We start from the raw sequence: 72089 nt of genomic DNA on the forward strand, positions 1-72089 counted from the left end.
TAGTATGGCAATCAGAGTTCTCAATGCAGAATTCTAAAATGCAAACAGTAATTTTGTTGTTGTTATTATTGTTTAGTCGTTTTACTTGTATCCAACTCTTTGTGACCCTGTTTGGGGTTTTCTTGGCAAAGATATTGGAGTGGTTTGTCATTTCCTTCTCCAGCTCATTTTACAGAGGAGGAAACCGAGGCAAACAGGGTTAGGTGACTTGCACAGGGTCCCACAGCTAGTAAATGTCTGAGGCTGGATTTGAACTCACAAAGATGAGTCTTCCTAACTCCAAGGCTGGCACTCTATCCACTGTGCCACCTAACTGCCACTCTGCAAACAGAAGAGTAGGAAAAATTAAATACAAGATGGACAATCTCTACAAATATAAGCTCTTAGAGGGCATTAGAAAGGGTATTAAAAGAGGGCATTAGAGGGACTTAGAAAACAAAAACACTAATATGGAAGAAAATTTGGCAGAAGAGAAACAAAAAAGAAAAAAAAAAACAAAGAAAAAAATTAAATACATGAACTGCATACAAGCCAAAGTGACTAACCTAGAGGACAGGATACAGAGAGACAACTTAAGGTTAGGATCAAAAGAGTCCCCAAAGCTAGGTATGTCACATAAGCAACTGGATGGCAGACTACACATTTTCTCAGATTCTTATAACCTCTCAAATCTCTCCTAGGAATAATACATAAGAGATAAAGCAATTTCAACTGTTTCCCAGTGTACGACACCAAAAACACCAACAAGGTAACAACCTGAAGAAGAAACCACAGAGAAGGCTAATCCCTAACATAAATTTTTCACTCCTCTACCAGGTACCACTCTTGGGCCAAGCTGCACAAACCTTGGGCTTGCAACAGAACTAAACTCTACAATTCCCTTCCCAGTGCTTAAGAACACTAAAATGCAGGCACCTTTCCTGGCCAGGACACCAGCATAGCACCACTCTATGTTACAGCAGAATTCAGCCAGAGAACTGAAGAACAAAGAGAATGGAAAAGGGCACATCTGCAGATGTGCAGCACTCCACTAAGCCTAAGCCACAGAGCCTAGCATTCACCTGTGACCAGTCCTGTTCCCCGAGAGGTCACTTGAGCCAGAAACTGGGGCTGGCAAGATGTAAACTACCCAGCATGGAAGGAGGCCGAGATGGCTTTGAGGTCCAGTTATCAGAGAAACCACACTCAAAGAGGAAAGAATAAGAAAGTGAGCAATAGGGGCTTATAAGAAGAGAAAAAAGGACAGAGCAAGGAGATCTTGGGCGGAATAAAGTTCAATACCTTAAGCTTAAGCAGAAAAAGCAAAAAAGAAGATATTAATACCAGAAGGGCATATGGTCTCCTAATTAGCTAAGAGTCCCATAAATATCACAAGACAATGGAAAAGAATCATCACCTGAAGAGACAGAGAACCCTGTGGATTCCCCAGAGAGCATAAAACCATAACTGGATGTTCCTGAATGGTGTAAAAGAGAAGTAAGAATTGCGAAAGCAAATTATATAGTCTGCACAGGAGGAATAACTGGCAAAAGAGGAAAACTGAATCCACAGTGGCAAGTCTCATGAAAGAAACAAAAGGAGAATAAATAAATAGGAATAATAGTTTGTGGAAGTGAAGGACAATCTAGAAGAAGAAAAGCAAAAAGTAATAATTTTAAATAAAAACACGATCTCATTATAACCAAAATATACTAATCTTGAAGAGAGGTTGTATAGACAGTTTAATTATGGGTTTCCCAGAAAAATTCAAGTCAAAAAATCTGAGCACCGTAATGTAAGAAATAATACAAGAAAACTACCAAGAACTTCTGAATACAGGATACCAAGTGCCAATCAAAAGAATCCATAAAGTGCTTCCAGGTTTAAAAAATGAAACAAAACTTATTCTGCAAACTTCAAAATACATAATGGTTAATTTAACAATTTCCATGACAAACAAATTCTGCAAGTGACCAAGAGAAAGATTTTCAAAAATAAAGGAAAGTAAATCAGTATAGTACAGGTTAATGTGTTCCAGAGAGAAAAGAAGGTCAAGGTACAACCCAAAGTGACCCACACTGGAAAACAACCTAATCATTGATGATAAAGGATAGACATTCAATAAAAAAGAGGCACTTGAAGTATTCTTAGAACTAAAGTCAGACCTGAACAAATTATTTGCTTTCCAAACAAGAGAAATACAAAAAAGGTAAACAAATGGCAACCAAAGACAACAACAAAATAACAACAGAGAGACCATAAAGAGATTTCTTTCTAAAGGTACACAAGGAGTCAAGGGTAAAAGTGTCGCGGCCGCTGCAGTGGTGAGCATGAGACCAGCTCAATGCTCAGTAACCCAGACATGCATGGATGAGGCGGCAGACAACAAGATGGCAGAAGCTCCTGTTTATTGTAAGCTGGGTGTGACCTTTATAGCCCTCAAGGCACCTTGGGATCGCTTGATCAGAGCCCGACAGCCAGTCCTAGCTATCCCACTCCGCATGAGAGCCTCAGGTCTGGGGTGTGTCCGGGGCATGCAGCGGGGCACTCAACCAGTCAGAGGAGGGCCGAGCCAGTCATGATTGCTGCGTGTCCACAAAGGAGAGGTCAGTTAAGACTTCCTCTTTCACGCAACAGACTGTGACCCTCAACTCCCCATAGGGAGGAACCCTAACGTGGCAGAGTACCATTCCCAACGAATCCCGTGATATAAGAGGAGGAACCAAATATAAGTGATGGTGGAGAAAGAGGCCTGAAACATTACACAATAAACTTCACAACACCCCTGCCTGCACATGAAACAATGTTTATGTGGAACTAAATTACAGAATGGGAGGGCACATAAAAGAGGAGAGGGGAAGAAGAAGAGGGGAATAGTGATGTGCCCTAATTAAGTCAAAGGCTAAGAATGAAAGGAAAATAACTCCTGTAGTCTCTTGGGTAGAAGTGAGCTTACAGGAGACTAGAGGAGGAAACAAAGGGTGGGATTAAAACAGGGGGAAGGAAAGGGAGAACTCATTTCAATGATGAATGTTCCCATGGGAAAAGGAAAAATAATCCATAAATGGAGATGAGGAACTTAATAATGAGTATAATCTGCAGAGATTTGCTGCTTATAGAGACCATTCATTCTGTCTCAGGAGAAGGGGAATCTGAGCTCCCACAGGAACCTGATGTCTGAAGAATGGGAAAACACAGACCCAGGGAGAAGATTTCAAGGCAAATGGGAATAAATGACCATGGGGAGGGCAAAGGATAATAATTAACTGGACACAGAATAACTGCTATCAATGAGCAATACTAGCAAAATCCTATCATCTACAAAAATTAATATTTCTAAGAGTGAAGAACAAAAGGGTCGGGGGCAAGATCTACAATGTAATACTATAGTGCACAGAAAAGGAAACCCAAAATAAGCACCTTAAAAACTCTCATTCCCTGAAGACTAAATAAGTAGAAGGGCCATAAACCAAAGACTAAATGTCTAGAATAGACAAAAGGGGACAAAAATAATGAAGAGAATGAGTGAAAGATATCCTTTTAAATAAAAGGCACAGAAAATGAAATTTTAATTGAGTGAAAGATATCCTTTTAAATAAAAGGCACAGAAAATGAAATTTTAAAAAATAAGAAAACAAGTTAAAGGGGAGGAGAGGAAAGGGGGATTTCACTTGACTTCTTAACTAAGAGTAAAGAAGAGGGGAAGAATTAGATAACTAGACAAAAGGAAGAAAAAGGAAAAAGTTAAACAAAACTCAAAAATTAGGAACATGGGTAACAACTGACCATGTATTAGGGCACAGAGATATAGCAACCAAATATTAAAAGGCAGAAATAGAAAAGCATACTTTACAGACTATAATGCAATAAAAGTAACAATCAGTTCAGGGAAAATGAAAAAAAGACATAGGCCTAAAAGGAAATGTAACAATGAAATCCTAAATAATGAGATCAAATAACAAATCATAGAAATAATAATTATGTGAAAGAAAATGATAATGACGAAACAACATACCAAAATTTCTAGGATCCCACTACAGTAATCCTCAAGGGAAAAATCATATTCTTCAAACATATGTTAACAAAATATAAAAAAGATTAATGAACTGAATATACACTTTTAAAAATTAGAAATCCAATAAAGAAACAAGCCTAAAATACATGTATAAGAAGAGATATTAAAAATTAGAGGATAAATAAACTAGAAACAAAAAAGTATAAAAATGAAAAATAAAACTAAAAGTTAGTTATCTAAAAAGATGAACAATATTGAGAAATCTTTAGCCAACCTTATCAAAAAGGAGAGGTCAGAAAAATCAAATCAACAAAACAGAAAATGCACTAAGTTTAATATGAGATAAATTATCAGAACCTACTATGCAGAGATCTATGTTAGCAAAACTAAGAAAACACACACACACACACACACACGCGAAAAGAGAGGAATACTTTCAACAAATATAAAATTCAAAACACCCAAACTAATAGAAGGCCAAATAAAGACCTTAAATAATCCAATTTCAGAAAAAGAGAGAGAACTACTTGAAAATTAACTCCAAAAAAAAAAAAAACCAAAAAACCAAAACTACCAGACCTGAAGGATCCATGGGAGAAAATGCTAAAGAATGAGCAAAGATACTATTAGAGATAATTAATAGCTTCAGCAAATCAGTAAAGTCACAGGCTAAAACAAAACACAACCCAAAAATCAACAGCATTTCTATATAATAACAAAATCCAAGAAGCAAAAAATAGAAAGGGAAATCCCATTTCAAATAACTACAAAATGCCAAAATACCTGAAGATCAATCTACCAAAACACACGTACAGATTCAATTACAAATTATCTTACAATTCCTCAACTTACTCATTTCACATTACTCAAGATTCACATACTCTTGATTATTACCCACAAATGAACCATTTCTATGTTCATGAACTCTGAATTTCATCCGATCACAATCTATTGTGATTCTACCTCTTCCTCTGCCTTGCCTTTCCAAATCCCGTTCGTCACCCTCACCATGATCTCCAGTCTCTGGACCCCTCAGTTCTTTCCTAGATCACCACCCCAACTAGCTACACTTACCTCTTTTCTCCATCTTGAGCCCTTTGTGAACCATTTCAATTCTTAACTGTCCTTCCTCTTTAAGTCCTTTGCCTCCTTATCCTATTGCCAATCTTGACCCAACAAGCCTCAGCCTTGAATTATTTCCTACCCTATTTCCCCTCATTTGTCTTTGCTCCTATTCATGTGCTACTGAAAGTAGATGTAGAAAATCACAAAAATATGTTGACTGGGTCCATCCTCAACTTGGCCCTCACTTTGGCAAAGCAATCCTTTACACCACCCTAAATAATTCACTATCTCAGTCAACACAGGGGTTTTTCCAAACCTTTTCATCCCTCCTCATACACCCATGGCTCCCTTCCTCCAATCTTCTCAGCTGAGAATCTTGCCTCAAATTTTACTAAAAAATGAGGCCATCACCAAGAATTCCTTTCCTCCTCCTTGTCTCAGATGGTTTCTATCTCCTAGGCATCCTACTATCTCCTCCTTCATCCCTGTCACACATAAAGAAGTGGCCCTTCTCCTTACAAAAGCAACCCCCTCTACATGAACAAGTGATCCCATTCCATCCCATCTTCTCCAGCAGATTGCCTGCTCTATCATGCCTCCTCTCTCACTTATCTTTAAATTTGTCATGTCTCCTGGATGCTTCCCTACTACCTACAAACACACCCATGTCTTTCCCATCCTCCAAAAACTTTCACTTGATCTATCTGTCCCCATTAGCTAACATCACATATATTGCCTCCCTTTTGTGACTAAATTCCTTGAGAAAGTTGTCTATTGTAGGTGATTATACCTCCTTTCTTCTCAGTCCCTTCTTAACTCTCTGACTCTTATCCATTGACTAATCCTTGATTACTTGCCTCATAATTCTGGATATTTTCTCTGGCTCTCTCCCACGCCTTGAATTTTCTCTCCCCCCGCCATCATCTCTGCCTCCTGGTTTCACCAGCTTCTTTCAAGTCTCACCTAAAACTCCTCATTTTATGAAAAACCTTTATTGATCTCTCTGTAATGCTAGTCCTTTCTGTTGATTTTCGTCCAATTTGTCCTGTATATATCTTGCTTGTACATAGTTGTTTTCGTGTCTCCCCGATGTGACTGTGAGTTCTTTGGAAGCAGAGACTTTTGCCTTTCTTTGTATCCCTAGCACTTAGCACAGTGCTTGGCATATAGTAGATACTCAACAAATGGTTACTGATTGACTGGGGCAAAGAGCTGTTAAAAAAAAAACAACAACAACAAAGAACAACTTAAATAGCTCGAGGATAATTCAGTACTCATGGCTAGTCCATGTCAAAATAATAAAAATGACAATACTACCAAAGATAATTTATACTTTCGAAGCTATGCCAATCAAATTATCAAGGAGATAGTTTACAAAACTCAATAAAATAATAACAAAATTCATCTGGAAAAATAAAGAATCTAGAATATCAAGGGAAATGAAAAGTTATAGGGTTGAAGGAGGAATACACTGTCAGACCTATATTCTAATGCAGCAGTTAACAAAACCATCTAGTATTGGTTAAAAAATACTGAGGTAGATCAATGGAACAGACTAGACAAGGGAGAATCAGAAACAAAGGAACTTAATACCCCAGATTAGATAAGTAGAAAAACATAAATTATTGAGAAATGAACTTCCTATTTGATAAAATCTGCTGAGAAACCTGGAAATCAGTCTGGCAAAAATTATGTTTAGACTCACACTTTACACCATATTCCACAATGTATTCTCAATAGCTATGTGGCCTTAATATTAAATATCATAATATTAAAAGAGAAACAGATCATATACCTCTTACAAGTATGGCTAGGAGATATATTCTTAATCAAACAAGAGATAAAGGCAATTACAGAAGATAAAATAGGTAATTTGGACCATGTGAGCTGAAAAACTTTCACACAAATAAAATTAATGCAACTAGAATAAGAAAGGAAGCAGTCAAATAGGAATAAATCTTTGTATCAAATTTCTATAATGAGGGTTTGGCATCCATGGTATAAAAATAATTATAACATATAATCATCTGTAAATATAAAAAAAATTATATATAATTATCACATATACATACATATATATGTGTGTGTATACACACTCACACATACACACATACACATGCCAAAAGTCATTCCCCAATAAGTTGTCAAAGGATATGAGCAAACAGTTCTCTCTCTTTCTCTCTCTCTTTTTTTGAGGCAATTGGGATAAAGTGACATGTCCTGGGTCACACAGCTAGTACATGTCTGAGGCTGGATTTGAACTCTGGTTCTCCAGACCCTAGGGCTGGTGCTCTATCCACCGTGCCACCTTGTTGCCCCCAAACAGTTCTCAAAAGAAGAATTGCAAACTATTAACAACTATTATGAAAAAATACTTCTAATCATTAGTAAGAGAAAAATAAATCAAAATTACCCTGAAGTTTCACCTCATACCCTACAAATTGGCAAAGATGAAAAAAGATGGTAATAGTCAATGTTGATGGGGTTTGTAGGAAGACAGGTAGATTGATGCATTGTTGGTAAAGCTATGAACTGGTAAAAATCCATTGTGGAAAGCAATTTGGAATTTTGCAAAGAAAAAGACTAAAATGCCCACATCCTTTGATGCAGAGATTCTATTATTAGATTTATATCCAAAGAGGTCATTGCTAAGAAGAAAGTCCCCATGTACACCAAATCACTTATAGTAGTTATTTATTGTGTTAACAAAGAATTTAAAACAAAGTAGATGCTCATCAATTGGTTAATGACTAAACAAATGTGGTACATGAATATAGTGAAATATTACTATGCTTTAAAAAATGGTAAATATGATGAATTCAGAGAAGCATATAAAGATGGAAAGATCTACATGAACTGATACAGAGTGAAGTGAGCAGAACCAAGAAAACAATATTAATAATAAATACAACAATGTAAATGGACAGAACAATCATAAAAAATCAAATTGAATGTTATACAGAACAAGAATCCTGGCTCTAAAGAAGAGATATGAGAAGACACCACACCTCACCCCTTTGTAAAGGTGTGAGGTCCCCAAGTGTTGTATATCGCACATGTTTTCAGACTTTTTTGATGTGATTTTTTTTTCTTTTTTTTTCTTGTGTTTAAATAATATTATTTGTTACATGAGATGGTTTTTTAGAAGGGGGAGGGAGAAGGATACTGGGGGAAATCATGATTATGTAAAAAAAATCAGTAAAAACTTATTCTGAAAAGTCAGAAATTTAGAACTATGCCCAAAGGACTACAAAATTGTATATACCCCTTGACAAAGCAATACCACTAACTAGGTCTGTATCCCAAAGGGAAAAGGACTTATTTATACAAAAATTTTTATAGCAGCTCTTTTTGTAGTGGCAAAGAATAGGAAATTGAGGGGATGCCCATCAATTGGAGAATGGCTGAATAAATTGTGGTATATGATTGTGATGAAATACCATTGTGCTATAAGAAATGATGAGCATGATGGTTTCAGGAAAACCTGAAAAGATTTACACAAACTGATACAAAGTAAAGTAAGCAGAACCAGGAAAACATTGTACACAGTAACAGCAATATGGTGCAGTGATCAACTATGAATGACCTGGCTATTCTCAGCAATACAATGATCCAAGACAATTTTCAAAGGACTCATGGTGAAAAATGCAATCCATCTCCAGAGAAAAAACTGATGGAGTCTGAATGCAGATTGAAGGATACTATCTTTCACGTGTTATGTATATGTGTGTGTATGTTTTTCTTTTGGGTCTGTGTCTTCTTTCAGAACATGACTAATACAGAAATAGGTTTTGCATGATCGCATATGTATAACTTATATCAAATTGTTTACTGTCTCAGGAAGGGGGAAGGTGAGGGAAGTAGGGAGAAAATTTGGAACTCAAAAATTTAAAAATATGAATGTTATAAATTGTCTTTACATGTAATTGGGGAAAAATAATTTTTTTTTGGTGAGGCAATTGGGATTAAGTGACTTGCCCAGGGTCACACAGCTAGTAAGTATCAAGTGTCTGAGGCTGGATTTGAACTCAGGTCCTCCTGACTCCAGGGCCGGTGCTCTATCCACTGTGCCACCTAGCTGCACCCCTCCAAAAAAACTAAAATATTATTAAAAAAAGAAAAAGAAAAGTCTCTCAGAGGAACATGACAAATTCAAAAAACATATGTCACATCCCCTGTGGGGCTACTTCCTCAACTTATTTTCACTCAGAAAGGTGGAGTTTCCAGAGGGGAGACTACTACTTCTTTCCTCAGGATTCTGGGAATAACCCTGAGGGGTTGGTGTTTCAAGTACTTTAAGGCATGATTCCATATCGGTGTGCTCCTCATTATCAATCAAGCAGTCAGATTTAATTACTTTTTAGAAAAGGATAACAAGAAAAAATGGTACAAATGTTTTTCCTAAACTGGGAGCATATTCTCTCCTTGCACACACAAGATTTCTGGGAAGAATAAGTTCAAACTTAAAATAGAGAAGCAAGAGTGTAGAGAATATGTGTGGCCAAGGGGAAGCTCTAAACTTCTGGCCTTGGAAGCCCTTTTTTTGCTTTTTGTCGAGTCCTCATGAGGTTACACTTAGGTTTAGCTCTCTTTCTGACTCTAGGAGTCAATACCGTTTTAAAATCAATAGTTAGCACTTCTTTCTTCAAGGGTCACTCTCCTTGAATCTCCCCACTGTCCTTTGGTGACTGTCTTTCCAAATCTGTCTGGAGTTGCTTCCACTGCTGTGGAGCACTACTGCTCCAGGGGCGCCTGCCACCTCTGAGCTTCCACCACTACCGGGATCTGTGATCTTTGAGAGCTAGGAAGGGACTTCTTGATCTCTCAAATTCTGCCAAGAAATGTCCACTTTTGAGTTCAAGTTCACCTAATATCAGGCAAGATTATTATGTGTGTCACAGACATGGAAGCCGGGGGTGGGGGGCAATATAGCCAGCTGCTCTTCTTTCACCCAGAAACTCAAATCGATTCTGCCTCCTCAGAGCTGCATGAGAAAAGAAGAGTGAGAGATGTGTCTGTTGAAGCTTTTGGATGTACCCTAAACTCCAGTTCAGAAACTCCTGAGCTATCAGGTCTTTCAGTTTCTTATCTCATTAGAAGATTTTCTTTTGAATCAGACTATGCCAACCCCTGAGTCATCATGGCTGGAAATTGATTCTCTGTTCCCTGTGATCATTTGGAAGTAGGCAGAAAATATCTGTGCATATTCTAAGAACTGAAACTAGGCAGAAAGTATCCACACATACTTCAAGGGCTAAAATTGGGCAGGAAATGTCCATATAGATGTGCTACAAGGATTGCAGTCACACTGGCCAATCTCCCCCATCCCAACCCTTCCCATTACACCTGAATTCCATAATATAGGAAATAATAAAAAAAATTTCTGGAAATTTCAGTACAGAAAAAAAAGTTTCATTTATAAGACTCAATAGCTTGCTGCAAGGAAAAAAAAACCTGAATTTCAAACTCAAAGATGTATAATAGTCCAAGTGTATGAACAATGATCAAAAGAAGAATTACAAACTATTAATAATTATATGAAAGACTATTTTAAAATAAGTTTATTTTACATGAATTTATAATGTATACCTCCTACTACTCCTTTATTGAATAACAATGACAAAAATACCCTGAAAAGCAAAACTCTCACAAGTATGCACAGTTGAGCAAACAAATTCCCACCATGAGTATGCCAAAAAAACATATACATCTCTCTATATTTTAAGTTTGTCACCTGTCGATGAAAGATTGCTTATATCAGTAACAGAAATGTCAATCAAAATGACTCTGAGGTTTCAGTGTAAGAAAAATGACAATATGAAAATAAATTTTCACAATTTTGGTACTTTACCAGTTGAATTACCAAGGGGAAATTGCATAGAGTTGGAAATAAAATTCATTTAAAGAAAATATGTTTAGATGAGAAAAGGAAATAATGGAGGTAAAGTAGAAATGAATGGAGAGGCACACTTCTTTATTTTTTTTTTAGATCCCCACAACAATCCTGTGAGGTAGGTGCTCTCTTATATCTCCTTAGAACACAAAACAAAACACAGAGAGGTTATTGTGACGGCTTGCTCAAGGCAGGGCTTGAGCTTGGTTCTTCTTCTTGACAGGAGTAACTTGTTTCATTATGATCTCTGCCTCTTAAGCATAATCTCAAACATACAAATGCTACACATAGATGCGGATAACAGTAATTTAAACTATATCACAATATACTGTACCCGAACGCATGGATGCAATTTATGAAAACATTTAAGGGCAAGACAAATTTAACAGTTTGTTGGGGTTTGTGTTTTTTTTATGTCTGCGTCTTGGCAGACAGCTTCCAAAATGGGAGGGCAGTAGTGGTAATTTACTTCTTATTGGGGGCAATGAGGCGACTGAGTGATTGATGGATGGATGGATGAATAGATGGATTGATGGATGGAAGGATGCCATGGTAAGAGTGCGGGAGGTGGTCTTGGTGTAGAATGTCTCTCATTGCGCTGGCCATTCTTTATAATCAGAGTTTGGTTCTTCTCCAGTGTCTCCTTTTTGAGTTGTACTTGATCTTATTTCCAGTTTTCATTTGAATCCATTGAGGGATGGGACGATTCTGCTTCAGTTTCTTGGCCAGAAACCTCTTGATTCTGAATGTTTTATGAGAGGACATGATGATGAGATGACAGCTGAGCTTCTACCATGATGGCTGGATGGGTGAAAAAGCAGGCACACTTCTTAATGTTCAATATCTGAGAATATAAATGACTTGGAGAACTTATTTTACAAGAACTCTGGGGAAAACTGGAAAGTAGTTTGGCAGAAATTAAGTTTATAACAATTTCTTGCACCATATACCATTACAAATTCTAAATGGATATGTTGCCTAGATATTAAAAGCCATAACACCAAATTAACAAAAAATTAGGAGACAGACTAGGTACATCTCACATCTATAGCTAGGGACAGAATTCTTAACCTAACAAGTGATAGAACCAGTCAAAAAAGAGATAATAGATAAGTTCAAGTCCATGAAATCAAAAGGTTTTGTACCAATAAAATCATTGCACCTAGGATGAGAAGGTAAGCTGGTGATGAGGACAAAACTCTGATAAGGATTTGATATCTAATATGTAGAGAGAACCATCACAAATATGAAAGACCAAGACCTATTGATCAATAGACAAGTGGCCAAAGAATATGAACAAAAAAAAAGATTTCATAAAAGAAGAATTACAAAAAATGAACAGCCATATGAAAGACTGCCCCAATTCACTAATAGGAGAAATTGAAATCAAAAGAACTCTGAAATTTTATCTCACATCTAACAAAATAATAAAAATGACAAAAGATAGAAAGGGTCAATGTTGAGGGGCAGGCACTAATAAACTGAGTCAAGTAGTGAATTGACTCAGCCATTCTGGGAAGCACTTTGAAACTGTGCTAAAACATTAACTAAAATATCTATGCCCTATGTCCCAGATAGTCCATTGCTTAACATATACCCCAAACAAGTCAAAGAAAGAAAGAAATGTTCCATATATAGCAAAGTATTCAAAGAGGTCCTTGTTATAGTAAAAGAGGTGGAAAACAAGTAGATGTCCATCCATTGGGAAATGCCTGAACAAATGTGGTACTTGAGTCTTTTTGTTGCTGTTCATTTTCAGTCATGTCTGACTTTTTGTGACCCCATTTGGGGTTTTCTTGGCAAAGATACTGGAGTGGTTTGCTATTTCCTTCTCCAGCTCATCTGACACATGAGGAAACTAAGGCAAAGCAGGTTAAGTGACTTGCCCAGGGTCACATAGCTAGTAAGTGTCTGAGGCTGGATTTGAACTCACAAAAATGAGTCTTCTTGATTCCAGGGCTGGCACTCTATCCATGGAACCACCTAGACTTGAGTCTAATAAACTTTATGACAAATATGCAGATTTCAGAAAAGCACAGAAAAGCTGATAGGAACTGATGGATGCTGAGTAACAGAAGCAGAGCCAGGAAAGCAATCTATACAATGACTACAATAATATAAATGGAAAGAATGACCACTACCAAAAACAAACAAACAAACTATGCAGGCTGTGAGGTTATAATGACTAAGATTGAACCTTAAGAAGTGACAATAAAATGTACCTCCCTCACTTCCTTGCAGAGATGAGGAGTTCTAGGTATTGAATACTGCACATACTGTCAACTGATATGTTTGTTAGTTTTGATGAAATGTTTTTCTCCTTTTTTTTGTTCCTTGTTACAAGGTATATGCCCCTAGGAAAGGCAGAGTAGAGGGATTTAATAAGAAATAAAAGTGATACAAGTACAAAACAAAGCAATAAAATTTATGTTTTAAATGTAAAATCAAAATAAATACCTAGGCCTCACATGTTTATATTTCTTATAGCAGCTGTTTCTCAGCCATTACACATTAGAACTTCAAAGGGAAATGCTGTAATTATCATTTCACCAGAGTATGTCCAGAGGAGAGAGATCTATTACCAAATTCCAAATGCAATGCAACTACTGATTCTACCAAGCACTAACTCAGACCAAACAGCATGACAAATAAGATTTTCAAAATTCTCCCAAGAAGGGATGCTCTCCTTAGTTACAAGAGACCTGTACATTTTAGCAAAAGACAGGCTCCAGTGAAATAGCAAATGATATGGGAAAATTGATGTCAAAATTGAACAAACCTAACCCAGAGCTGGGTCAGAACTGGATGCATATTTGTTAATTTAGAAAATAATGAAGACTAACAAAAATACTATTGTATGGGGATGGTAGGCATAATTAGTGTCCCTGGTATGACTTAGTTAGGGTTGGGGGAGGTAAACACAAAGGCTCTATATCAAAAGAATATTAGATTTGGAATCCAGAGTGTGGCTTATAATCCACTCTCTTTTTTTTATTACATGTGTGACTAAGTAAATCACTTCATATCTCTTGATGCCTGTTTCCTCAACTCTAAAATGAGAAGATTGGACTAAGTGATCTCTAAGGTCCCTTCCAGTTCAATGAGCCTATGACCTCTTCTGAACTTAGGAGGCAAATAGAATGTAGAACTGGATGCTCATATAAATGAAATGGCCCACAGACTTACTGTGAATATACAAAATGAGTTCTGGGAAGGGAAGTGAGCTCCCTTAAGATGGTAGAGACCTTTTCTTCTTCCAGAAAGAGAAAAATTCTACCAATCTTGCCATTACCACACTCTTGTTTGTGGAACTGAAATCTACACTCCTGGTTTAAGAATAATTCCTTACTTTAAAATAATATATATTTTTTAAATTTATAAACATTTTAAAAAATTAATCTTTCCCTTCTGCTACTCTCTTCCTCACTGAGCAAATTTAAAAAAAGCAAAACTGAAAAATAAAGCTCTCAGTATATAGCTAAATAGTCTAAAAATAAATTTCCATATTAGTTACATCTGAATATGAATATCTCTGCATTTTAAATTCATCACCTCTCTTTCAGGAGGTGAGCGGTATGTTTTATCTTCATTCTTCTGAATGCATGACTTATTACTGTGTTGATCTTTCAAAATTGTTTTTCTCTATAATGTTGGCAATATTTTGCAAATTGTCCTCCTGGTTCTTCTTACTTTACTCTATATCAGTTTACTGAGGCTGTCCAAGTTTCCTCTGAAATTGTCTATTTTATCATTTCTTAAGGCACAACAATATTCTATTACATTTGTATACCGCAGTTTGTTTGGCCATTTCCCAATAAGAGGATACCTCCCTTAGTTTCCAATTTTTGGCTATCATGAAAAGAACTGCTAAAAATTGTATATGTCTTTTATACATCCTTTCCTTTTTCTTTGGGAGTATAGGCCTAATAGTGGTATAGCTAAGTCACAGAGTATGCATTGTTTGGTAACTTTCTCGACATTGTTTCAAATTGCTTTCTAGAATGGCTGCACCTATTCACAGCTCTACCAACAGTATACCAGTATTCCTTCCTGTTTTTCACCAATCTCTCCAACATTTGTAATTTTCCTCTTTTGTCATCTTTTCCAGTCTTATAGGTGTGAAACAAAGGCTACTTGAATTTGCATTTCTCTAATTATTAATGATTTAGAGGATTTTTTTCATACATTGTTTTTTAATGGTAATTTTTATTTATTTTATTTGTTTTCAAATTACTTCCACAAGGTTTTGAATTCCAAATTTCCACCCCATCTCACCCCTCCCCCCACCCCAAGATGGCATGCATTCCGCATATCCCTTCCCCTAGTCTGCCTTCCCTTCTATCTCTCCCCCTCTTCTCTTATCCCCTTCCCCTTCAATTTTCCTGTAGGCAGGATGGATTTCTGTACCCCATTTCCTGTACTTCTTATTTCCCAGCTGCATGTGAAAACATTTTTTTTAAACATGTGTTTTCAAAACTTTGGGTTCCAAATTTTCTCCCTTCCTCCCTCCCCACCCACCCTCATTGATAAGGCAAGCAACTAAATATAGGCTATATATGTGCAGTTATGCAAAACACTTCCATAGTAGACATGCTGTGAAAAACTATTTCCCTTAATCCTATCCCACCCACCCATTTATTCTATTCTTTCTTTTGACCCTGTCCCTCCTCAGAAGTATTTGCTTCTGATTACTCCCTTTCCCAATCTGCCCTCCTCTCTATCATTCCCCTACTCTCTTGTCCCCTACCCCCCTATTTTCCTGTAGGGTAAGACAGATTTCCACACCCAGTTGAGTGTGTATGTTATCCCCTCCTTAAGTCAAATCCTATGAGAATAAGATTCACTCATTCCCTCTCACCTTCTCCCGTTTCCCCTCCACTGTAAGATCTTTTTCTTTTCTGTTTTTTTTTGTGGGATAATTTACCCTGTTCTACCTCTCCCTTTCTCCTTCTCCTAGTATAATCCTCTCTCACCCCTTAATTTTATTCTCCAGATATGACCCCTTCATTTTCAACTCACCCTATGCCCTCTATCTATCTATCTATCTCTATATATACATACATATAATTTTGTCCCCTCCAACTACCCTAATACTGACAAAGGTCTCATGAGTTACAAATGTCATCTTTCCATGCAGGAATGTAAACAGTTCAACCTTAATAAGTCTCTTATGATTTTCTCTTTCCTGTTTACCTCTTCATGTTCCACTCGAGTCTTGTATTTGAAAATCAAATTTTCTATTCAACTCTGGTCTTTTCATCAAGAATGCTTGAAAGTCCTCTTTTTCACTGAATGACCATTTTTTCCCCTGAAGGATTATACTCAGTTTTGCTGGGTAGGTGATTCTTGGTTGTAATCCTATCTCCTTTGCCCTCCAGAATATTATATTCCATGCCCTGCGGTCCCTTAATGTAGAAGCAGCTAAATCTTGTGTTATCCTGATTGTGTTTCCACAATACTTGAATTGTTTCTTTCTGGCTGCTTGTAATATTTTCTCCGTGACCTGGGAACTCTGGAATTTGGCTACAATATTCCTAGGAGTTTTCCTTTGGGGATCTCTTTCAGGAGGAGATCAGTGGATTCTTTCAATTTCTATTTTGCCCTCTGGTTCTAAAATATCAGGGCAGTTTTCCTTGATAATTTCTTGAAAGATGATGTCTAGGCTTTTTCTTTGATCATGGCTTTCAGATAGTCCAATAATTTTTAAATTCTCTCTCCTGGATCTATTTTCCAGTTCAGTTGTTTTTCCAATGAGATATTTCACATTGTTTTCTAATTTTTCATTCTTTTGGATTTGTTTTACAGTGTCTTGATTTCTCATAAAGTCACTAGCTTCCAATTGCTCTATTCTAATTTGTAAGGAAGTATTTTCTTCAGTAAGCTTTTGGACTTCCTTTTCCATTTGGCCAATTTTGCTTTTTAGGGCATTCTTCTCCTCATTGGCTTTTTGGACCTCTTTTGCCATTTGGGTTAGGCTATTTTTAAGGTGTTATTTTCTTCAGTACTTTTTTGGGTCTCCTTTAGCAAGCTGTTGACTTGTTTTTCATGATTTTCTTCTATCACTCTCAGTTTTTCCTCTACTTCTCTTACTTGCTTCTCAAAATCCCTTTTGAGTTCTTTCAAGGCCTAGGACTGATTCATATTTTTCTTGGAGGCTTTGGATGTAGGAGCTTTGGCTTTGTTGTCTTCTTCTGGTTGTATATTTTGATCTTTTTTGTCACCAAAGTAAGATAATATAGTCTGACTCTTTTTGCCCTGCTTACTCATGATCCCGGCCAATTATTTGAGTTTTAAACTCTTTGTTAAGGGAAATGTTTGCTTCCAATGTGAAGAGTGTATTGTCCCAAGCTTTGGGGGTTTGTACAGCTGTTTTCAGAGGTACTTCTAGGGACCTGAAAATTTTCAGTTCTTCCAAGATGGTATGATAAGGGGCGAGGTGTTTTCTCTCCACCGCCACAACGATCTCCACCACACCAGCATTCCTCCTCGCCCCAGGACCGCCCCTCCGAACTGTGCCTCAGATCCAAGCGTGGGCAAAGCAAGAGATTCCTGCCTCAGCACTGGCAAAGAGATCCCTACATTCCCCCTCTTATCAGCCACTTGATTCCCCCTCAGTCTGTGGGCTGGAAGCTCAGGAAAAAGCTGTGGCCCTGGGCTGCGCTTGAGACTTGCAGCTGAGACCTGGCTCCTCTCTCACTCGAGACTTGCGGCTGAGACCTGGCTCCTCTCTCACCGCCGTCACAGACTTTTCCCACTGACCTTCTAAGTTGTCTTTGGCATTCAGGGGTTGAGAAGTCTGGAAACTGCCACAGCTGCCTGCGATTCAGTCCTCTGAGGCGTGCTCCAGGGTCGCTGCAGCCTGTGCGCCCATGCTGCACTGCACTCCTCTGCCCGCCCGGCGTGATATACCTTTCAAATCAACCATCCAGGCTGTCTTTGGCTGGAAATTTGTTTCACTCTGTCTTTTTGTGGGTTCTGCTGCTTTAGAATTTGTTTAGAGCCATTTTTTTAGGTATTTGGAGGGCTTTGGGAAAGAGCTCAAGGCAGTCACTGCTTTCCCTCCGCCATCTTGGTTCCCAAGCCCATACATTGTTGTTAATTGAAAACTGCCTGTTCATATTCCATGACCATTTATCTATTGTATTGGTCTCATAAATTGGAATCAGTTCCTCATACAATATATCTTGGATATAAGACTTTTATCAGAGAAACATATTACAAAGTTTTTTTCCCCCCACTTACTTGTGTCCCTTCTAATTTTTACTATATAGATGTTTGTAGCGCCTTACTTTTTTGAGGATTCTTCTGTGAAGATAACAAATAGCTGTCAAACTTTATTACATACTTGGTAATGTTACTGCTTTCATTTGAATAATTAAATAGAACTATGCCATTAAAAAGAAATTGAGAAGGCAATGTTGTTCCATAACCAAAGTATGTTGGACTTGCTGCCTGAAGTCCTGTGTTCAAATTCAACCTAAGAAACTGAGTAGCAATGTGACCCTGAGGAAGTCATTTAACCTCTCTCAGAGCCTCAGTTTCCTCATTTATAAAGTAGGAATAATAATACCCGTACTATTTCCCAATAGTGGGAATATGCAGCTAGGTAGCATGGTAGATAGAGTACTGGACCTGGAGTCAGGAAGACATGAGTTCAAATTCAACCTTAGACACTTACTAGCTATGTGACTCTGAGCAAGTCACTTAAACCTCTGTTTGCCTCAGTTTCCCCATCTGTAAAATGGGGATAATAACAGCACTTACCAACCAGGGTTGTTTTTGTGAGATTAAATAAGATAATAATTATAAAGCACTTAGCACAGTGATTGGCATATAGTAAGCACTATATAAAGTTAGCTATTATTATTAAGGTTAGCTACCTGTCTTAGTAATGGGGAAAGTGTTACAAACCTTAAAGTGCTATAAGAATGTACACCAATTAATATTAACTAGAACTTACTTTTAGTTCAGAAGCTATTAAAAAATACTTAAGTAGAAAAAAAAAGATGTTTGTCCTCCTACTCTTACCTGCCCCCCCCAACCCTAAAAAGAACTTAGCTCTATGAGCCTCAGCATAATGAGACTGTGAAATTCTAAACTGAGAATTTTACCAAGGCATGGTGAGAGAAACACTTTGGATATCAGAGTTATGGTCCTTCTTTTTCTAGTTGTTCTGTCCTTAGGACCGTAAACAACCCTCCAGACCACCTAAGGCATACACAGCTTTTATTGTCCTACATTCGCCCAACTCTGCTCAGCAGAATGCAGGCTGGGTTGACCTTTAGGGCATCATACCTTCCAGTTTGCCAATGCCTAGCTAGAGGCAACACTCTCCAGGGAAGTGAGACTTGCTCAATTCCACTTTTCCACACCAGATTGCACTTAGTGCAAAGGTTAGGATGGAGCTCAACATCTAATTTAACGAGCATCATTTTGGAATTAGGGAACTTTTATTCTATGACAATTCCTGCTAGATATTCTCATTGAAATGTGGCTTTAAAAAACTGCAAGCAGGCAAACTATGTTCACAAGGACTGCCTTTAGAGTCCTTGATGAAAGGCTAGGCGGAGTCTTGTTGTGTATGGATGCATTTCCTCAGATATGTGATCAATCTTTTTATTGTGCCCAAATGGCACCCTTCTGTTCAACTTACCCTACTGAAGTAGCAGGCTCCTGATTGACATGGTATCTGTTTTGTTTAAGTTGAAAATATCATTAGCATTGTTGGTCCAAACTTATCAGAATAAGTAATTCTTCTAGACAAATTAATGTCATTAACAGACCAAGGCTGGCAAGAATGGAACAAAGGTAATAGGCAAGAAAAACATCAAGTGTGAGCTTCTCTGAAGGTATGTCATTTTTATCAGTTTGGGCACTTCTCTACTTTCAAATTCTTCCCATCTTAAAAATAAAAAAACCCTTTACTAGACCCTTTGTTGAGTCATTTCAGTTGTGTTTAACTCTCTATGACCCCATTTGGGGTTTTCTTGGCAGAGATACTGGAGTGGTTTGCATTTTCTTCTCCAGTTCATTTTACAGATGAAGACACTGAGGTGAACAGAGTGAAGTGACTTGCCCAGGGTCACACAGCTGAGGATGCATTTGAACGCAGGTCTTCCTGACTCCAGGCCCCATGCTCTATCCACTGCTGTGCCATCTAGCAGCCTCTCACTAGACCCTACCATCCCTCTAAGCCATGGATGGGGAACCTGTGGCTTAGAGGCCACATGTGGCCCTCTAGGTCCTCAAGTGCAGCCCTTTGACTGAATCCAGAAGTTTGGATTCAAAGGGCCGCATTTAAGGATGTAGAGGACCACATGTGGCCTCGAGGCCACAGGTTCCCCCCATCCGCCCCCACCCTAAGCTATTGCCTTCTCTCTCTTCCTCAAACTCCTTGAAAAAGCTGTCTATATTTACTGCCTCTACCTCTTCTTTCACATCCTCTTCAATTCTTTACAATCATTGTTCAATTAAAACTGTTCTTTCAGAAATTAGCAATGTTCTCTCAATTGTTCAATCTGATGGGCCTTTTCTTAGTCTTCCTTGTTCTTGACCTATCTGCTATATTTGACACTGTCCATCTCTGTCTCCTCTTGAATACTTTGTCTTTGTGTTTTCATGCCACTACTCTCTCCTGGTTCACCTCCTACTTGTTTGACTGATCCTTCTCAGTCTCCTTTCCTGGTTCATTATCCACACCATGCCCCCTAACTCCACATTTTTAATGAATGTTCTTTCCTGAACCCTGTATTCCTTTCTCTATTCTCTTCTTAGTAATCTGATCAGCTTCCATAGGTTTAACTATCATCTCTATACAAATGTCTTTCAGATCTCAATGTCTATCCCCAACATCTCCCTTGAGCTTCAGATTCTAATCACAAATTACCTATTGGACATTTCAAACTATGTCCTGGAGACATCTTAAACTTAATATGTCCAAAATGGAACTCATACTATTTTCCTTAAAACTCTCCCCTCTTCCAAACTTCTTTATTTTTCTATTTCCCTATTTTATTGTGGTCAAAGGCAACACCATTCTTCCAGTTTCCCAGGTTATGACTTTGGCACTACCCTTGACTCTTCCGTATCCTCCCTCATCCTACAGATCTAATCAGTTGTCATATCATAATCAGTTGCCATTTCCACCTCCACAAACATTTCTCACATTCAGCCCCAACTATCTATATAGCTACCACCTTATTTAAGGCCCTCATCAATTCTCAACTAGATTACTACAACAGTGTTCCAACTGGTTTCCCTGACTCAAGTCTCTCCCCACTCCAGTCCATCCTATACCCTGCTGGTAAAGTAATTTTCTTTAAGAGCATATCAGACCAAGTGACTCTCCTACTCAATTAACTTCAGTGACTTATTGCTTCTAGGATCAAATATAAACCTGTTTAGTTTTTAAAACTCTTTGCAGCCTACCTCTTTCCCATCTTTCCAGAGTCATTGGCCCTCAGTCCACCTCCCATACTCTGTGATTTAGCCAAACTGACCTTCTCTGTTCCTCACTCATGACATTTCTTTCTCTGTGCCTTTCCACAGGCTATCTCCTATGCCTGGAAGGTATTCCTCCCACCTTACTTCTGCCTAACAGAGTCTCTTTCTTCCTTTATGACATAGCCCAAGCACCATCTTATTCATGAAGCCTTTTCTAATCTCTCCAACTGATATGCCTTCCTTCCCTTCCTACCTACCTTATAGTTAACTGCTTTGTATATATTTGTATTAACCTTTTATTTATGTGGTACATAAATTTTTTGAGGTGGCTAGGTGGCTCAAATGGATAAAGTGTCGGGCCTGGTTCAGAAAGACCTGAGTTTAAATCTAGCCTCAGACACTTACTAGTTGTGTGACCTTGGGCCAGTCTCTTAACCTGTTTCCCTTAATCCACTGGAGAAGGAAATGGCAAACCACTCCAGTATCTTTGCCAAGAAAAGCCCAGGGACAGTGTGATCCAGTGGGTCATGAAGAATCAGACACAACTGAATAACAACAACATAAATTTAAATGTACTTGTGGCCAACACCATTTGAATACAAACTCATTCCAAATAGGGATTGTTTCATTCTTTTTTTTTTTTTTGGTGAGGCAATCAGGGTTAAGTCACTTGCCTAGGGACACACAGTAAGTGTCATATGTCTGAGGCCGGATTTGAACTCAGGTCCTCCTGACTTCAGGGCTGGTGCTCTATCCACTGCACCACCTAGCTGCCCCTGTTTCATTCTTTGTACTTGTATTTTCAGTACTTAGCACAGTGCCTGACACATAGTGTAGGGAATTCCCAGTGAAGAAACTCCATCTACTAGATTCAGAATCACAGTTGGCTTGCAGTTTAGTGTCTTAAAAAGTTGCCTGGGGGGGCAGAGCCAAGATGGCAGAGGGAAAGCAGTGACTTGCTAGAGCTTTCCCCCAAACCCCTCCAAATACCTACAAAAAAATGGCTCTAAACAAATTCTAAAGCAGCAGAACCCACAAAAAAAACAGAGTAAAACAAATTTCCAGCCCAAGACAACCTGGATGGCTGATTGGAAAGGTATATCGCGCCAGGCTGAGAGAGGAACGAAGTTTGGCGTGGGCGCGCAGGCCACAGTGACCCTGGAGCAGACCTCAGAGGACTGAATCGCAGGCAGCTGTGGTGGTTTCCAGACTTCTCAACCCACGAACGCCAAAGACAACTTAGAAGGTCAGTGGGAAAAGTCTGTTACTGAGGTGAGAGAAGAAGCTAGATCTCAGCCGCCCCAAGGGCAGCGGCTGGCTTCTGAGCTTCCAGCCCACAGACTGAGGAGGAATCAAGTGGCTGATCAGAGGGGGATTGCAAGGATCTCTTTGCCAGGGCTAAGGCAGGAATCTCTTGCTTTACTGGTGCTTGGATCTGGGTCACAGTTCTGAGGGGCAGGCCTGGGGTGAGGAGGAGTGCTGGCGTGGTGGAGCTTGTTGTGGCGGTGGAGAGAAAACACCTCGCCCCTTATCATACCATCTTGGAAGAACTGACATTTTTCAGGTCCCTACAAGTATCTCTGAAAACAGCTGTACAAACCTCCAAAGCTTGGGACAGTACATTCTCCACATTAGAAACAGACTCTTACCTTAACAAAGAGTTTAAAACTCAAGTAATTGGTTGGGATCATGAGCAAGCAGCACAAAAAGAGTCAGACTATATTATCTTACTTTGGTGACAAAGAAGATCAAAACATACAACCAGAAGAAGAAAACAAAGTCAAAGTTCCTACATCCAAAACTTCCAAGAAAAATGTGAATCAGTCCCAGGCCTTGGAAGAGCTCAAAAGGGATTTTGAGAAGCAAGTAAGAGAAGTAGAGGAAAAACTAGGAAGAGAAATGAGAGTGATGCAAGAAAATCATGAAAAGCAAGTTAACAGCTTGCTAAAGGAGACACAAAAAAATAATGAAGAAAATAACACCTTAAAAAAATAGCCTAACCCAAATGGCAAAAGAGGTCCAAAAAGCCAATGAAGAAAAGAATGCCCTAAAGAGTAAAATTGGCCAAATGGAAAAGGAAGTCCAAAAGATTACTGAAGAAAATACTTCCTTAAAAATTAGAATAGAGCAATTGGAAGCTAGTGACTTTATGAGAAATCAAGACACTATAAAACAAATCCAAAGAATGAAAAATTAGAAAATAATGTGAAATATCTCATTGGAAAAACAACTGACCTGGAAAATAGATCCAGGAGAGAGAATTTAAAAATTATTGGACTATCTGAAAGCCATGATCAAAGAAAAAGCCTAGACATCATCTTTCAAGAAATTATCAAGGAAAAAGTTGCCTGGGTTCAGTGAGAGATTAACTGACTTGCCCAGAGTCACACAGCTAGTATGTGCTAGAAGCAAGACTTGATTCCAGGTCCTCTTGACTGGAAGACTGGCTTTCTATCCTCTACATCACACTGGTTCTCTTAATAATGAATATTCAATTACTGTCAGTAACTAAATTTGACTGCCAAGTTCAAATTCCCACTGAGCTCTGCTAGCAATTCAATCTTTAATCCTGCCTCAGAGTGATCATTATTGCATCTCATTCAGCTGATGGGTGGGGATTCCTTGTAGCCAGTGAAGTTGCTTTGAGAGAACTAACAGTTCTGGTTAAGTCATGGACTTTTTCCAATTTCTTCCTTTTGCTGAGCTGTTTCTCTTGGAATACATTCCTGTTGGCCATAATGTGAATTATGGAATTTCTTTCAACCTGAAATTTAATTTGTTTCTATTTGTCCATTTGCCAAGCCAGCCTCAGTCTTGCAGGAACAATACTTCAGAGTCTGATTTTACATTTATGCACAATATTCAGTTACTTAGAATTGAAATGAGGCTGGAGTTGTCCTTCTTTCTGTGTCATCTGCCCATCTTAGTCATCTTTATGTGAAATAAAATGCAGACTTGAGCATTTACCCTGATCAAATATACATTAAAGGGAATGTGCCCTCTCCCCACCTTGGATGCAATAGCACTCACAATTTGTCCTCTGTGGCCTTTATTTGAATTAGTCTATTTTCCTTACTTAAATAGGAAAGGGCATGGTAAAGGACAGAGACTAGGGTGAAGAGCTCATAAGAGCACAAATCGTCTGGGTGGTCATGGAAAAATCTTCTCATTTCATTCAACTAGGTTCCCTTTGGGGCTGTGATATGCAGGTAGGCACAAAAGGTAAACAACTTTCAAGGTCATTTGAATCTCAGAAGAGCTAATCAGCACACATGCAGCAGAAGAGAAATACTGATCATTTACACTTCACCTGACCTTCACCATAATTTTACCAAGGGGAGTGTTCTCTCCACTGCTACACATCTCAATCTATCCAAGTATTTAGAAAATATTTATTATGCACAAAGCACTATGCTAGGTGCTGAGGATACAAAAGTAAAAACAAGCCCTGGCCTTCAGAGGCTTACACTCTACTGGGGAAAGCCTCATGTACACAGATAAGCAGGATCCTTTGATCAGAGACTTAAGAGCTAGAAGGGACATTAAAGGTGATCTAGCACAAAACCCTCATTTTATAGACAAGAAAAAAAGCTGTTGGGGGTGGGGGGGTGAGGAAGTGATTTACCCAAGGTCACACAGAAAGTTACTGGCAGAAATGTAATTTGAACCCAGGTCCTTTGACTCCAAATTCAAGTCCAGTAGTCTTTCCACTATACCACATTGTACTAAAGTAAATACAAAATAATATTAATGGGAGAAGGACCTAATAAATGGGGGCAGGGAAAGGATTCTTATAGAAGACAGCAAGATTCATGAAGGAAGAGAGAGCTTCTAAGAGGTTGACATGAAGGGAGTGCATGGGTGGCATGAGAAGCATGGGTGACAACAAAGATACAGAGACAGAAAATGGCACAAAATGTCCATATGTTATCCTCAAGGGAGACCCTTCAATGTGCTTTTACGTTCCCTTGAAATTGTGAGGATACCAATCAAGGATGCATGCTCTCCCCCTGTTATCAATCTTGCCACATCTCTGGCCCAACTTCTTCTCACCGACATAACTCCATGATGACATCTTTTGAATCACTTTGACTTGGTAATTTCTTCTTCGTTCTGTGTTGCAGCCTGCTCCCAACCACCCTGTGTAGTTCCATTGCCCTTGTGGTGATCTCCAGTCCTTCAGTTAACTACAATCATTCATAATCCACTTCACTTTGTTAAGAGTATCATGGGTTCAGCTCTCACTAATTTGGGAATTTATGATTATTCTGGACAGAGAACATGCTGAAGTTTACCTCTGCTCAATAAAGCCATTTTTTCATAGTGTAAATTAAAAATGTAAACAAGATTGCAGTGAAAAGGCTTAACTCCCCAACTCTATTTTCTAGCATCCTCAATTCCTTTAAAAATACTTGTTCATAAATAATTATGATGCTAATTATAAGACATTCATATTTTTATTAAACCAAGTCCCCTATACTTCTACTAGGCAACACTTAATTTCTATATATGCTAGTAACTCAAACTTTATTTCGGTTTGTTAGCTTGAATTAATGAAATTTGCTAAAGTAGTAAAAAGGATAACTCTTAGGAGGTCATCAATGAAATATATGAATGAAAAAGAAAAGGAACTGGCCACCCAATGAGAATAAGGAATAACATAGTGCAGAAGTGTTCAATACTCTAATGCTGGCCTACTGCAACACTCCTAAGCCTGTCAAGAACCAAATTAAAACGTAACTGGGAAATATTTGATAAAATAAAAATATAGTAGAACATAGATAATGTTAAAATGTGGTTTTCTAAGTTAACATGCACCCCACAGGGATTCTTATGTAGGGTTTAGTGGCCCCTGTTTCTATTTGAGCTTGACATGACTGCCTATAATGGATAGGCTCCATTCATATTCTCACAATGTCAAATGAAAGCAAGTAAGATTTCCAGTACATTGAGTGAACCCCAGGATGAACATATGATGAGGAATGGATGACATTCACACAACATAAGCAGGGATAGACAGGTCAAGATCTGCACTGTGGGCCAAGTATCCAAAAAGATGAGATCACAGATCCATGAAAGTACCAGATTACTGACAGTAATTGACAAGACATATGCATCACCAATGGTGGCATTTCTAAACGAGGAAGTGACTCTAATTTTGGCTCTCAGCCCCTTGAATGTAAATAAGCATTAACAACCAAAAGGGTATTGGGCTGATATACTAAATATGCAGACAAGATTCAATGTTCTCTTGTTTTATGCATTTAAAGCTTTTTACCATCACAAAAGATATCTAAGAATAAGGCTCTAGGCTAGAAATATGAGGCTCAGGGAAAACAGTGCTGGCTTTGGATTCTGAAGACCTGGACTTAAGAAGCTTTGTCACTGAACTATATGGCCTAACATCTCTGAGTACTCAGTTTCCTCATCTGTAGAATAAGGAGGTTGCACTAAAGGACCTCTAAGGTCCCTTCTAGCTTTATATCTATGCTCTGATTGCATCACATCTACAAAACTCAAAGTAATTTGAGATGGAGCCAGGGACAAGTCCAATGGGACGTGACCATTTAATTGGATTCAGCTCCTCTACAATATAATGCAAATATTCTTGGGAAATAGTTGGAAATTTCCCAGATACCAAACATCTTGGGCAGCATGGGTTTTCTTTGCTGACTGTTAGCAATTGATTCAGTACTTTTTTTAAAAGCAACTGTGGCATAATGAATGAAGTGCTGGCTTTGGGGCCAGAAAGACCTCAATATCAAGCCTCTGATACACTCTGTGTGACCTCTTAGATGTCTAGGCAGCTCTCAAAGACTACGGAGCAGAGAAGGGGCTACCCTGCATTAGTAGAAAGATTTTCCTCATCTAGAAGTTCACCATACCAGTGAAATCACAGACCCAGTACCTGATTCTAGGCTTATTTTTTTTAAAAGCTCTGAAGTCAGTACTCCTGGAAGCAATAAGCAAAGAAGAAAAAGCATGGAGTTGGGGTAGGAAGGGAACATGGGTAAAAAAACTACCATTCACCATTCAGGTGAAGTGAAGGAGAACACGAGTCAGATTTACAACATCTTATTTCTCTACCTTTAGCTTGGAAGCACAGATTTTTATTATGTATACATATTCATTTTACAACATGCATGCATCTTGAGAGCCTAGCATTTCCAGTTTCATTAGAGGCCTTCAAAAAGTAGCAGGTTGTTATTTTTAAAATGCAGCTAAGGAGAACAGAACCAATCGATACAAATAGTAGAGCCAACAACTAAAAGGTATACCCCACTTCTATGCCCCTTCCCCAAAGAGGCCACTGGCCAAAAAAACTGGTACAGTAGAAAGAAAACTGGATCTGCAGTAAAAGGACCTGGGTTCAAAATCTGGTTTTGCCACTTATTTTCTGTGTGATCTTGGGCAAGGTCAACTATGGGCCTCAGTTTCCTCAGTTCCACCTGTAAAAGGAAGGTGTTGGATTAGAGGTTCCTCCTTTCAAGCTTTTAAATCTATGATCATGTGAATTTCAGCATCAAACTTCTCTTAGTTGAGAATACAGGTGTGTACAAATAAGAACGAGGTATGTAGGTCTGATCTGCATCTATTTAATTTGGAAATAAAATGCTTCAAGGATTCATTCAGATGTTGGTAGAGGCAGTCAATAAACTAACTGCCAGAAGACTCAGAAGTATAGCAGCAGAGCATCCAAAAAATAGAAAAGGTGCCCAGAGAGGACTAGACTATCTTCTTCTCTGAAAAGGTGAACTTGTACCATTTTGTCTATCACATGCAAGCTTGTGTTAACATTCATCAACCTCAGTACAGAATCGCTTTCTCTAGAGAAGGCATTGCTGTTAATGTAATGAGACTTGGTAGGAATTTTTCCTTCCTGCTGCAATCCATAGTAACTGTCCTTCATAGAATGCTCATGTTGTGGCACCTAAAATGCAGGGGGCTGCCTTCCAAAAGCATTCTTGTCTGCATGATGCCAAGCATGCAGGGAGTAGCTTTTCCCATACTGGAACACATTAATTTTGCTTCGGGATCAAAAGGCATCACAAACACATTAAAAAAAATGCAAGGATTTTTTTTAAAAAGGTCTTGAATCATTGTGACCACAAAAGGAATTGATTTTATTGGAGAGCTAGCAATACAAAGCTAGAGAAGAAGGATGCCAATAGTAGGGATGCACATTTGCAATTTTCTTTTTTCCTTTCACAATCATGGCTCTTGAACACACACACACCACACACACACATACATATATTCTCTTTCTGTCCATATATATGAATATGTATATATATATATATATGTATATATATATATAGTTCACATATATATGTATATATATATATACAGTGAATGGAAGAAAATGAAATTTTCTCATCTCCAGAATCAAACTTAGTCAAATATACTCCTTTTCACCTATCTTCCATTCTGACTCAGCTTATTTGTTAAGGGAGGGTAATGCATACATACATACATACATACATATACTTATATATGTAATATATGGAGGTATATATGGATTAACCTCTCATAACAATATATGGTATCTATATTGCTACATAATATACAGTAATATATGGAGGGATATATGTATGTATGTATATATTGCCCTCTAACAATATATGGAGTGTGTATATATATATATGGAGAGAGGGAGTTACATTGTTTATATATAGTTATGTTACACACATGTCTCTACATATATTACTATATCATATACATATACACATATATTTGTGTATATATATGTATATGTACAAACACATCTCAATCTATCTATTGATCTATCTATATCTCCCGTTCCCCTAATATATAAGCTGAGTCAGAATGAAAGATGGGTAAGAAAGAGGATGTTTGACAAAGTTTGACTTTCAAGATGATACAATACATCTTCTCTTCATAGCAGAGACGGGGGACTATATACAGTAAATGTGTTTGTCAGTTTTGATTTATTGCTTCCCCCCTTTCTTTTTTCATCTTTGTCATAAGAGATGGATCAAGGAGGAGGAGGATGAGGGAGGAATATATTTGGAAATGAACGTAACAACATAAATGCATCAAAAAATGCAGTGAGTTTTAAAAACTAACTGTTGAGAACTCTTGCTCTCATTTGTCATTTAAAAAGAAAAGAAATAAAAGGCACTGAAGAGAGCAAGGTTCATTTTTTTTTCATGGTCTACAGTAAAAAACACTAAATTCCAAAGAGCAGCACCTGCCTCACCAGTGTGTAAGCTCATCTCACAACCACAAGCAAGAGAGGTCCCTTCACAGCACTAAGGTGTGTGTGGTCATTGCCCCCAAAGCAACCTCCCAGGGCTGAGCTTGAAGCACACTGTTCCACTATATAATCCAAGTAACCTCAGGTTTGCCATTCCTTATCACAGGTCAGCATGGTGAGCAAGGAAAAAAAGAAATAAAAACAACATTTTCCTCAAATAAGTAGTTAAGAAGCAAGATCAAGTGGGGAAAACCATCATTCAGTTACAAACTTTCCTATCTCATTGTTTTCTGTAAAGTGCAATTTTATAATGAATATACACCACCCCTGAGCTGTGCCAGGTAGGCCTGTTCTCCACAAAATCCCTCACAGACAGTAATAAACATCAAGGCCGAACCCTAGGACATCTGCTCCAGCATTGTTATCCAATGCAACCATTGCTGCCACAAATCTCGAGTCACTTCAACTTTTTGTTGAAATATGAGTTTGTCGGCAGCACAGCCAATTTGGCACACAAGGCTTGACAGATGCTCCAGTTTTACCTCATCTTCAACTTACATGGCTCCTCATTATCTGAGCTGCAGTGAGGCACAATATTCCTCTGTTCTGGAAGCCAGACAAAATACCATCTGGCACGGGATGGTTATCAAAACTAATAGTGCCGTGTGAAGGATCCAGGCTCCAAAGTGATGTGGGGACACAGCACAGCAAGGGGTAACACCCCCTCAGAATCATATAAGTAAAAACGCTAGCAGACGCCCAGTGGGCCACTTCCCAATTTATTCCATCGTGGGCACATTTGCAACAAGAAAGCATTGCTCATTCACTAGAGCTATAGTTTTTAACTCATACAAGTTTATATAGTCTGATACAAATCATTCACTGTGAAGGCCAAGGGGAGATGAGCCATCACCCTTTTCCCCAACACTAGACTCCAAGGTCACCCCACAGCAGAAGACAGCAGAGACTCTTGTAGGAAAATGAGCCTGGATTCCAAGGTGGTAAAAATAAGAGAGAAGCACAGCCAAGGGACCACCTCTCACATAGGGCTTTTCCTGATCCCCATTCTCCCCTCACAAAGCTATAAGCACTCTCTCTTCAAATTATTTTGTATTACTTTGACTATCTTTACTAATTACTCGTTCATATAGATGGTGACCTCCCCTGCCCCATGAAATTACTTTGTGTTTACAAATTATACAGGTGCTAACTCCATCCTGCATCCCCTGACAATAAAATACTGCCTCTCCCTCTCAAGGACAGGGCCTTTTTGTTTTTCTCTCCCCACTTAGCATAAGACCTGGCACGTACAAGTCCCTTAATAAATGTTTGTTGATGTGAATCAAGAAGTAAACCGCAGGAAAGACAAGAGGAGGCACAAATAGATGCTCATCTGCAGAAAGAGAAGAACAAGTTAACATCTCTCTAGGTGTTGCTACAATGACCTGGTGTGTTATTTCTAAGTCCTCTATATAAGAGAGGAAAAAAGCAGCAGCAAATTACACACCAGAGACAGGTATCACAAGACTTCAAAATGGCCATAATGGTTTTGACAGCACTAAAAGACCTGGTTGGTAAATGACTTCAAGCAAAAAATAAAGGCAAGCTGTCAAATATGTGGCTTCCAATCCATGGTGAAATATAGAATTTTATCTTTCTGAGAAAATGCAATTTAATTTTTGTTTCTAGACAACCCTAGAAGAAAGAGAAAAACTCTTTCCATTAGCTGAGGAATTTCCAATGAAAACAAAATCACAGGACTCTATAAAGCTAGCACTTTGTGTGCTAGAAGGCACAAGATCGATTGTGTTGGGGATCCCAACATGCTAGACCATGATGTTAAGTATCAGATATATTAGACATAATAGTAAATATTAAGAGCTTCAGACATGTTCTTCTAATAACTTTTGATTTATAAAGTTGCCTATTCTAGTTGTGAAACTGAAATGTAGTAAAGCCCACCATGGAGCTCTTACTACAGTCCTTTCTCCTGTTGAACTCCAGGTATCCTTTCCAAAAGTATGCAGGATCATAAATCACAATAAATGCCAACTTTTATTCCAGTACCACTTTGGAAAGCAACTCCCATGGAGTATCTCCCTAGCAATACAAGGAGCCAATACAGTTAAGCTGAAGAATGATTGTCCCCTACTCTGGAAACAGGGAGACTTATGGGTTGGAGTCAGGGTCCCCTGTTCTCCCATGGTCCAACATTCTCTTCTGGCTTAGAAGTGGGATCTTCCAAGCCTTATATGAAAGCCAGAGGGTCAAGAGGGCCACTTCACTACTCCCAGTCCCATTTTCTTCATCTATAAAATAAAGATAGTGACAATAAGTTTGTTGTGAAAAATCAAATGAGATAATATATGTAAAGTGTTAGCTACTATTATTTCCTCTGTGTTGGCCATCTCAATTTAATTATTGGATTTTCAAATGGAGCTTGAGTCTCTCTCAACCTTCAGTCCTAGATGCTGATGGGCCATCTCCAAAAGGAAGTCCCATAGGCATCTCACTCAACCTGGTCACAACAGAACTCTACTTTCTCCCTAAAACCTTTCTTTGTCTAAATATCCCAATTTCTGTTAAGAGCCCATCATCCTTCTAGTCACTTAGGCTTTAACTGAGGAATCTTTAATTGCTTACTTGCTTTCACCCCTCCATATCCAATCAGTTGCTAAGTTTTGTTGATTCCAATTCTACAATATATCTCACAGTTGTTTCATTTTCTCCCTTACAGAGATGCCACAATATACAGTTGAATACTGGAGTAGAAAGAGCACTGCTATCATGAAGATCTGGGTTCAAATTCTGCCTTAGACATTTACTAGTTGTGTGACCTAGGCAAGTAACTTCTCTCATTTTCTTCATCTGTAAAATGGGGGTAGTAATAGCATTTATCTCACAGAAGCTAGATAATACATGTAAAGTGCTTTTGGTTTCTAATCATCTGCTCTGTTTTATGGGTTAGCTCAACCCATTCACATTCACTGTTATGATTACTAATGGCATTTCCCTCTATCCTATTCTCTTCTGTTTATACTTCTCTCTCTTTTTATCCTGTCTCTCCTCAAAAGTCTGTTTTGATTCTGACCACTGCTTCCCTTAATCTGTCCTCTATTTTATCATCCTCTCTGCCTTTCTCTTATCCCTTTCCCCTCCTATTTCCCTATTGGGTAAGAAAGATGTCTATACCGAACTGAGTGTGTATATATGTTTTTCCCTCTTTGAACCAATTCCAATGAGAGTGAGGTTCTCGCCAACCCCCTCACTTTCCCTCCATTATTACAACTCTTCTTTGTGTGCTTCTTTTATGTGTGAAAATTTTCCCAATTATACTTCTCTCTTCGCCCTTCTACCAGTGCATCCCTCTTTCTCACCCCTACAGTTTTTTTTGGAAATCATCTTAAGATAATTGACTCATACCCATGCTCTATGTAGACTCCTTATAACTGCCCTAATAATGAGAAGGTTCTTAGGAATTACATATATAACCTTCTCACATAGGAATATAAAGTTTAACTTTATGGAATCCCTTATAATGACTTTTTCATACCTTTTAATGCTTCTCTTGAGTCTTCTGTTTGAATGCCAAATTTTCTATTCAGCTCTGGTGTTGTCATCAGGAATCCTTGAAAGTCCTATATTGCATTAAATATCCATTTTTCCTCCTGAAGGATTATACTCAATTTTGCTGGGTAGGTGATTCAATTCTTGGTCATAATCCTAGCTCCTTTGCCTTCCAGAATATCATATTCCAAGCCCCCCACTCCTTTAATTTAGAAGCCTCTAAATCTTGTGTGATCCTGACTATGGCCCCACGATATTTGAAATGTTTCTTTCTGGCCGCTTGCAATATTTTCTCTTTGACCTGGGAGCTCTAGAATTTGGCTATGATATTCCTGAGAGTTTTCATTTGGGGATTTCTTTCAAGAGGTGATCAGTGTATTCTTTCAATTTCTATTTTACTCTCTCAATCTAAGATACTGAGGCAGTCTTCCTTGAAAATTTATTTTTAATTAATTAATTAATTTATTTATTTATTTATTTATTTATTTATTTATTTGCAAGGCAACGGGGTAAAGTGACTTGCCCAAGGTCATACAGCTAGTAAGTGTCAAGTATCTGAGGCCAAATTTGAACTCAGGTCTTCCTGAATCCAGGGCCAGTGCTCTATCCACTGTGCCATCTAACTGCCCCCTTATTTTTAGTTTGCAACATTCACTTTCATAAGCTTTTGATTTTTAAATTTTCTCCCCCTCCCTCACAACTTGCATGCAATCTGATATAGGCTCTACATATACATTCCTATTAAACATATTTTCACGTTAGTCATGTTGTAAAGAAGAATTAGAACCAACAGGAGGAATCACAAGAAAGAAGAAACAAAACTGAAGGAAAAAAAAAGAGCAAATAGCATGCTTTAATCTGCATTCAGACTCCATAGTTTTTTCTCTAGATGTGGATAGTATTTTCCATCATGGGACTTTTGGAGATGTCTTAGATCTTTGCATTGCTGAAAAGAGCTAAGTCTATCAAAGTTAGTCATTGCACAATGTGGCTGTTACTGTGTACAACGTTCTCCTCGTTCTGCTCAATTCACTCAGCATCAGTCCATACAAGTCTTTCCAGGTTTTTCTGAAGTCTGCCTGTTCATCATTTCTTATAGCACAATAGTATTCCGTTACATTCATATACCACAACTTGTTCAGCCATTCCCCAATTGATGGGTATCCCTTCAATTTCCAATTCTTTGCCACCACAGAAAGAGCTGCTATAAATATTATTGTACATGTGGGTCCTTTTCCCATTTTTATGATCTCTTTGGGATATAGCCCTAGAAGTGGTATTGCTGGGTCAAAGGGTATGCATATTTTTATAGCCCTTTGGGCATAGTTCCAAATTGCTCTCCAGAATGGTTGGATCATTTCACAACTCCACCAACAATGCATTAGTGTTCCAATTTTCCCACATCGCCAACATTTATCATTTTCCTGTTTTGTCATGTTAGCCAATCTGATAGGTATGTTGTGGTACCTCAGAGTCATTTTGATTTGCATTTCTCTAATCAATAGTGATTTAGAGCATATTTTCCTTGATAATTTCTTGAAATATGATGTCTAGGCTATAATATGATCATGGTTTTCAGGCAGTCTAAAAATTCTTAAATTATCTCTCCTCAATCTATTTTCTAGGTCAGTTATTTTTCCAATGAGATATTTCACATTTTCTTCTATTTTTTTTTCATTCTTTTGACCTTGTTTTATTGTTTCTTGATATCTCTTACAGTCATTAGCTTCCACTTGCCCAGGAGAAAGGAAAGTAAAAAATGACCACAAAGTTGTAAATATTAGAAACAAGGTAAAACTGGTAGGAGAAATTGACAGAAAAGAGTGAAGTCATAAAGCAGAGTGACTTTTGGAAGGGGATGAAACACTATGATCTTTTGTTTTAGAGATGTAGATTCTGTTGGAAAATCTAGGTGGAGCTGTCCTGAAGGCAGCTGGAGATTTGGATCTGGACATCAAAAAAAGAAGTCAGGGATAGACATAACAATTTTTATATCATCAGCTTTGAGGCAGTTGAAGCCTTGGGAGTGAACAATTGAGTCAAAGATAAGAGTGCAGAGATCGAAAAGAAGAGGGTCCAGGAGAGACCCTTGGATAATAGCCACATTAAGTTACCAAGAAGAAAGCAAAGAGAAAGAAGGAATATTTAGAGAGACATTAGGACACAAAAGGAGTTGTGGGTGTTTTTTTCCCCTGAAGCTAAAGAAAGCTATCACAGGGAAGTGGTCAGTTAAGTCAAAAAGTATAGAAAGGTCAAGGAATATGAGGACTGAAAAGAAGGCCATTGGATTTGGTGATGAGATCATCCCACACCAGGGTGCACAAGTGACACATCTCCCCAGGACTTTTCCTACCACACTATAAAAACCTCTTCACTCTATAGCTTCTATAAGCTCACTCCCACCACTGGACTATTTATAGCATTGGAAGTACTCTCCATTCCCGAGTTCTCACCTTTTAATTGGCCTATTCCTCCAAGAACTTTCAATTCAAGGTAGAAACCTAGTTCAACCAAAGTCAGCCCTTTCCAGGCGGCACTGCTGACTCATTTCTATATGACCCAGTACCTGCATAGTTTCTCCTACCCCTTCCCAACCTCTTCTCCATTCAGCTGCCTTTTATAGTGGTCTTCCCCCATTTGAATGTAAATTCCAGAAGGGCAGGGATTTACTTTCTTTTGGCTTCTTGTATTCTCAGTGCTTAGCACAGTGTCTGGCACATAGTAAGTAAGCACTTAATAAATGTTTATTGACTGACTAGTGACCCTAGAGGGAATGGTTTTAGTAGAATGGTGAAGGTAGAGGACAGATCACAAGTAATTGGAAGATAGTGGGTAGGGAGGAAGTATAATCATTAGATATAGATAACCTTTTCCAAGAAAGGAAAGATAGGAACATAGCTGGATGGACTAACAGAAGACAAGAGGAGGCTTTCTGTGACCTGAACTAGTTCATAGGAAGATGGAAAAAAGGAAAAGGAGAAAAGCAAAAGTTTCATGAGAGAATGATTGCTGGTGCCAGTTAATTGAGAAGATAGAAGAAAATCAGATCCAGTGTGCAAGTAAAGAGATTATCCTCAGTAAGGAGTAGGGGCACCTCTTCCGTGGCTAGTAGGAAGGGGGAAAGAGTGGGTGATGAGGCTGGGAAATCTCAAGGAGTGGAGAAAGTGGTTGAATAAGCTCACTTTGGAAAGTTTCAATATGCTTAGTGAAAAAGGAGACTAGGTTATCTGCTCTAAGTGCAGGAAATGAGGTTGAAGGAAAGAAGAGGTGTGGAACAGATATTGGGCAGACTAAGGTACTAAAACAATTATTAATGTTAGGATAGAAAGAATGTTAGGCAGTAGTGAGGAGGGGGTACATCTATCAAAGAATAGGATAGGGCAGGCAAAGACAATGATGAATCATTGCTAAAATCCCTTCCAGCAGTGACATCCTATGACTGTCTATAAGAATAAACCCGTGTCTTGATAGCCTTTTGTTTTTAAAATTTTTAAAGGTTTTGAAAAGCTGTTAACTGCATGTTACAAATTAGTAAATTTAATTTCAAATCCTACTTGTCAAAAGCTGAAACAGATTGAGGTTGGCTTGTAAAAATAAATGGTTTGCTATCCTGGATTGAGGTCTATGCTATGTAAATAGTGCCACCACAAAATAAGAGTAAAGAATGAGGTACGTTCTATCTTCAGCAGTATTTTCTAAGTTATAGTCAACAGTATGAGCACTAAGGGCCAAATGCAAATCACAAAAAATAAAATATGCCTCCTCCCTGCCCCACTCTACCAATATCACCACTACAAAAAAATATATTTTCCAGGAAAACAGTCTTGCAGAGTTTTGAGAAACTATAGGGCATCCCTAAATGCAGTTTTAGAACTGTCATTCTTTTTTCATTTGGGGGGGGGGGGGTGAAGCACACACTGATTTTCCTCAGGAAAGAGCCTAGCCAATTTGAGACCTAGTTGTAGGCTTACTATTTACCCCTTTTTAAAATGAGTTTTTAAATGGCACAATTCAAGTGCCAGAAATGAAGGTGAACCAAGAAACCAAGGCCAGTAACATCCCTGGGATACATCTGACCTAGCTAACAGGGCGGCAGAGAGAACAACAGGAAACACAGAGGAATAAGAATGCCCAGCAGTTTCTTAGTACTGCTTGTTACATTCAGCTGAAAACAGTCTGTGTGTTATTGAAAGACAGAGGAGAAAAGTGGGCACTTTTCTTCCTGAGGCTTTTCAGTAACACCTCCCAACACATGCCTCCAAGATTCCTTCTTCTTTCTTATCTTGAATGACTTGAAAGCACCGTTCCTGGCACAGAGCAAATGCTGAATTCTGGGTTGTTGACTAATAACCTCACATTTTGAAGACATGCAAATTTCCAAGGGTCAGAAGGGATAGCTTGACTGTGGGGTCTCCTGGCATTCACTTCAATTCAAAAAGCATTTTTAAAGTGCCTGCCATGAGCTAGACATGGGATATAATGACAAAAACAAAAGCTCCTGTCTTCAAGGAACTTACATTCTCCCAGGAGAAAACATCGTGTACACAGACATGTAAATACAAATATATACAAAATAAATAGAGTAGTGTTAGGGAGGGGGCACTAGTACCTGGCTAGGGAACATCAGGAAAGGCATCTTTCATATAGGAGGTGGCACTTGTTCTTAAAAAAGTATGTTAGACTTTGCCATAAACACTCCCGAATACACATTGAATCTATGAGCAATTTCCACTTCACCCAGACTTTCTCATCTGGTATTTATGTGTCTGGGTCTCTGTAGTCCTTGATCTTTCAGTAAATGCCGGGTGTTACTTCTGAATGATTTCTTCCTGTTTATTCAACCTGCTTGCCCTCCCTCTACCAATAGCCAATTGATTTTCTCACATTTACAGAGGAACACAAGCATAAGTAAAAGGACCACAATATAGCTGACTGAATACATCAGCTTGCATACAGTTGAACAGTCATAGCTCACACAATCACCCACACATGCTAATTCCTTATGGTAAGAGGCATATGAACTCTCATAGAGCTGTAATAGGCTCTTATTCAGCTATAGATTGTGAGCCTTGCATTGCTCATCCAAAACTAGATGTCTGTATATACCTTTATATTTGAGGCTAGTTGGGGCAGGAACTGAGATTGGTGAAAAACTACTTAGGGATTGACACATCTTGGCTTCTTATTTTTATTCTGATGGAATTTTTATTTGAAGTATCAAAGAGGTGGCATGTGTTTACTATGGTGCTAAACTTGCAGGACCATAGAATAAAAGAGCTTTAGTGTAAAAAGGGACCTCAGTAGCCATTTAGTTCAACCTGCACCTGAAAAAGAATCTCTGATAAAACATGCTGCTGCCTAGTGGTCAGCCGGCCTCTGCTTGAAGCCTTCCAAAGGGAGGGGCAGGCAAAACTTGCCATGTCTAGTGCCAGCCCATTCTGCCTTCTTTAGTTATTAGGAAGTTTTTCCTGATATCAAGCCTTCTCCTCTCTTCTTTTCAACTTTTATGCCTTACTCCTAGTTCTATCCTCTATGACCAAACAGAACAAGTGTCATCTATTTTTCATAAGAAAATCTTTCAAGTACTTAAAGGGAGCCACCATGTTTCCTCACTCTGAACCCTTTCTTCTCTAGGCTAAATGTCCCCAGTTTCTTCAACAAATTCTTAAATTGTATGGACACAAGACACTTCACCAGTCTGGTTGCCTAGATTTTTACAGAGTGGCCCTCAGGGGTCAATACTATAGCTAGCACTACTAGAATAACATAATTTCTAATCAAGGTTACGTAGTCCCATCCTCGTTTTACAAAATCATAAACTGAGGCTCAGAGTTGGTAAGTGACTTGCCCACTGTCATATAACTAGGTAGTAGCAGAGCCAAGCCTACTACCTAGGTTCTTTGACCTGCAGGCCAGTACTGTTCTTATAGTGTACCTGGTATACTATATCAGTGTACTATCATGTCTTCCTCTAGTTTTCCTCCTCCCTCTCTGACCACTCCTTCTCTTGGTTCCCTAGTGTGTGTATTCTCCAAGTTTTTGTCCTTGGTACTCTACTTGTTTCTCTGAGATCTTTCCCACTTGCAGAACTATACACGATTATCTATAACTATAACCATCACTTTTTTGGGGGATAACTCCCCAAATTATCCTGGTATCTCACTCAAATTTTTATAACAATTCCAGTAGAATCTCTTCTCTTATATATCTAGTCAACACTTCAAATTCCATATTAAAAAAAGAAAACCTTTCCTCTTTGCCTGCTTTCTTTAATGATGCAAATCCTATCCAGACGTCAAAGCCTACTGCAAATCCCATCTCTTGTATGAAAGCTTCCTGGATGACATTACCTGGGAGTCATCTTTTCCTTTTTGGAACTCTTCATACCTGTACCACTCATCTGTCATTTATCACAAACTGCCTTCTATTTTTAAAGATTTTATAAGAAGATTATACATTCTGTGAGGAGGTTTCTTTAATTCAATCCAATAAATGTTTATAAAATGCCCACTGCGTTCCAAGCACTATATTAAATTCTGGGGATACAATTTCTAATACAGACCCCCAAAAAAGTCTTTGCCTTCAAGGAACGTAAATTTTACTAACACTTCCATGTCTTGTACATCTGCCTCTCCCCTCATTATGACACCTAACAAAATATTAATTTAGTATTTACTATGGAATAATCTTCAAAGACAAACAAGTCTAAGTTGTATACTTCCAGGTCATATGACCAAGAAAATGAACAAGCAGACATTCTAGGGGGAGGAGATGGAGAAAGGGGAATGGATGGAGGAGGCCAAGGAGGAGAGGGAGAAGGAGAAAGAAAGAAAAGGAAAAGGAGAGGGAGAGGAGGAGGAGAAGAAGGCGGAGGAGAAGAAGGCAAAGGAGAAGAAGGCAAAGGAGAAGCGGAAGAAGAATCCTGCATCAGAAGTACAGTAATGACAGCTATTTTCACAGGATTAAAAAAACAAGAAGCCTAACAAGGTTACAGCATTTCTGAATGAACATTGGAGCCTTCTAATTCTTAACATGTTTACTCAGTATACTCTGCCACGGACCTCCATGCTCTGGCAGGGTAATCATACAAACCAACCAAAAGGCTTGTATTCTGGAGCCCACAGCTGTACAGTCTCTGCCAGCCTGCTCAGGTCCTTCCCTTTCCCCAGCAATAGAAGACTTCAACTCTGACCAGCTACTGGCAGGGGAGGGGCATATATAGGAAGGGAGAAACCATGCTTTCCTTCTCTGGGTTGGCCACTAGGTTAGGGAATTCCAAGGCTGCAGAGGTGATGCTCGGAATATTCATCAAGCCCTTTCCCAAGGCTACAAAAAGTGGCAGTTACTGACTCAGTCAAGCCAGAGAAATAAAGAACAGAGAAAACGGGGGTAGAGAGTCAGCGTGCACTGTAACAGGTCCAAAGAAAACGGGACTGTATCTGACTAGAGCCAGTCCTGTTCCACCAAACTCCAGAAGCTACTTGGGTCTAGAACTGAAACTAGTGAAAAGAAAATTCCCAATGTGAGAGAAAGCTTAGAGAGATTTGAGGTACAGCACCAGGGGTAAACTCACCTTCAGAAGAGGATGAATAAAAAAAGAGCAACAGGAGAACATAAGGGTAAAAAAAGACTAAAACCATAAAAGATTTTAGGAGGAAGAAAATTCAGTTAAAAACCTAGAACAAATGTAGATAAATCAGCAGAAGAAATACTAAAATTAAAAAGGAAGATGCATACGTCTAAGAGCTGACAAACCTCTCTAAATATTGCAAGACAAAAGAAATTGAACATCTGATGAAACACAGAATCCTATGGATTCCTAAGACATCTTGGACCTGCATCATGATATTCCATAATGATTCAAGAGGGGAGTCAAAAACTTGAAAGAAGACATTAGAAGTGAACAAATGGAAGAGCGTATGGCCTATATGGCAGGAATAATTAGCAGAACAGAAAAATTTGAATTTATGGTAGAGAATCTCTTCAAAGAAGTGAAAGAAAGAACAACAGAAGGGGGATACAAGTATATTGAAGTGAAGGACAAGCTAAAAGAAGAGAAGCAAAAAGCAATAACATTAAACAAACACATGGTCTCTATACAAGTAAAACACACTGATCTTGAAAAGAGAATGCGTAGAAACAGCTAACGCATAGGCTAACCAAAATAACAAGGAAAAAAAAACTTAAACAGTATAATGCAAGAAATAATACAAGGAAACTGCCCCAAACTTCTGAATACAGAAAAAGCAGCAATCAAAACAATAAATAGGGACAGCTAGGTGGCACAGTGGATAGAGCTCTGGCCTTGGAGTCAGGAGGACCTGAGTTCAAATCCAGCCTCAGACACTTGATACTTACTAGTTTTGTGACCCTCAGCAAGTCACTTAACCCCGACTGCCTCACCAAAAAAGAAAAAAAAAGAATACACAGATTGCTTCCAAAGAAACAAAATAAAAAAAAACATGCGCTTGAAACTCCAAGACACATGATAGATAAATATAAAAATTCCAATAACAAATTCTGCATATAACAAGGGGAAATACCTCCAAATAGAAAGAAAAGGAAATTTAAATAACAGGACACTAGTCTATACCCATTAGAAATAGAAGGGAATGAAAAAATAAAAAAGAATTAAAAAAAGAAATAGAAGGGAATGGAATAATATATTCTGAAAAGCAAAGGAGCTCAAGGTCCAACCCAAAATTATATACTCTGCAAATGAGAGTCTAATCACTAAAAAAAAAAAAAAAACAACAAAAACAACCATTCAATAAAACAGAGGCACTTGAAGCATTCCTGTATAAGGATGTAGTGATTGAATAAGTCAATCAAGTTACCTCCATCACAAATAAAGCAAGAAGATGTACAATTAATGAGTCTCAAACATAGGATTCAGACTAAGCACAGAAAATGTTTGGGGAAGCTAGGTCGCACAGTAGATAGAGCACTGGCCCTGGAGTCAGGAGGATCAGATTTCAAATCCGGCCTCAGACGCTTGACACTTACCATCTGTGTGACCCTGGGCAAGTCACTTAACCCCAATGCCTATGCCCCCAAAGAAAACTATATAAAAGGGGGAAACGAAATTAATAAATTAATTAACCCCCCCAATTATGTTAACAGCTGACAAAAGGAAACTAGAAAAGGTAAGTTGAAGATGAGGGCAAGAGAGCCTACAGAAACAGGTTTGCCTTAAAGTAGATTAAGCTAAACTAATCATAGGAACAAAATACTGACTTGAAAGAGAAATGGGAAACAAAAATCTTAATTTAAAAAAATACTAAGTATATAAGTGGAGGAAAATATAAACCTAACTCTAATAATTTAGATGTGATTGGAATAAACAATCCAATAAAACAGAAGTGTCAAAATGGATTAGAAAAGAAAGCCTTACAATCTGTTGCTTCCAAGAAACACATTTTAAAAGCAGACATAAAAAAAAAATGAGAGGCTGGAACAATACTGATTATGTATCAGGTGAATCCAGAAAAGCAAGAGTTGCAATCTTGCCATCAAACAAAAAAAATTACAACATAAACAGAGATAAACAAGGAAATTATATTTTGCTGAAAGGAAACATAGACAACAAACCAATATCAAAAGTAGTCAATCATTCGACAAGCATTTACTGGGCACCTACTATTTGTCAGGCAGTGCACCAAGGTCTGAGGATACAAAGCAAGGTAAAATAGAGGAGGCAATAATAGAAAGAGAAATTCAATTAAAAATAACTAAGAAATGCATAAAATGTTTGCGACTCAATCTATCAAAACACATTCAATACTTTTATAGATTCAATTATATATCTTAAAGAAATAAAGATTTAAATGATTAAATAAACATTCAGTGCTCATGCCAATATAATAAAAATGACAATACTACTAAAGGTAAATTACAGATTTTGTGTTATGCCAATCAAATTACCACAGCCACATTTTACAGAACTCAATAAAAATATAACAAAATTCATTTGAAGGAATAAAAGACCTGGGATATCAAGGGAAATAATGAAAAATGTAGAAATGAAGGGGAAATAGCACTACCAGACCTCAAGCTACATTATAAAGAAGCAACCATAAAAGCCATTTGGTATTTGTCAAATAATTGAAAAAATAGATCAATAGAGAAGACTAAAGAAGGGATAATTGTAAATAACAGAATTTAATAATCAAGTATCAATGAACCCCCAAAAACAGATTATTTAGGAAAGAACTCCCTATCTGATAACTCTTTACTGGGAAAAGTAGAAAAAAGTCTTGCAGAAATTGGGCTTAGACAAATATCTTACAGCATATTACACAATAAATTCAAAATGGATATGTTACCTGACTTTAATATTAAAGATCATACCACAAAAAATAGAAGTAGATCATATACCTTTCACAGATATAAGTAAGAGACAAATTCTTAATTAAATAAGGGAAAGAGGCAACTGAAAAATATAAAAGATAATTATGGTTACATGAAATTGGCAGTCTTTTGGCACAAACAAAATTAACGCATCTAGAAAAAGAGGGCATATGACATGGGAGAAAAACGTTGGATCAAATAGATCTGATAAAGATTTAGTATTTAAGAATATAGATAAACTATATATATATGTATTATATATATACATTCATACATATATGCATATATGACAAAAGAAATTTGTTAATAGGCAAGTGGTCAAAGATAGGAACAGTTCTTGAAAGAAAAATGGCAAACTATTAATAACTATTTCAAAGAATACTCTAAATCACTAATAACAAGAGAAACGAACATCAAAACCACTCTCAAATTTGAAGTGTGAACCTAATACAATAAAATGGCAAAAATTACAAAACATCGAAACAATATTAAAGAAGTTATAGAAAGATGAGAACGTTAATGCATTCTTAGTGGAGTTGTGAATTAGTAAAACTGTTCTTGAATGCAATTTGGAATTATGGAAATAAAATGTCAATAATATCCATATCCTTCCACCCAGAGATTCCACTGCTAGGAATATACCCCACTGAGGTCACTGACAAAAAGAAAGGTGCCATATACACCCAAATATTTATATCAGGATTTGTCATAGTAACAAAGAACTAGAACTGTGGCATAGCAATGTAATTAAATATTAATCTGCTGTAAGGAAAGATAAACATGATGAACATAGAAATAAATAAAAAGACTTACATGAACTGATGGCAAACGAAGCATTCAGACCTAGGAATACATAATGACGGCAACAATGTTAACAGAAAGAACAACCACAAAACAACTGAAAATGAATGTTGTGAAATCACACAGAACAAACAGTCTGAAAGAACTATTTGAAGATATCCACTACTCTGATTCTGTTGCAGAGGTGGGAGTCTGAAGATGTAAAATATTGCTAATAATTCCAAGGGGTTTTTTTTGCTATATTAATGACTCTGCTGAAATATTCTCTTCTATATTTTTTTAAATTAAATTTTATTTTGTTATATTATCTTCATTCTCATCTTTAACCCTCTCAATTGAGAATGCAAGAAAAACAACTCCCCTGTTAAAAATGTGAAAAGTCAAGCAAAACAAGTTTCTATATTTGCCATGTCCAAAAAGAAGTCTCAATCTCTACTCTGAGTCTGTCTTCTCTATCAGGAAATGGATAGCGTGTTTCATCTCAACTCCTCTAGAATTGTGGTTGGTTAATGTGTTGATCAGAGTTCCTAAGTCTTTCAAGATTGTCTTTACAATATTGCTGTTACTGTATATATTGTTCTGATTCTATTCACTTCACTCTGTATCAGTTCATAAGTCTTCCTACATTTCTCTGAAACCACTCCCTTTGACAACAGTTACAGCATGGGAGTATTTCATTGCACATATGTACCATACGTGTTCAGCCATTCTCTAATCAATGGACACCTCAATTTGCAAGTCTTCATGATCACAAATATGCAAAAATTTTTGTTCATAGGCATCCTTTTCCTCTTTATTTGGTCTCTTTGGGATATAGACCTAGTAGCAATATCACTCAGGCAAAGAGTATGCAGAGTTTAATAGCTTTGGGGGAATAGTTACAAATTGCTTTCCAAACTGGCTGGAGTACTCCACAGCTCCACCAGCCATGCATTAATGTACCTGCTTTCCCACAATTCCACCAGAACTTGTAATTTTCCTCTTTGTTTTGTCAACTTTGCAAATCTGATGGGTGTGAGATGGAACTAAGTTGTTTTCATTTCTCTCATTCTTAGTGATTAAGAACATTTTTCATATGGCTATTGATAGTTCGGATTTCTGCCTCTGAAAACTGCCTATTCATACCATTTGTTGATTTGTCAACTGGGGAATGGTTATTAAATATTGTATATTTGAATCAGTTCTCTATGTATCTTAGAAAGGAGACCTTTTATCAGAGAATCATACTGCAAATATTTTTTTAACATTTACTTCCATCTCTAATTTTAGCTGCATTGGTTTAGTTTGTGCAAAACTTCTGTAACTTTATAAAATCAAAATTCTTTATCTTGTATAATCTTCTATCCCTATTTTTGATCACAAACTATTTCCCTATTCACAGACCTGATGAATAATTTCTTCCTTATTCCTTTAATTTATTTATTATGGCATCCTTTTGTTTCAATTATGTACCAATTTGGAGCTTGTCTTGATAAGATGTGACATGTTGGTCTACTAGTATGGTGGTGGTGATGGCAGCTGCTGCTGCTGCTGCTACATCTCCTCCTCCTTTTATTGATAATAATATCTCATTTGATCCTCATAATAACCCTGGGAAATAGGTGCTAGTATTAGCATGCTCATTTTACAGATGACGAAACTGAGTCAAATAGGGGTAAGGTAACTTGCACAGGACACACAGCTATTAAGTGTCTAAGGCTGGATCTGAACTCAGTTCTTCCTCATTCCAGGCTTGATGCTTTATCCATTGCACCACCTATGTGTCCCGCAATGAGTACCAAATTGTTTTAATAATACATTTTGTAGCAGTTTCAGTTCTGGTACTGCTAGGCCCCCTTGCTTTTGATTTTTTTTCATTCTCATGATATTCTTGATCTTTTGTTTCTCCAGATGAATTTTGTTATTTTTTCTACTGCTATATAATAATCCTTTGGTAGTTTAATATGGAACTGAATAAGTAAATTAATTTAGGTAGCTCTGTCATTTTTAGTGTATTGGCTTGCCTACCCACAAGCAATTAATATTTCTCCAGTTATTAAGATCTGCCTCAGTTTGTGTTAAAAATGTTTTTGTAACTATTTTCATGTAGTTCCTGGGTATAACTTGGCAGGTAGACTCCCAAGTATTCTATACTTCCTATTGTAATTTAGAATGAAATTTCTGTCTTTTCCTGCTGGATTTTTATTGGTAATATACAGAAATGCTAGGATTTTATGTGGGTTAATTTTATATCCTGCAACTTTGCTGAAACTGTTAACTGTTTGAATTATATTTTGGTTGACTCTCTAGAGTTTTCTAAGCAAACCATCAGATCATCTGCAAAAAGTGATAAATTGTGTTTATTCTTTACCTATAGATATTCCTTTAATTTATTTTTCTTGTGTAACTGATATAGCTAGTATTTCTAGTACTGTACTGAAATGTAATGATGATAACGGGTATGTTTGCTTTACCCCAACCTTATTGGAAAGGCTTTTAATTGGTTGTTATTACAGATTATACTGGTTCTTGGTTTTAGATAGCTAATTCTTATACTAAGGAAAGATCCACTTATTCCTATGCATTCTAGTGTTTTAAAGAGGAATAGGTGTTATATCTTCTCAAAAGCTTTTTCTGCATCTATGGATATAATCATATGATTTTTGTGGTTCTTGCTTTTAATTATGTATATAGTTTTGCCCATATTAAACTAGCCTTGCATTTCTAGAATACATACAGCCTGCTCATAGTATGTAATTTTTCTGTGATTCTGCTGTAGTCTCCTTGCTAATATTTTATTTTAAATTTTTGCATCAATATTTATTAGGGATATTAGTCTTTAGCAGTCTTTCTCTGTTTTGACTTTCCCTGGTTTGGCAGGCAAGACCATATTTTTATCAAAAAAGGAATCTGACAGGATGCCTTCTTTTCCTATCTTTTTCAAGTAGGTTATGTACTATCGGAATATACTGTTCTTTAAATGCTTAATATAATTTACTTGTAAATTTGTCTGGTCTTAGGTATTCTTTTGGGGAGGGGAGTTCATTTGCAGCTTGTGCAAATTTTTTTCCTAATATTGAGTTATTTAAGTGCACTATTTCCTGTTCTGTTACTCTGGGAAATTTATATTTTTGTAAATATTCATTCATTTCATTTGGTTTGTCAGTTTTACTGGTAAATAATTGGCCAAATAGTTCTTAATAATTTCTTTTATTTCTTCTTTATTGGTTGTAAATTCATTCTTTTCAGTTTTAATACTGGCAATGTGGTTTTCTTCTTCCTTCTGAAAAATCATGTTAATGATTAACATGATTAAGCCATTAGCTTAATGGCTTATCTATTTTATTGTTTTTTCACTCAAAAAATAGCTTCTAGGTTTATCTATTAATTCAATGTTTTTTTTTAATTTGTTTATTCTTTAGTTTCCAGGATTTCTCTTTTGGAATGAAATAGAAAGTTTTTAATTTGTTAGTTTCTAGGGTGATTTTTAGTTGAATGCCTTTTTTACTTGCTCTTTCTCCTTTTTAACTTGCTCTTTCTCCTTTTTATTGAAGAAAGTGTTTAGAGATATAAATTTTCCCTGAGTACTGCTTTGGCTGCATCCCATAAATTTTGACTGGCTCATTGTCATTATCTTTAACGAAATTATTGTTTCTATGATTTGTTCTTCTACCAACTCATTCTTTAGGATTGGCATTTAGTCCCAATTAATTTTTAGCCTTTGCTTCAAAGACCCCATATTATATAGAATTTTATTGCATTATGGTCCATAATAAAGTGTTTAATATTTGTTTTGCTCCTGGTCATTTTATGAAGGTGACAAGCACAGGTAAGAAACCTGTCTACTCCTTTCTGTTCTCATTCAGAGGTCTATCATATCTAACTTTTCTAAAATTCTATGCCAGTGCTTGGTTTCTTTCTTTTTTCTTTTTGTTAGATTCATCTAGGTCTGAGGGGGTAAATTGAAGCTCCTTCATGACTGTAGTTTTATTGTCTGTTTCTCCTTATAATTCATTTAACTTCCTCCTTAAGTACTTAGACGCTAAGTCATTTGGTGCATATATGTTTAGTTTTGATATTAATTTATTGTCTATGGTACCTTTAAGCAAAACGTAGTTTCCTGTTTATTTTAATCTGGTCTATTTTTGCTGTGGTTTTGTCTGAATCCTGCCTTTTTTACTTCAGCTAAAGTAAAATTGATTTTGCTCCAACCACTTATTTTAACTGTTCATCTTACTGTTTTCAGATTGTTTCCTGTAAATAAAAATATTGTTGGATTCTGCTTTCTAATCTACTCTGTAATTTTATGGGTTAATTCATTCCATTCACATTCAGTTATGACTTTTAATTGTGTATTTCCCTCCACCTTATTCTCTTATACTTTTCCTTCTTTGTTTCCTGACCCTCTTTACGAGTTTGTTTTGCTTAAGATTAATCTCTCCCTTAACCTGTCCTTCCCTTTTTCCCCCTTTATTTTCTCCCCTTTCCCTCCTATTTGTTTATTGAGGGAAATGTATTGCTGGACCCGAGCGTGTGTGTGTGTGTGTGTGTGTGTGTGTGTGTGTATTCTTACTTCCTTTGATCAGTTCAGAGAAAAGTGAAGTTCAAATGTCTCCTCACTCTACCTCTACTCCTTCCTGACTGTTTATATAAACTTCTTCTTGAATACTCGAATTATGTGAGAAATTTTTCCCCTTCCTCTCCTTTCCCTCTCCCAATGTGTGTGTATATGTATGTATATATATATATACACACACATATATACATATATATAATATAATAGAACCTTTAAACTTTAACATGTATTTATTTATAGTTTCTAAATGATTATATTGAACTTTTTTGTCCTGCTAATCTGTATACAGCATAACTCATGACGGATTTATTTTACTAAACAAAGTATAAATAAAATTAATAAAAGAATTTTTAAAAATAGAATAAAATAGAACTCCCAGGCACTCATTTTTTCTAATTACATTTCTTTTATGACCCCTGATGATAGAGATCTGAGGGTACACATGTATTATTTCTCCACATTACAAGATAAAGTTTATTCTTTCAAAATCCTTTATGATTACTCACTCATGTTTACCTTTTTAAACTTCTTTTTAATCTTGCGTCAAAGTTTCTACAAAGTTCTGATCTTTTCATCAGGGATGCTTAGAAGTCCTCTGTTTCATTAAAGGTTCATTTCTCCTATAATATTGTACTCAGATTTGCTGGGTAAGTTATTTGGTTATAAGCCTAGATCTCTTGCATTTTGGAATATCATATTCCAAGCTCCTCGCTCTTTTATATTGGTGGCTGCTAAATTGTGTGTAACCCTGACTGTGGTCCCTCAAGACTTGAATTCTTCTCACCTGGCTGCTTTCAGTACTTTTGTTCTATGACCTCAAAGCTCTGGATTTGGGTTATAATATTCCTGGGAGTTCTCATTTTGGAGTTTATTTCAGGAGACCTGTGTTTTTTTCTATTTCTACTTTCCCCTCTGATTTTAAGAGATCTGGACAGTTTTCTTTTAGAATGTCTTGAAATATTATGTCTAGGCTCTTTTTCTGTTTGTGGTTTTCAAGCAGTCCAATTATCTCTCCTCTGTTTTCCAGGTAAGTTGCCTTTGCTATAAGAAACCTTATATTTTTCTTCTATTTTTTCAGTTAAATTTTCTTCCAACACTTCTTGTCATCTTATGGAAGCATTAGCTTCTATCTGGTCAATTCTAATTACAGGGAGTTTTTTTGGGGAGGAGAGGAATTTGTACCTCTTGTGTCAAGCTGTTAATTTTTATCAAATCTTTTTTAATATCTCTCATTTCTTTTTCCATTTCATCTTCTAGCTCTCCTGTTTGTTTTTTTAAATCATTTTATAGCTTTTTAATAAACCCTTTCTTGATCTCTTCCAAGAATTCTGGATGGATATGTGCCCAAGATTGATTTTTTCTTCTTCTGGATTTATGTCTTGGGCTTTCCTGTCACCATAGTAGCTCTTTAAAGTGGGATTCTTTTTTTGTGTTGTTGTTCATTTTTCCAGACTACTTTTTTGTCTTTGGACTTTACATTGGAGTGAGCCTTGTTCACTTCTGAGGAATGTCTGTACTAAGTCTTTGTCTTCTTGGGTCTTTTTGCTGCTCTCTTGGGGTACTGAGCGTTGTGTCATTCTAGGGTCTCAGAGACAGCTCAGGATGAGGACCTGTAAGCTTTCACTACTCCTAAACTGATGTGATTCAAGGCAAGGTCTGATCAGTGGCCTCCTGATCTGAGGTCTACAAGTTCCTATTGTGGGTATGGGTCTGAGCAACACTCTGATGGGCTTATCTCTGATTGGAAATTCCAGTAGACTGCTGCTAGACTCAGCCACTATTAAGCAGCTGGAAATCTCTGCAGATTCACTGTGACAGAATTGTAGGCTACCCTTTGGCCTGAAATTCTTGACCTAGTTATTCCATTGCAGGCTTCAGACTTGGCTAGAGGATGGGGCTGAAATCTTTCTCCAGTTCTGGGGTCAGAGCCATCCAGCTGCTATTTGTTCCTGAACTCAGTCCTTGCTCAGTACACAGGCAAGGGCCTACTTTGGAATATGATCTCCAGGCACAGGTCCCTTTTTCAGTCTAACCTGAATCTGTAACCTGGAGGGAGGTAGAGAATGACAGAGCTGCTAGTTAGTACCTGCTCCTGCACCCTATCCAAGGTTGCAGTGCCCTGGTATCTGTCTGGGACCTTATCTTGCCTCAATGCATAAGTCTCTCCTCTTTAAGGCTTCAGGTACTAGAATGCTTCATGTGGTATGCCTGTAGCTAGATACCATCGCCAATACCTGTAGCTTCTCTATATCTCCCTAAACCAACATGGGCTGCAAAAATGACTTTATGATTTTTTCTTGGATTTACTGATCAGAACCAGGTCTGGTATATTCTCTAGATTTCTGTGTTGAGAGGAGCTGAGCTACACTCCTTCCTGCTACTCTATCACCTTGGCTCTGCCTCCTCCTTTCTTATTCTGTTTTGTTTTTAATATTTGTTATAAAGGATAGCTCTCTGAGAGGGAGGGGTTAAAGGGGAAATTTTAGGTGTTATAGTAACAAAAAAATCAATATTTTTTTTTGAAATAAGGCAGAAAATAAAAGATACCGTTGTGTTTACATATATGGACAGACATCTGATTTCATAAAGCAAAATGTTTACTGAAAGTCTTTTCTCCAATAATGGGAAACTTCTAGAATGATACAACAGTATTTGTTCAATACTCCGATCATCAAGAGCAAGTGAAGCACAAATTATAGGAGTATACTCTGGCCAAAAGCATTTGACAATATTATCAAAAACATCTAGAAGAGTCAAAATGTAAAAGGAATTCTTATATATAGGTTGTAAAGATCTCCAGATGCACCTATTTATGAATGGCATTTTGATGACTTCATCAAGCAATAGAATGTTATAGAGCTTCCTAAATAAAATCCCCATGTAGCGTGCCTAAGAGTTCAGTTTGACAGTACATGTAGGGAAAACCTGCCTTTCCTCATCTCCCAGCAGTTGTTCCTTCTCTCTCCTTCCTCAGATTATGTTGCATTTATTCATCTATATAAATATTAAATTTTCCCACTTTAGAATGTAAGCTCGCTGAGGGCAGTATCTAGCACTGCACCATGCAAAAGTAAGCACTTACAAATGCTCATACAATTGAATTATAATGCAGGTTGCAAAGTTGTTCATCACATTCCATGCTGTCAGAATGGGAATAATCAAATAGGGGAAAGAAATTTACAAATGTAATATAAGGCAGTATGTAAGAGATGTTATTTGAGTGTTACAAAATACTACAGGAATGTGGAGGAGGTATGGATTTCTTCCACCTGAAGTGATCATATAACACATTATGGAGGAGGTAATATTTGAACTAGGCCTTTGATAAAAGGCATTTAGGCAGAGAAATCAGTGTGAACAAAGAAGACTCAGAGGTAGGAAATTCCAGTGGATGTTAGCACAACAATAATTAGTTCAGATTGGCTGAACTATAGTACCCATGAGGGGTAGTAGCAGATAACACCACAGCCAAACAATAAAAGGCCTTAAATTAAATTCTAAGAGTTTGAACTTTATTTAAGAGGTGACACAAATACAATAGTAATTAAGGAAGATTAGTCTGGGGGTGGTATGAGGGGTAGATTAGGAGGATATATAGCAGTCCAAGGAGACCATTGAGATACTACAGGAGCAAGGTGATAAAGGCAGTAGAAATAGGATATGAAAGATGAATACAAGAGACATCACAAAAGGAGAATCAACACAACTTGGTGACCAATCAAATTTGAAATTTAGAAAAGGAACCATTAGTAATACTTTCTTCAGTAGATCTCTGATGTACTTGATATGGACACTTCCTAAAACAGAGCAGATCATAAATTATACATACCTTTTTCCATTATGATGGTTTCATCAATAGCCTCCCTTAAGAACTCCCAAAAATTTTTACATAATATGTTGGAGATCTTTTTCTGGGTATTTTAGCATTCTGCACACAGCAATATGGTCATAAGAAACATTAAGAAAACTGGGATAACTTATTAGATAGGAAATAATAAAGCAAAGGTGCTAAGGAATAAAACAGGTCAATAAAGAAAATTATATATTAAGAAGAACAGAAAATTACAACTGAGGGGCAGCTAGGTGGTGCAGTGGATAGAGCACAGACCCTGAAGTCAGGAGGACCTGAGTTCAAATCCGGCCACAGAACTAGCTGTGTGACCTTGGGCAAGTCACTTAACCCCAACTGCCTAAAAAAAATTACAACAGAAAACTATCTATTTCAATAGTTTAATTCAGCAAAAAAAAGGTATTAAGTGCTACTATGGGGTTATGAAAATAAAATACAATATTCCCTAATTCCAAGGAGCTTATAAGATATGTACACAGGTAAGTAGACTTTACATGACAAAATATGATAAGTGCAAAGGAGAGACTCAAAGTAAGTGCTATGAGAAACAAGTAACAAATTCATTTATGGTTACCAACAAGATGGAAGACTAGACATTTTCTCTGATCCCCATGACCTCTCAAACTTCACTAAAACATATGTTGTGTGCCAAAGACAAAACAAATTCAGTTTTCTCCATGGTCTAGAACACCCAAAAGTCAAAAGGTTAAAAAAATCATGAAATGATGCCTATCCTGTGTTCATGGAGCTCTCCTCTTCCCCACTACCCACCATGCGACTGGCAATGAGATTGCAATAACCAATTTAAAGATTTGACCCATAGGCTTGCAATAAAACCCAACCACACATTCCATTTCCCCTTAATTCTTTGCACTGCTGTAGAGATCTGAGATTCAGTCTATGAAACTTTGCAGAGATCTTTGTGGCCAGAACTGTGGCAAAAGACTGTGCTGCAAAAGATTGCTGCAGGAGAGCAGAGGAAGAGTGGGAATGGAGCACAATATATGCATGGGTTTGAAATAGAGCTCATCCTCACACTACACTCCCCTATCCCCCAATAGCCTATGAGACCCAAATTCCAAATGATAGAGATGACCCCTGGCTACTGTGATAAAATTACGAACTGCCAGATCACAGAATTGAGGAACAAAGGGAAGGGGACGGGACATCATGTGTGTGTTTGGGGGTGGGACACTTACATTAAGCTGGAGAGAAAGAGACCAGATTCTAGCTGGGGCCAATTCTGTCTACCCAAGAGTCAACTGTAGCAGAGATCTAGGGTGGTGAACAGTGAATTGCCTGCTATGGAAGAGGCTGAGAAGTTTTGAGATCCAGGCCCCAGGGAAACCACCATCAGGGGGAAGAAAGTCAGAAATTGAGCAATAAGGGAAAACAGGGTAGGGGTGGAGGAGACTGAAATTACCAAAGATCTCAACAAGAAAAAGAAAACTGAAAGACCTTGAAGGTAACCAGATAAAACAACAGGGAAAACAACAGAATGAATTATGGCCTCTTGATCTACTAAATGAATTCAGGCATTTATGAATAAATACTTCAAAACAAAGGAATACTTGATGAAACAGAGGATCTTGTGAAAGGTGATAAGAATATGAAATTAATTCCTGACTGGTTCAAAAGAAAAAGGAGAATTATGAAAGCAGAAAGCAATGTCCTGCACAGCTAAGTAATGGGCAGAATAGAAAAGCTGAAATCTGTGATGCTAAGTCTCACCAGAGAAACAAAAGGGATAACAATCAATTGGAAATACAAACACACAGAAGTGAAGGACAATCAAGAAGAGAAGCAAAAAACAATAAAATTAAAAGAAAATATTCTCTCAATCCAAGCAAAACCTACTGATTTTAAATACAGGATGTATAGAGACAACCTAAGGATTACAGATCAAGCAGAAGATCAGGATGAGACCATTATGCAAAAATTAATATAAGAAAACTGCCAAGAACTTCTGAACACAGAAAATGAAACAGTAATTGAAAGAATTTATAGATCACCCCAAGAAAAAGAATCCAAGACTGCAACCTCCAAGATATATATTGGTTAGATTTAATAATTCAATTCAGAAACAAGAAATTCTGCAAGGGGCCAGGAAGACTACCTTCAAATAAAAAGAAAAGGAAATTTAATTAGCAAAAAAATCTAGTTTCCATCCACCAGAAAATGTAGGAGCAAATAAAATAATGCGTTCTCAAGAGCTTGAGATACAGTCCAGGGGGGGTCTAATATGCAAATGTGAGCTTAATCATAAATTTAAAAAGATGGATTTCAGTAGTAAAGAGGTGCTTGAAATATTCTTAGAAAGAAAACCAGACCTGAAGAAATTAGTTGCTTCTCAAACACTACAGACAATAGAAATGTCAGAGGGATGAATGAACACAGATGCTGCCAAGGACAGTAATAGCAGCAAAGTAACATTATAAAGACCAGTAAAAGACTTCTCTCTAAATGTACACAAGGAGACAGGAATAAAGGAAGAAATTAGATGGAGATGAAAGTGGAAATGCTGACCTGGTACTTTACAGACAGAACTTCATGACACCCTGTCTACAGGTGAATTAATTTTTTATGGTACTACATTACAAAATAAGAGAGTACACGAAAGGGAGGAAGGTAATGGGGAGATAGAACAAAGTGTGTGATATGCCTAGGTCAAATTGAAGGCTAGCAAGGAGAAAGTGAGCCTTGTGGTCTCTCAGGAAGAGAAGAGCCCACAGGGGAGTGGGTAAGGAGTAGGAGGGAAGGAATGAAAAGGGAGAAAAAGAAGGGGACCTTGTTTTGATGGTGGGAGGGAGTTCCACTGATGAATGTTCATATGGATAAAGAGAAATGATCTACGAAGGGAGATGAGGAGCTCATGACAGATGTTGTCTGAGGGATTTGGTACTTGAAAAGTCCACTCATCCTAATTTTGTCAGTAATTTAGAAGGTTTTTGAGCAGAGAAAAGTGATGTAATCAGAGCAGTACATTAGGAAGATAACTCAGGCAGAAGTAGGAAGGATGAAATTGGAGAGAGGAGAGACTTGAGGCAGGAAGACCACTTAAGAAGCTATTATAATAGTTCGAGGGGAAAGTGATGTCCAGGATTCAAGTAGCTGCTGTGGTAGTGGAAAAGAGGACAGATGAGACAAATAAAATCACTAGAACTATCCTACCTAATGCAAGATGCTTGGTCACCCTAATCAGCACACCATTATCACTTGTGGCAGGCACATTTCGTTCATAACAGCATGGAACAAGGCACTGTGAATTTTCCAGCCTCAAGATTTTTTTCCCTTCAGAAAACATTTTGTACACACATATAAGTTCAAAATGACCACAGTCATATCTACTATCAATCACCCACTGTGAAAGTTTATTTAAAAGTATTTGGTGAATATAATTATTGATTCTTAAAACTGTATTTACATAGCTAGGCTTACCCAAAGAATTTTCATACATTACATCCTTTAAACTTAGAGCACAGCTACTGACATGTTTAATTTTTCAGCACCCTGGCCAGCACCCAATTTATAACCACCCTAAGTTTAGCCAATAAGTCATCATTCAGCATCCATTTCAGCACATGAAAATGAATCTAACCCACATAATATTTTCCAGCAAATGTGGCCCTGAAGTTTCTTTTTTCTTTTTTCTTAATGCAGGATTACTTGATTATGTCAGAAATACTAATGCAAGTAACTTTCAAATACAGACACCCTTGGAAATTGAGGTAATGAAAACAGTAGTCTTTAGACATAGGATCAGAAATGAATATTCTTTAATTAACCTATTCCCTTTTAGAAAGGACAATTCTGATCTAATGTATTTTTGAAACCACAATTATGAGATTACAAGCAAATAGGAATACAATTTTTTAAAAAAGACCAAAAGTATTTTTTCATTTTATTTTTAGTTCCAAGTTCTCTCCCTCTCTTCACTCTGGCCTCCATATATTAAGAGAGAAATAAATAAGATATATATTATACATATGAAGTCACGCAAAACATATTTTCGCATCAGTTATGCTCCAATAAATAAATAAATGAAAACAAGACAAAGACAAGGAAAAATATGCTTCAATCTGCACTTTGAGTCCATCAATTCCCTGTCTAGACGTAGAGAGCATTTAAATGAATCCTTTGAAGTTCTGGTAGATCACTGTACTAATCAGAGTTTCTAGGTCTATACAATCTTTACATTATTGCTGTTCCTGTGTAGATTACTCTGGTTCACTCACTTTATTTTGCATCAGTTCATATTAACCTTTCTAGGTTTTTCTGAAACCATTCCCTTCACCATTTCTTACAGCACAATAGTATTGTATCACATCCAGATATAACTTTTTAAGCCATTATCCAATTGATGGGCATGCTCTCAGTTTCCAATTCTTTGCCTCCACAAAAAAAAACCTACTATAAACATTTTTGTAATATGGATCTTTTTCCTTTTTCTTTGATCTCTTTAGGGTATTGCTCCAGTAGCAATATTTCTGGATCAAAAGGAATACACAGTTTATAGCCCTTTGGAAATAGTTCCAAATTGTTCTCCAGAATGGTTGGACTAGTTCACAGCTCTACCAATAGTAAATTAGTGTACCTATTTTCTCACATCCCCTCCAGGAATCTGATGGGTATAAGGTAGTATCTTAAAATTGTTTTAATTTGGAGTTCTCTAATTATTAGTGACTTAGAGCATTTTTTTCATGTAACTACTGAGAGGCTTGATTTGTCTGAAAAACTGCCTGTTTATATCCTTTGAACATATGTCAATTGGAGGAATGGCTTTTATTTTTCATAAATTTGGCTCAGTTGCTTATATATTTGAGAAATGAGAGCTCTGTCAGAGAAACTTGCTGTAAACCCTCCCCCGTTTCCAGTATTTTTTCTAATTTTGGCTGCACTGGTTTTGTTTGTGCAAACACTTTTAAGTTTTATTTAGTCAAAATTACCCATTTTAATCTGACAAACCTCTCTATTTCTTGTTTGGCCATGAAATCTTCCCCTATCTACAGACATGACATATACTTTCTTCCTTGCTCTCTTAATTTGCTTTTGATATCACCCTTTATGTCTAAATCATATACCCATTTTGTGCTTATTTTTGGTATATGTATGTGTGAGATACTGGTCTATGACTAGTTTCTGCCAAACTCTTTTCAGTTTTCCTAGCAGTTTTTGTCAAATAGTGAGTTCTTGCCACAATATCTGGGATCTTAGGGTTTATCATAAACTAGGTTACTGTGCACATTTACTTCTGCATATTGTGGAATTAATCTATTCCACTGATCAACCACTCTATTTCTTATCCTATAACACATTGTTTTGGTGATTACTGCTTTGTAATATAGTTAGAGATCTGGTACTGCTAGGTCTCCTTTCTTCACATTTTTTCCATTGATTTCCTCGATAGACTTGACCTTTTGTTCCTACAGATGAATTTTGTGATTTTTTTGTAATTTGATTGGTATGGCACTGAATAAGTAAATTAGTTTAGATAGCATTATCATTTTTATTATATTGACTTGGCCTACCCATGAGCAATTAATATTTCTCCAATTATTTAGAACTGTATTTGTGTGAAGAATGGTTTGCAATTTTGTTTGTATAGCTTCTATGTATGTCTTGGCAAGTAGACTCCCAAGTATTTTACACTCTCTGCAGTTATTTTAAATGGAATTTCTTTTTTTGTTTCCTCCTACTGGGTTTGTTGGTAATTTGTAAAAATGCTGATGATGTGTATGAGTTTATTTTATATCTTGTAACTGTTAAAGTTGTTAATTGCTTCTACCCATTTTTTAGTTCACTCTCTAGAGTTCTCCAAGTATCCAGTGATATTTTGTTTCCTTGTTGCTTATGCTTATTCCTTCAATTACTTTTTCTCATCTCATTACTATAGCTAGCATTTCTAGTTCAATAATGAATAATAATGGTGGGATCCTTATTTCACTCTTTATCTTATTGGAAAAGCTTCTAGCTTATTCCCATTACAGATAAATGTTTGCTTTTGGTTTTAGATGGATACTACTTACCATTTTAATGAAAAGTTCTATTTATTCCTGTGTTTTCTGGTGTTTTTAATAAGAATGGACATTGTATTTTCTCAAAGTTTTTTTTCCTGCACCTATTGATATAATCATGATTTTTATTATTTTTGCTATTGATATGGTTAATTCTGACTATAGTTTTCCTAATATTGAACCAGCCCTGCATTCCTACTACAAATCCTGCCTGGTCAAAGTATACAGTCTTTGCGATATATTGCTATAATCTCCTTGTTACCATTTTATTTTAAATTTTTGCATCAATAGTCATTAGGGAAATTTGTCTATAGTTTTCTTTCTCTATTTTTACTCTTCCTGGTTTAAGTTTCAAAACCAGATTTGTGTCATAGAATTAATTTGATAGGACTCCTTTACCTATTTTTTCAAATAGTTTATATAATGTTCATATTAATTGTTCTTTAAATATTTGGTAGAATTTGCTTGTAAATCCACCTGATTCATTTTTTTCCCTTTAGAGAATTCCTTTATGGCTTGTTTGATTTCTTTTTGTAAGGAAAGGTTATTTAAATATTTTATTCCCTCTTCTGTTAATCTGGGCAATTGATATTTTTGTAAATAATCATCCATTTTATTTAGATTGTTAGTTTTATTGGCATATATTTGGGCAAAATTGCTCCTAATAATTTCTTTAATTTCATCATCAAAGGTTGTACATTCATTGTTTATTTATTTATTTATTTATTTTTTGGTGAGGCAATTGGAGTGAAGTGACTTGCTCTGAGTCACAAAGTTGTTGAGTGTTACGTGTCTGAGGCTGAATTTGAACTCAGGTTCTCAGGCCCTCCAGGGCCGGTGTTCTATCCACTACACCACCTAGCTGCCCCCCCAATTGTTTAAATTTTTAATAGTGGTAATTTGGTTTTCTTCTTTTTAAAAATATCAAATTAGTCAAAGTTTTTTCTATCTTATTCTTTTATTTTTTATAAAACCAGCTCCTGGTTTTATTTACTAGTTCAATTATTTTTTACTTTCTATTTTATTAATTTCTCTTTTGTTTTTCAGGATTTTTATTTTGGTGTTTAATTGGGGATTTTTAATTTGTTCTTTTTCTAATTTTTTTTAGTTGCACACCAATTTATTTGTCTGCTCTTTCTCTCCTTTATTAATGTAAGCATTTAGGGATATAAAATTTCCCCTAAATACAGCTTTGACTGCATCCCACAAATTTTGGTATGTTGTCTCATGTTGTATTATTTCTATGATTTGTTCTTTGACCCACTCATTCTTTAGGATTAGATTATTTAGTTCCCAATTAATTTTTAATTTATGCCTCAAAGATCCTTTACTGAATATAATTTTCATTGCACTATGATCTGAAAAGAGTGCATTTAATATTTCTGCTTTTCTGCATTCGTTTGTGAGGTTTTTATGACCATATCAATGGGCATAAATCACGTGATCAATTTTTCTAAAAATATTATATACACTTGAGAAATAGATATACTCTTTTCCTGTTCTCATTTGTTATTCCCCAGAGGTCTATTACAGCTATTTTTTCTAAAAGTCTATTCATTTCCTTCTTTCTTGTTTATTTTATAATTAAGTGTATCTAAGTCTGAGAGAGGCAAATTGAGGTCTCCCTCACTAGTATAGTTTTACTATTTCCCCCTGTAACTTTAATTTTTCCTTAAAGAATTGGGATGCTATGTCATTAGGTGCATATATGTTCCATAATGATATTAATTCAGTGTCTATGATATCTTTTAATAAAATTTTCCAGGCTATTTCTTTTAATTAGGTCTATTTTTGCTTTTGCTTTGATTGAGCTTATGATTGCCACTTCTGCCTTTTTAACTTCAATTGAAGTACAATAGATTTTGCTCCACCCCTAATTTTAATTCTGTGTATCTTTTTGTTTCAAGTGCATCTCTTATAAACAATGTATTATTGGATATTGGTTTCTACTCCATTCTGCTATCTACTTCTTTTTATGGGTAAGTTCATCCCATTCATATTCAGCTATGATTGCTAACTATATAATTCCCTCCATTCTATTCTTTTAATTTATCCTTCTCTTTTTAACCTTGTCCATTCCTCAAAAGTCTATTTTACTTCTAACCACTGCCTCCCTTCATCTACCATCATTTCATCACTCCCTGCCTTTCTCTTAGCCCATTCACTTCCCACTTTCCTGTGGGTAAGATAAATTTCTTTACTCAACTTTGTGTGTGTATTTGTATAGATGTATGTATATATGTATATATGTATGTATGTATGTATGTATGTATGTATGTATGTATACTCTTCATTCTTTGAATAAGTTCAGACATGAGAGAGAGGTTCAAGTGTTGGCTGCTCCCCCCACCTCATCTTCCCCTCCATTATAAAAACAATCTTCCCTGTGTGCCTCTTACATGAAATATTTTTCCTCATTCATCCTCTTCCTTGTCCTTTCTCCCAGTGTATCATTTCTCACCCTTCCATTCTTCATTTAAGATCCTTCCAACACAACACACTTATACTCATGCCCTCTGTCTAGTTACACTCTTTATAACTACCTTAATGATGATAAAGTTCTTAGGAGTTAAATGTTTCATCTTCCTACATAAGAATTTAAACAGTTTAACCTCATTAAGTTCCTTATATTTACCTTTTAATGCTTCTCTTGAATCTTGTATTTGAACATAAAATTTTCAATTCACCTCTGGTCTTTTCATCAGGAAGTCTTGAAAGTCCTCTATTTCATTAAATATTCATTTTCCCCACTGAATGATTATACTCAGTTTTGCTGGGTAGATTATTCTTGGTTATAATCCTAATTCCTTTGCCTTCCAGAATATCACATTACAAGCCTTCCACTCCTTTAGAGTGGTAGCTGCTAAATCTTGTGTGATCCTGACTATGGCTCCATGGTATTTGAATGGTTTCTTTCTGGCTTCTTTCAGTATTTTGATCTTCATTTGAGGATTTCTTTTAGGAGGTGATGGGTGGAGTCTTTTAAATTCTACTTTGCCCTCTGGTTCAAAGATGTCTGGGAAGTTTTCCTTCATAATTACTTGAAACATGATGTCTAGACTCTTTTTTTGATCATGGCTTTCTGGTAGTCCAATAATTCTTAAAATAACTCTCTTCTATTTATTTTCCAGGCCAGCTGTTTTTCTGATGAGATATTTCCTTTTTTATAATCACATTTTATTTTAACATTCATTTTAAAAAAAAATTGAGTTCCAAATTTTCTCCCTCCCTCCAGCCTCTCCCACACCCACTGAGAAGGCAAGCAATATGATATCAATTATATACATGAGGCCAAGCAAAATACATTTCTAAATTAGCCATATTGCAAAAAGGAAGGAAGGAAGGAAGGAAGGAAGAAAGGAAGAAAGGAAAAGGAAGGAAGGAAGGAAGGAAGGAAGGAAGGAAGGAAGGAAGGAAGGGAAAAAAGTATACTTCAATCTACACTCAGAGTTCATCAGTTTTATCTCCAGATATGGATAGCATTTTTCATTGTTAGTCCTTTGGCACTGACTTGGATCATTGTACTGACTACAGAAACTAAGTCTTTTATACTTGATCATCATTACAATATTGCTGTTGCTGTGTACATTGTACTCCTGGTTCTGCTCCCTTCACTTTGCATTAATTCATGTAGGTCTTTCTAGGTTTTTCTGAAACCACCCCCCTTTCCATTTCTTATAGCATGAAAGTATTCCATCTCAATCATATACCACAACTTATTCAGTTATTCCCCAGGTAAATTGATGGGCATCCACTCAATTTTTTTAGTTCTTTGCCACCAAAAAAGAGCTGCTATAAATATTTTTGTGTATATTGGTCCTTTTCCCTTTTCTTTGATCTCTTTGGGATGGAGACCCAGTAGTGGTGTTGTTGGGTCAAAGGGTATGCACAGTTTTATAGTCCTTTGGGCATAGTTCCAAATTGCTCTCCAGAATGGTTGGACCAGTTCACAACTCCACCAATAGTGCATTAGTATACTTATTTTTCCATATTTCCTCCAGTATTTGTAATTTTCTTTTTCTATCATGTTTGCCAATTTGATAGGTGTGAAGTGGTAACTCATGGTTGGTTTTATTTGCATTTTTCTAATCAATAGTGAATTAAAACACTTTTTCATACGGTCATTGATAGCTTTGATTTTTTCTTCTGAAAATTGCCTGTTTATATCATTGGTGATTTCCAATGAGATAGGTCATATTTTTCCCTGGTTTTTCACTCTTTTGGCTTTGCTTTATTGTTTCTTGATGCCTCATGGAGTCAATAGCTTCCACTTGGGCAATTCTAATTTTTAGGGAGTTATTTTCTTCACTGAGGTTTTGTACCTTTTTTTTAATCATTTGTCCAATTCTGATTCCTGAGTTATTATCTTTATCTTTGTGTGCTTTTTATCAAGCCATTAATTCCCTTTTCATAATTGTCTTGCATTGCTCTCATTTCTTTTCCCAATTTTTCCTCTACCACTCTTATTTGATTTTTTATAAATAAATGTTTTCAAGTCATTATCTTCTATGTTTGCATATTGAGCTTTTCTGTCACCATAGTACCTTCTTATGGTCAAGTTTGTGGGTGGCGAGGAGAGTGGGAAGGAGTTGCTCATTTTCCAGCCTATTTCCTGACTTTGGACTTTATGTTAGAGTTGAACACTGTTGACCTTCAGTCTTTTATGTCCTTCTGATGTTTACCTGTAAGTTTTCAGTGTCTCTAAAGTGTTGTGATACAGGGAGAGGTCTGGTCACAGCTCTCGTAGTCTGTACTATAGTCCTGGCAGGACCTCAGCTCCTTCGTGACCACAACTTCTCCTCTCTGCCCTTTAAAGGTGACCCAGAACTGGGTAACAGACAAGTAAGCTGTCAAATGGTATCCAATTGTGCACACAGTGTTTGCACAGGGGTCTCTTGGAATCTCTTTTCTGACTAGGTCCCCTTACTATCCCTATACAATGGGTGCCACGATCACTGCCTGCAAGGCCCACAGCTGGTGCCATTTCTGCCACACCAGCATCTTGGTAACCCCCTACCCCAGTGTCTGCAGGTCTCCCTGCCAAGCTGTACTAGGTTGGAAAAATGACTCACTCTGACTTTTTGATGATTGTCCTGATAAGAATTTCATTTGACACACCTTTTGAGGTTGCTTAGACGTATGGGTTGGAAGAGATCAAAACAAAAATGCTCATTAAACTCTGTCATCTTGGCTCTGACCCCCTGAAATACAATTGTTGAGGATGGTAACCCATGATCCTCCAGCCTTCTAACTTATGTGCTGTTGAATCAGGGTCAGTTATTTTAATGATAACAATGGGCTGATCTCTACCTTGTATCTTTTAATTGTATCTACCTTGTATCTTTTTGACCATACATTCATATTGATTTGCCTTGCAATGCACATATGGAAGTTCTTATTCTAATTTAGTGGTTCTTTTCCCTTGGATGCTATGTCTCTCTTAATGAACCCCAAAATTCAATTAATAACATAAGGACAAAAATTTAATCAGTGACCTCCATTCCAATGTGAATGATACCAGAGCTGAAAAGACCAATTGGGTACATTAAGGCAGGCTTCCTACCACCTCCTGATTTAGAGAGTATAGTACCACAGATCTGCCTGGTTGCCTGAGATTGAGATATTCCAACCAGTGAAGCTGAATCAATAAATTTTAACTAGAATGGGGTCCAAAGAAGGTTTAAGATGAACAAAGGTAGAGAGGGGAAAAGAGAGAAAGGAGAGAGAGGGGAGAGGGAATATGAAGAGGAGGGAGATGTGAAAAGAAGAAAGAAGGGAATTGAGGGAGAGGGGAGAAATAGGATACAGAAGAAGGACAGGTACAGAGGGGAAGGGAAGAGAGTTGCTGAGAGGAGAAGAAAGCAGGGTAGAAGGGAAGAGGGGGGAGAAATATTTAAATTTCAAATCAGTTTAGAGCTAGAATATATTAAGAGAGATTTGGCTGTTACTCAAATGGATAGTTTCCCAGACAGGTGATCCTAAATTACACAATTTAACTACATAAAAAGGAAAGAAATGAAAAAGAAAAGAAAAACATCCTGGCAGACCGTAATGAAATGTGCTTTTCCTCTTTGAAGGAGCTTGAGCATGGCCCATGGGGGTCATGCCTCCTCAGAGGAAAGAAGGGAGAAATTCATTCTGCAAGCTCTCATGATGGGAGGAGAATTTCCTGGCACTGTTAAAAGGGACTTCATAAATCAGTAATTTGTACATTGTTAAGGAGCAGTAAATGAGTCTGAGGGGAGGAAAAAGAAAGAAAACTTTTATACTTTCTGAAAAGACAATGTTCGTTCCCCCTGTATCTGTCTCTTCCTATACCATCACAGGTAGAAGAATGGTTCAGGTGAAACTTTCTTTTTCATCACTGATAGCTATAGTATTAAAATAAGAAATGAGCTTACTTTTTTTCTAATGCTTAACTGAAACCAAGTAATGTATTGAAACTAAAGTTGAGAGACTTTCGTACTTTGATAAAATCCTATATTTAGTTCTAGAATGAAACAAAAACACTCTTGGTCCCTGACTGAGTTTTGTGACCTAAAAACATTCTAAACTAAGATTACTGATAATCAAAGCTCTGACAGAAAAGAGCAACCAAAAGAATAGATACCAACACTGAATTTGAGTAATCCCCCAGAATACCTAGGGCTTCCCTGAGCAAAAGCTGGGAGATACTTGAAGGCCCCATCTCAAAAAGAAATGTTTAATTTGGAGAGCAAGAAGTGGAGATTGACTTCACAAGTTTGTTTAAAAAAAAAGAGATTTTCCAGGGGAGCAAATGAATTGGAGAGCTCATGTACTGTACTGACTATACACCTTTGCTCATGCTATTCCCTCTAACTCAAATACTCTCCAAAGCGCCATGATACTTATTTAAATCCTACCCTTCCTTTAAGATAAATATCAAATTCTGTCTTTTTGGAGTGACATAGACCTTTGTAATTGCTCTTCCCCAAATTCCTGTCATATTTGTGTACCATTCCCAGTTACCAGATTCTTAGCACACACAACTTTGTATAGACATTTTTCTTTTTCTAGGTGTGTCTAATCTTCCCAAATAGACTCAGCTCAATAAACACAGGTACTGTATCTTACACTTCTTTATATAGGTGGTATTATGCCTATCAAATTTGCACATGCCACAAAGCTATGAGAGATAACCAACACACAGGATAATAGAATAAGGATTCAAAAATATCCAGATAGGCTAGAACATTGAGCTGTATCTAATAAGATGAAAGTCAATAGGGACAAAAGAAGAGTCTGACATCTGGGTTAAAAAAATCAACTTTACCAGCATAGGTGAGAGAAGTGATGTTTAGATTGCAGTTTGTCTTAAAAAGATCTGGAGTCTTTACTGGGCTGCAAGTTCAACATGAATGAGTAGTATAATATGGTAGACAAAAAAGCTAATGCACTCTTAGGTTACATCAAAAAAGTATGTCTTCCAGGAATAAGGAGGTGATAATGCCTCCGTGCTGTCCCCTGGTCAAAACACATTTTGATTATTGGTTCAGGTATGACCACCACATTTTAGGAAATATATCAATAATCTGGAGAATATCCAGAAGAAGGCAAGCAAGATGGTGAACAGCCTTGAGTCCAAACTATAGGCAGATCAGATGAAAGAACAGAGGGAGCTTTGCCTGGAGAAGACAAGAGTCATAGAGAGTTGGTTGCTTTATTCAAGTATATGCAAGATGAAAGAGAGGTTGGGTTCGTTCTGTTTGGCCCAAGAGCACAGAATCAGGAGCAAAGGAAAGAAATTGAAAAGAGAAATTTAGACTTAATGTCAGGAGAAACTTCTAAAAATTAGAGGTGCACAAAAATGGAATGGGCTTCCTCCATGGGGGATGTATTCACCTTTGGTGGACATACTTAAGGAAAGGCTGAATGGTCATATATAGGGCATGTTACAATGGAGATAACTTGTCACCTATATGTTAGACTATCAGATGGTCACTGAAGTCACTTCCAACTCCAAAATTCCGTGATTTTGTGGATTCCCAGAGCCTGGCCCAGGGTTAGGTACACTGTACTTCAATGGTTTCTACAACCATGTATACTCTTCTCTACCACAGCAGATTGAAACCATTCTACAAACCTGAGTAGACAGTCTTTAGAAGTTGCTTTGGCCAATCCTCTCTGTTCCTCAAGTGAGAGACTTGGTTCTGGTCTATATTCAAAGTCTTTTCAATTTGTCAGGTTCTGCAAAAGTTGTTACTTTGCTAGCCTAAACTTCAAAGCCCAGAGTCACCTCTGCAGCATGATAAGGTATCAGAGGAAGACTTCACTAGAGGCACTAAAGTACATACTCAATAAATATTTGCCCTGATGACATTTGAGTGGAAACCTGAAGGTCCCAGGAAATGGCATATAACCAAGATGAAAACCTTCCTGTTTAATCATTTCTGTCTATCTCATAGAAAAATCCCATACAGCAGCAATGTATAGTGTCACCAGCATGGCATATTAGATAATGCTAAAGGATTCAGGAAGGTAAAGGTTCCGCCTCATTATAACACAGCACTTCCAACATTTTTCATAACTACCTACTAACCAGATCTTACATAAAATTCAAAGTCATGTTATAGTACAAACCTAATGTATATATCCCATTGCTTCTCATAGCAATCATTTACCATAGTACTGTGAATAGAATATTTGGTAGCATTTTATCAAACTAAATAGATAAGTGAGAAGACTGAGATTTAACATTTAATTGAACCAATATCTTCTGTAAGCTGCAGCCCATATCATCACAGAAAAGCAGCTGTAGATTAAAATGGACCTGAATTTAATATTGGAGGTTACTCAGAAGTCATATTCTTTGTTTATGCTCACACCTTCTAGGATAAATCTGTAACATCTAAATCTGTCTCATTCCTAGCTCTCACTTGGCCCTTGGTTCCCTTGCAAATCCAAGCTACTAAGATACCAAACATAACATGAGTTTCTCATACTATGAAAGCAGACAAAATCCCCTGCCCCTTTTAGAAATAAGAAAGCATTTGAAATTATTTTAGCCTGAAGCCTTTGAACCAATATGAAAGAGAAACACTTTTCAGTCTTTCTCTATCAATTCTGAAACAATGTTCTGCTCTTTTCTCTTTGATCAGCCCATGGTGTACTTTTCTACTGAAATAATTAGACAAAGACAAAAACAAAACCAAAGGGCTCTTGACTGATCCAAAGGAGTAACCTCCTTCCCAATGCCCTGAAGAGATTAGGATAATGATGCACCCAAGAAAATGAGGAAATCTCATTGATTACTGATCAATTGGAAAAGAGAATTCTTGAGGGGAGTAGTCATTGAGAGATTGGGTGGCTTTAAGAAAATGCTTTTCTAAGATTAAGTGACGGTTGCTCTGGACTGATGAATCAAAATATCAACTTTCACCTTATAATAATAATCAAAAGAGGATGATTTGGGGTGAGAAGTAAGAAATTAATTTTTAAAATTGCTTCTGATAGGCTTGTACCTACAATGCAGAGTATAATATTAATATTTTTCTTAGACACATACACAACAAAGAAAATAGAAAGTACTTGTACTTGAGCCAATAAGAAATCTGAGGAAACATTTCCCTTTGGTAGGCTCCATTCATCCAAGTACCTATATAGTTTTTCTGGCCGAGTACAACTCTGGTTTTAAGGCTGCTTTCCATGTGGGAAAAAATTCACAGTATATAGAGAGTCAAGGAATCCATCTCTCTGGGGATCTCTACCTTTCCCAGGGACCTATACACAACTTTAGACTTATAATGCATACATAATTCTAAACTTATAGTAATAAACTGAGATTGAACTGCTACTGCCATGAAGCAGAGAAAGAACTCAGGGATGCCAGAGAATCAACTTCCCTCTACTAGGCTTGCACCATCTACATGACAATCAGCACTAGGGAGGTGCAAGGTCAAGATTTACTTCTTCACATCATGGATCTGTACTTTGTTGCTTCTTGATCCAAACTCTTATCACTCTGACCCTGAATCCGGACACTTTCTCCTTGCTGCTTCTCTGTAATGATCTCCTGATTCTCTAATCTCAAGGTCTTCAGTGCTAATTCCTGAGTGAGTTACCATAACTGAATTCCAGTTTCTCTTGTATTTGTTCCTACACGCATAAACATCAATTAAGGGCAGGCTATGAAAACTACCTTATCATAAGAAATTTCTAAATTATTGTGAGGTACTGTAATGGGCTACCAAAACCATGAAATTTTTATCCTTGAAGAACTTATGGATTAAACAGACTTTCAGGTCATAAGAGCAACAAGATGGAGGCTAGACATTTTCTCCAATCTCCACAACCTCTCAGACCTCTCCAAAGCACAAATTATGTGCCAAAGATCAAGCAACTTCAGTTGTCTCCATGGTCTAAGACACTCAGAATCCAAAAGAAAGTTTAAAAAAACACGAACTGACATCTTCCCTGAGTTCAGTTAGCGTCCTTCTCTCACCTTCCACAATATCTATGAAGAGGCTATATAAGTCAACCAAAGGATATGACACAGGTTTGCAATAAACCAACCCTCACACTCTGGTCTCCTCTCCCACTTTCCAGTGCCATGGACACTCATGTAGATTTCAATCTGGGGAAGTGTACCAGGCCATAACAGAAAGCCAGTGTGGCAGCAACCCTTCAGGAAAGAAGTCGGCTGGGACTATGATAGACAGTGCTGTGGCAAACTGCCAGTACCGGGCTAGAGAAGTGAAGAACATAGGCAGTGGGGCAACACACTGGGACAAGTGTGTCTGGAGGAGATAAGGGCTGTGTAGCACTCCACTAAGTTCGAAGGCAAGAATTCAGCATCTAACTAGAGACCAGTTTTGTCCACCCAAGAGTCACTTGTGACAGAGACCTAGGTTGGTGAATGATGAATTGCCTGGCATAGAAAGAAGATGAGATATTTTAAGATCCAGCCCCCAAGGAAATTACCATTACAAGGAAGACAGTCAAAAAGTGAGCAATAAGGAAAAATAGGGAGGTGGGGTAAGACTGAAATAACCAAAGATGTCAGGAAGAAAAAAAAAACTCTCAAAGACCTTGAATGTGACTAGATAAGACAACAGGGAAAACATTAACAACCAAAGGAAATATAACCTCCAGATTTAGTAAATAAATTCAGCCATCTATGAATAAATACTGCAAAACAAAGGAAAATAATCCAGCACTTGATGAGATATTGGACACTATGGAATGCAAAAAGAACATAGAACCAAAATAAGCTGTTCTTCAGTGATTCAGAAGAGAAATGAGAATTATGAGAGCAAAATTTCTGACATGAATAGCAATAATAATGGGTAGAGTAGAAAAAAAGTTTAATCTGTTACAGCAAGTGTTAACGATGAAATGGAGAAAATAATCAATTGAGAATGTAAAATACACAGAAGTGAATGACAATCTAGAAGAAGAAAAGAAAAAACAGTAACATTAAAACTATATAAGCAAAACATTCTGATCTTCAATATAGTATGTATATGGACAACCTTAGAATCAAAGGTCTCCCACAAGAAAACGAGAACACAAAAAAATTTTAATACCATAAATGAAATATTGAAAGAATTCATAGATCATCTCTAGAAAAAAAAGTTGCAAATTCCAAGAGACACAGCAGTTAAATTTGATAATTTGATTCAGAAACAAGTTCTGCAAGGCACCAGGAGAAATATTTTCACATACAAAGAAAAGAAAATTTGAATAATGCAAGACTCTTCTACACCCACCAGAAAATGTTGGAAAGAATGGAATAATGTGTTTCAAAGAACAGCAGAGTCCAGGATGCAGCCCAGGGTGACCTACTCTGAAAAACTGAGCTTAACCATAAATGAAAAAGAATTGATGTTCAATAACAAAGAGCCATTTGAAACAATCTTAATTTAAAAAAAATATATACCTGAAGAGTTATTTACTTCTCAAACACTCCTCCCAAAAAGAAATGCAGTGAGTGAATAAATGCAGCAGCCAAAGAGAACAGCAGCAACAAACTAATAGTAGTAAAAACAGTTAGAGATTTTTTTTCTACATGTACATAATGAGACTGGGAGGAAGGCAGAAGTTAAGTGGAAGTAACAGTGAAGAGATGCAGAGACAAAGAGGGAGTCCCTACCTTCAAGGAGTTTACATTCTGTCAAGGAAGAAAACATATAAATGTATAGTTGTGTTACCCTAAGCAAGTCACTTAACCTGCTTCAGTGTCTTCATCTGTAAAAAGAGCTAGAGAAGGGAATGGCAAACAACTCCAGTATCTCTGCCAAGAAAACCCCAAATGGGGTCACAAAAAAGTTGGACATGACTGAAAACAACAAAAATACAATACATACACACACAACTTGTATCATATTACTTGCCTTCTCAATGAGGGAGGGAGGGGAAGGAGAGAATTTAGAACTCAAAAATCTTAAAAAACGAATGCTAAAATTATTTTTATATGTAATTGGGGGAAACAAAATAATAAATTTTTAAAAAGTATATATATACACACACACACACACACACACAACACGAAGTTATCTGGAGAGGAAATGCATTAGTAGCTGTGGGTTTGAGCACTGATCTAGTGACAGACTCTGTGTTTGCTGTTCAAGGGCCAGCCTTGTTGAATGTGCAGAAGCTCGTAACAACACACTGGTCACTAGTAAAAGACTCTCTCAATGATTCATGAACTCCATCTCCTAAGGGATGCCAGTGCCATAATCTGTATCAAGGGGGGAAAGACACAAGTGAAATTCTTCATCTCTGACACAGATACTAAAGTAATGTAGCAAATAATAAATAAATAAAGTAACCTAGTAAATATATCTATATCTATCTACCTATCTATCCATACTTTATATACATATATGTGTATGAATATATAGTTTATACACAAACATATAAAGTGTTTCTATGAATGAAAAAAAAACCCATCGGCTTTTGCTAGGATGCTTTCCAAATCTAGTGTCCATTTTACAGCTCTGAAATTATGTTAAGACTGGAATTGCATAGGTGTTAATTGCTTCCAACATAGCTTTCCCATTGAGCTTTGATTTTAGGATTTTCAGTAAGTCTCTTAAGATAGTCAGCCACAGCTTTCTCCAAGATAGTTTTATGCTCAAGGGGTCTTGCCTAGAGGAGAACAAAGTATTTTTAAGTATTACATAATTCCAATCTGCTTTCCAAAATGGTTGGACAAATTCACAGCTCCACCAAGAGTGCATTAGTATGGCTATCCCTCCAACATTAACTATTCCCAGCTTTTGTTATTACTTCCAATTTTTGGAGGGTGTGAGGAGAAACCTCGGAGCTGTTTTGATTTGCATTTCTCTTATTAGTGATTTGGAATAATATTTCATAT

General features: G+C 37.1%; 1 pseudogene; it reads right to left on the reverse strand.

Moving 5' to 3' along the window:
* Positions 1-11550: 11550 nt before the first annotated feature.
* Positions 11551-11718, reverse strand: LOC114031988 (annotated as a pseudogene).
* Positions 11719-72089: the final 60371 nt, after the last annotated feature.

Source organism: Vombatus ursinus, unplaced genomic scaffold (genome assembly GCF_900497805.2).
Source record: "Vombatus ursinus unplaced genomic scaffold, bare-nosed wombat genome assembly UNPS02015358.1, whole genome shotgun sequence".
Lineage (NCBI taxonomy): Eukaryota > Metazoa > Chordata > Mammalia > Diprotodontia > Vombatidae > Vombatus > Vombatus ursinus.